This window comes from Triticum aestivum, chromosome 5B (genome assembly GCF_018294505.1).
Source record: "Triticum aestivum cultivar Chinese Spring chromosome 5B, IWGSC CS RefSeq v2.1, whole genome shotgun sequence".
Classification (NCBI taxonomy): domain Eukaryota; kingdom Viridiplantae; phylum Streptophyta; class Magnoliopsida; order Poales; family Poaceae; genus Triticum; species Triticum aestivum.
The window spans coordinates 307,330,212-307,402,300 of record NC_057807.1 but is presented as its reverse complement, the minus strand read 5'-3'; the positions used below and the strand labels follow the sequence as shown (position 1 = coordinate 307,402,300).

The following is a 72,089-nucleotide window of genomic DNA, read 5'->3' as shown; positions in this document are numbered from 1 at the left end:
GTTATGAATCATTTGATGCTTGCGAACCGTGCCTTTTGGGCAAGATGACTAAAACTCCGTTCTCCGGAACAATGGAACAAGCTACTGACTTATTGGAAATAATATATACCGATGTATGCGATCCAATGAGTGTTGATGCTTGTGGCAAGTATCGTTATTTTCTGACCTTCACAGATGATTTGAGCAGATATGGGTATATCTTCTTGATGAAACATAAGTCTGAAATAGTTGAAAGGTTCAAAGAATTTCAAGAGTGAAGTGGAAAATCATCGTAACAAGAAAATAAAATTTCTGCGATCTGATTGCAGAGACGAATATTTGAGTTACGAGTTTGGTCTTCAATTAAAACTATGTGGAATAGTTTCACAGCTCACGCCACCTGGAACACCACAATGTTATGGTGTGTCCGAACGTCGTAACCGCACTTTATTGGATATGGTGCGATCTATGATGTCTCTTACTGATTTACCACTATTGTTTTGGGGTTATGCATTAGAGACAGCTGCATTCATGTTAAAAGGGCACCATCTAAATCCGTTGAGACGACACCATATGAACTGTGGTTTAGCAAGAAACCCAAGTTGTCGTTTCTTAAAGTTTGGGGCTGCGATGCTTATGTGAAAAAGTTTCATCCTGATAAGCTCAAACCCAAATCGGAGAAGTGCGTCTTCATAAAATACCCAAAGGAAATTGTTGGGTACACCTTCTATCACAGATCCGAAGGCAAGATATTCGTTGCTAAAAATGGATCCTTTCTAGAGAAGGAGTTTCTCTTGAAAGAAGTGAGTGGGAGGAAAGTAGAACTTGATGAGGTAACTGTACCTTCTCCCAAATTGGAAAATAGTTCATCACTGAAATCAGTTCCAGTGATTCCTACACCAATTAGTGAGGAAGCTAATGATGATGATCATGAAACTTCAGATCAAATTACTACAGGACCTCGTAGGTCCTCCAGAGTACGGCCCGTACCAGAGTGGTACGGTAATCCTGTTCTGAATGTCATGTTACTAGACCATGATAAACCTATGAACTATGAGGAAGCGATGATGAGCCCAGATTCCGCAAAATGGCTGGAGGCCATAAAATCTGAGATAGGATCCATGTATGAGAACAAAGTGTGGACTTTGGTGGACTTGCCCGATGATCGGCAAACCATAGAAAATAAATGGATCTTCAAGAGGAAGACGGACGTTGATAGTAGTGTTACTATCTACAAAGCTCGACTTGTCGCAAAAAGGTTTTTGACAAGTTCAAGGTGTTGACTACAATGAGATTTTCTCAACTGTAGCGATGCTTAAGTCTGTCCGAATCATGTTAGCAATTGCCACATTTTATGAAATTTGGCAAATGGATGTCAAAACTACATTCCTTAATGGATTTATTAAAGAAGAGTTGTATATGATGCAACCAGAAGGTTTTGTCAATCCTAAAGGTGCTAACAAAGTGTGCAAGCCCCAGCGATCCATTTATGGACTGGTGCAAGCCTCTCGGAGTTGGAATATACGCTTTGATGAGTTGATCAAAGCATATGGTTTTATACAGACTTTTTGAGAAGCCTGTATTTACAAGAAAGTGAGTGGGAGCTCTGTAGCATTTCTAATATTATATGTGGATGACATATTGTTGATTGGAAATGATATAGAAATTCTGGATAGCATGAAAGGATACCTGAATAAGAGTTTTTCATAGCAAGACCTCGGTGAAGCTACTTACACATTGAGCATCAAGATCTATATAGATAGATCAAGACGCTTGATAAGATTTTTCAATGAGTACATACCTTAATAAATTTTTGAAATATTTCAAAAATGGAACAGTCAAAGAAGGAGTTCTTGCCTGTGATGCAAAGGTGTGAAGTTGAGTAAGACTCAAGACCCGACCATGGCAGAAAATAGAAAGAGAATGAAAAGTCATTCCCTATGCCTTAGTCATAGGTTCTATAAAGTATGTTATGCTGTGAACCAGACCTATTGTATACCTTGCTCTGAGTTTGACAAAGGAATACAATTTTGATCTAAGAGTAGATCACTGGACAGCGGTCAAGAATATCCTTAGTGAGGACTAAGGAGATGTTTCTCGATTATGGAGGTGATAAAAGAGCCCGTCGTAAAAAGTTAACACGATGCAAGCTTTTACACCAATCCAGATGACTCTAATTCTCAATCTGGATACATATTGAAAGTGGGAGCAATTAGCTAGAGTAGCTCCGTGCAGAGCATTATGGACATAGAATATTTGCAAAATACATACGGCTCTGAATATGACAGACCCGTTGACTAAACTTCTCACACAAGCAAAACATGATCATACCTTAGTACCCTTTGGGTGTTAATCACATAGCGATGTGAACTAGATTATTGACTCTAGTAAACCCTTTGGGTGTTGATCACATGACAATGTGAACTATGGGTATTAATCACATACAGATGTGAATATTGGTGTTAAATCACATGGCGATGTGAACTAGATTATTGACTCTAGTGCAAGTGGGAGACTGAGGAAATATGTCCTAGAGGCAATAATAAAGTTATTATTTATTTCCTTATTTCATGATAAATGTTTATTATTCATGCTAGAATTGTATTAACCGGAAACATAATACATATGTGAATACATAGACAAACATAGTGTCACTAGTATGCCTCTACTTGACTAGCTCGTTAATCAAAGACGGTTAAGTTTCCTAACCATAGACATGAGTTGTCATTTGATTAATGGGATCACATCATTAGAAGAATGATGTGATTGACTTGACCCATTCGTTAGCTTACCACTTGATCGTTTAGTATGTTGTTATTGCTTTCTTCATGACTTATACATGTTCCTATGACTATGAGATTATGCAACTCCCGTTTACCGGAAGAACACTGTGTGCTACCAAACGTCACAACGTAACTGGGTGATTATAAAGGATCTCTACAGGTGTCTCCAAAGGTACATGTTGGGTTGGCGTATTTCGAGATTAGGATTTGTCACTTCGATTGTCGGAGAGGTATCTCTGGGCCCTCTCGGTAATGCACATCACTATAAACCTTGCAAGCAATGTGACTAATGAGTTGGTTGCGGGATGACGCATTACGGAACGAGTAAAGAGACTTGCCGGTAACGAGATTGAACTAGGTATTGAGATACCGACGATCGAATCCCGGGCAAGTAACATGCCGATGACAAAGGGAACAACGTATGTTGTTATGCGGTTTGACCGATAAAGATCTTCGTAGAATATGTGGGCCAATATGGGCATCCAGGTTCTGCTATTGGTTATTGACTGGAGATGTGTCTCGGTCATGTCTACATAGTTCTCGAACCCGTAGGGTCCGCACGCTTAAGGTTTCGATGACAGTTTTATTATGAGTTTATGAGTTTTGATGTACCGAAGGAGTTCGGAGTCCCGGATGAAATCGGGAACGTGACGAGGAGTCTCAAAATGGTCGATACGTAAAGATTGATATATTGGACGACTATATTCGGACTTCGAAAAGGTTCCGAGTGATTCGGGTATTTTTCGGAGTACCGAAGAGTTACGGGAATTCGTCGGGAGAAGTATTGGGCCTTATTGGGCCATACAGGAAAGAGAGAGGGGCTGCCTAGGGCAGGCCGCACGCCCCCCCAAGGCCTAGTCCGAATTGGACTAGGGGGAGGGGTTGTGCCCCCTCCTTACTTCCCTTCTCTCTTCCCTTTCCTTCTCTCCTACTCCTACTACATGGAAGGGCTCCTAGTTCTACTAGGAAAGGGGGAATCCTACTCCCGGTGGGAGTAGGACTCCCCTAGGGCGCGCCATAGAGAGGGCCGACCCTACCCCTCCTCCACTCCTTTATATACGGGGGCAGGGGGCACCCCATAGACACACAAGTTGATCCTCATGATCGTTCCTTAGCTGTGTGCGGTGCCCCCCTCCACCATATTCCACCTCGGTCATATAGTTGCGGTGCTTAGGCGAAGCCCTGCGTCGGTAGAACATCATCATCGTCACCACGCCATCGTGCTGACGGAACTCATCCCCGACACCTTGCTGGATCGGAGTCCGGGGATCGTCATCGAGCTGAACGTGTGCTGAACTCAGAGGTGCCGTACGTTCGGTGCTTGGATCGGTCGGATCGTGAAGACATACGACTACATCAACCGCGTTGTCATAATGCTTCCGCTCTTGGTCTACAAGGGTACGGACACAACTCTCTCCCCTCTTGTTGCTATGCATCACCATGATCTTGCGTGTGCGTAGGAATTTTTTTGAAATTACTACGTTCCCCAACAAATACATATTGAAAGTGGGAGCAATTAGCTAGAGTAGCTCCGTGCAGAGCATTGAAGACATAGAATAATTGCAAAATACATACGGCTCTGAATGTGACAGACCCGTTGACTAAGCTTCTCTCACGAGCAAAACATGATCACACCTTAGTACTCTTTGGGTGTTAATCACATAGCGATGTGAACTAGATTATTGACTCTAGTAAACCCTTTTGGGTGCTAGTCGCATAACGATGTGAACTATGGGTGTTAATCATATACATATATGAATATTGGTGTTAAATCACATGGCGATGTGAACTAGATTATTGACTCTAGTGCAAGTGGGAGACTGAAGGAAATATGCCCTAGAGGCAATAATAAAGTTATTATTTATTTCCTTATTTCATGATAAATGTTTATTATTCATTCTAGAATTGTATTAACCAGAAACATAATACATGTGTGAATACATAGACAAACATAGTGTCACTAGTATGCCTCTACTTGACTAGCTCGTTAATCAAAGATGGTTAAGTTTCCTAACCATAGGCATGAGTTGTCATTTGATTAACGGGATCACATCATTAGAAGAATGATGTGATTGACTTGACCCATTCCGTTAGCTTAGCACTTGATCGTTTAGTATGTTGCTATTGCTTTCTTCATGACTTATACATGTTCCTATGACTATGAGATTATGCAACTCCCGTTTACTGAAGGAACACTTTGTGTGCTACCAAACGTCACAACATAACTGGGTGATTATAAATGAGCTCTACAGGTGTCTCTGAAGGTACTTGTTGAGTTGGCGTATTTCGAGATTAGGATTTGTCACTCCGATTGTCGGAGAGGTATCTCTGGGCCCACTCGGTAATGCACATCACTATAAGCCTTGCAAGCAATGTGACTAATGAGTTAGTTGCGGGATGATGCATTACGGAACGAGTAAAGAGACTTGCCGGTAACGAGATTGAACTAGGTATTGAGATACCGACGATCGAATCTCGGGCAAGTAACATGCCGATGACAAAGGGAACAACGTATGTTGTTATGCGGTTTGACCGATAAAGATCTTCGTAGAATATGTAGGAGCCAATATGAGCATCCAGGTTCCGCTATTGGTTATTGACCGGAGACGTGTCTCGGTCATGTCTACATAGTTCTTGAACCCGTAGGGTCCGCACGCTTAAGGTTTCGATGACAGTTTTATTATGATTTATAAGTTTTGATGTACCGAAGGTTTTTCGGAGTCCCGGATGTGATCACAGACATGACGAGGAGTCTCGAAATGGTCGAGACATAAAGATTGATATATTGGAAGCCTATATTTGGATATCGGAATCGTTCCGGGTGAAATCGGGATTTTACCGGAGTACCGAGGGGTTACCGGAACCCTCCCGGGGGTTAATGGGCCTACATGGGCCATGAGGGAGAAGAGGAGGGCCGGCCAGGGCAAGCCGCACGCCCCCTCCCCCCTAGTCCGAATAGGACAAGGAAGGGGGGTGCCCCCCTTTCCTCTTTCCCCTCCCCCTTTCCTTCTCCACCAAGGCAAGAGGGGGGAGTCCTACTCCCGGTGGGAGTAGGACTCCTCCAGGCGCACCCCTAGGGGCTGGCCGCACCTCCCCCTCCCTCCTTTATATACGGGGGCAGGGGGCACCTCTACACACACAAGTTGATCTTCGTGATCGTTCCTTAGCCGTGTGCGGTGCCCCCCTCCACCATATTCCACCTCGGTCGTATCGTTGCGGTGCTTAGGCGAAGCCCTGCGTTGGTAGAACATCATCATCGTCACCACGCCGTCGTGCTGACGGAACTCATCCCCGACACTTTGCTGGATCGGAGTCCGGGGATCGTCATCGAGCTGAAAGTGTGCTGAACTCGGAGGTGCAGTACGTTCGGTACTTGGATCGGTCGGATCGTGAAGACGTACGACTACATCAACCGCGTTGTCATAACGCTTCCGCTTACGATCTACGAGGGTACATGGACAACACTCTCCACTCTCGTTGCTATGCATCACCATGATCTTGCGTGTGCGTAGGAACTTTTTTGAAATTACTACGTTCCCCAACAGTGGCATCCGAGCCAAGTTTTTATGCGTTGATGTTATATGCACGAGTAGAACACAAGTGAGTTGTGGGCGATACAAGTCATACTGCTTACCAGCATGTCATACTTTGGTTCAGCGGTATTGTTGGATGAAGCGGCCCGGACCGACATTACGCGTACGCTTACGCGAGACTGGTTTTACCGCCGTCCTTTGCACACAGGTGACTAGCGGGTGTTTGTTTCTCCAACTTTAGTTGAACCGAATGTGGCTACGCCCAGTCCTTGCGAAGGTTAAAACAGCACTAACTTGACGAACTATTGTTGTGGTTTTGATGCATAGGTAAGAACGGTTCTTGCTCAGCCCGTAGCAGCCACGTAAAATTTGCAACAACAAAGTAGAGGACGTCTAACTTGTTTTTGCAGGGCATGTTGTGATGTGATATGGTCAAGACGTGATGCTATATTTTATTGTATGAGATGATCATGTTTTGTAACCGAAGTTATCGGCAACTGGCAGGAGCCATATGGTTGTCGCTTTATTGTATGAAATGCAAACGCCCTGTAATTGCTTTACTTTATCACTAAGCGGTAGCGATAGTCATAGAAGCAATAGATGGTGTAACGACAACGATGCTACGATGGAGATCAAGGTGTCGTGCGAGTGACGATGGTGATCACGACGGTGCTTCGAAGATGGAGATCACAAGCACAAGGTGATGATGGCCATATCATATCACTTATATTGATTGCATGTGATGTTTATCCTTTATGCATCTTATCTTGCTTTGATTGACGGTGGCATTTTAAGATGATCTCTCACTAAATTATCAAGAAGTGTTCTCCTTAAGTATGCACCGTTGCGAAAGTTCTTCGTGCTGAGACACCACGTGATGATCGGGTGTGATAGGCTCTACGTTCAAATACAACGGGTGCAAAGCAGTTGCACACGCGGAATACTCAGGTTAAACTTGACGAGCCTAGCATATACAGATATGGCCTCAGAACACGGAGACCGAAAGGTCGAACGTGAATCATATAGTAGATATGATCAACATAGTGATGTTCACCATTGAAACTACTCCATCTCACGTGATGATCGGACATGGTTTAGTTGATTTGGATCACGTGATCACTTAGATGACTAGAGAGATGTATGTCTAAGTGGGAGTTCTTAAGTAATATGATTAATTGAACTTAAATTTATCATGAACTTAGTCCTGGTAGTATTTTGCAAATTATGTTGTAGATCAATAGCTTGTGTTGTTGCTTTCATATGTTTATTTTGATATGTCCCTAGAGAAAATTGTGTTGAAAGATGTTAGTAGCAATGATGCGGATTGGATCCGTGATCTGAGGTTTATCCTCATTGCTGCACAGAAGAATTATGTCCTTAATGCACCTCTAGGTGACAGACCTATTGCAGGAGCAGATGCGGACGTTATGAACGTTTGGCTAGCTCAATATGATGACTACTTGATAGTTTAGTGCACCATGCTTAACGGCTTAGAATCGGGACTTCAAAGACGTTTTGAACGTCATGGACCATATGAGATGTTCCAGGAATTGAAGTTAATATTTCAAGCAAATACCCGAGTTGAGAGACATAAAGTCTCCAACAAGTTCTATGGCTAAAAGATGGAGGAGAATCGCTCAACTAGTGAGCATGTGCTCAGATTGTCTGGGTACTTCAATCGCTTGAATCAAGTGGGAGTTAATCTTCCAGATAAGATAGTGATTGACAGAATTCTCTAGTCACCATCACTAAGTTACTAGAACTTCGTGATGAACTATAGTATACAAGGGATGACAAAAATGATTCCCGAGCTCTTCGTGATGTTGAAATCGACGAAGGTAGAAATCAAGAAAGAGCATCAAGTGTTGATGATTGACAAGACCACTAGTTTCAAGAAAAGGGCAAAGGGAAAGAAAGGGAAACTTCAAGTAGAATGGCAAACAAGTTGTCACTCCCATGAAGAAGACCAAAGCTGGACCAAAGCCTGAAACTGAGTGCTTACACTGCAAAGGAAATGGTCATTGGAAGCGGAAATGCCCTGAATATTTGGTGGATAAGAAGGATGGCAAAGTGAACAAAGGTATATTTGATATACATGTGTTTGATGTGTGCCTTACTAGTGTTTGTAGTAGCCCCTGAGTATTTGATACTTGTTCGGTTGCTAAGATTAGTAACTCGAAACAGGAGTTACATAATAAAACAAAGACTAGTTGAGGGGAAGTGACGATGAGTGTTGGAAATAGTTCCAAGATTGATATGATCATCATCACACACTCCCTATATTTTTGAGATTAGTGTTAAACCTAAATAAATGTTATTTAGCATCTGCGTTGAGCATGAATATGATTTGACCATGTTTATTGCGATACGGTTATTCATTTGAAGTTAAAGAATAATTGTTATTCTGTTTACATGAATAAGACCTTCGATGCTTATACACCCAATGAAAATAGTTTGTTGGATCTTGATCGTAGTGATACACGTATTCATAATATTGATGCCAAAAGATGCAAAGTTAATAATGATAGTGCAACTTATTTGTGGCACTGCCGTTTGGATCATATCGGTGTAAAGCGCATGAAGAAACTCCATAAAGATGGATTTTCGGAATCACTTGGTTATGAATCATTTGATGCTTGCGAACTGTGCCTTTTAGGCAAGATGACTAAAACTCCATTCTCCGGAATAATGGAACAAGCTACTGACTTATTGGAAATAATACATACCGATGTATGCGATCCAATGAGTGTTGATGCTCGTGGCAAGTATCGTTATTTTCTGACCTTAACAAGATGATTTGAGCAGATATGGGTATATCTACTTGATGAAACATAAGTCTGAAATAGTTGAAAGGTTCAAAGAATTTCAGAGTGAAGTGGAAAAATCATCGTAACAAGAAAATAAAGTTTCTGTGGTCTGATCGCGGAGACGAATATTTGAGTTACGAGTTTAGTCTATAACTAAAAAAATGTGGAATAGTTTCACAACTCACGCCACCTGGAACACCACAACGTTATGGTGTGTCCGAACGTCGCAACTGCACTTTATTGGATATGGTGCGATCTATGATGTCTCTTACTGATTTACCACTATTGTTTTGGGGTTATGCATTAGAGACAGCCGCATTCACGTTAAATAAGGGCACCATCAGAATTCGTTGAGACGACGCCTTATGAACTGTGGTTTGGCAAGAAACCAAAGTTGTTGTTTCTTAAAGTTTGAGGCTGTGATGCTTATGTGAAGAAACTTCAACCAGATAAGCTCGAACCCAAATCGGAGAAATGTGTCTTTATAGGATACCCAAAAGAGACTATTGGGTACACTTTCTATAACAGATCCGAGGGCAAGATTTTCGTTGCTAAATTTGGATCCTTTCTAGAGAAGGAGTTTCTCTCGAAAGAAGCGAGTGGGAGGAAAGTAGAACTTGATGAGGTAACTGTACCTGCTCCCTTATTGGAAAGTAGTCCATCACAAGAACCGGTTTCTGTGACAACTACACCAATTAGTGAGGAAGCTAATGATATTGATCATGAAACTTCAGATCAAGTTTCTAGTGAACCTCGTAGGTCATCCAGAGTAAGATCCGCACCGGAGTGGTACGGTAATCCTATTCTGGAAGTCATGTTACTTGACCATGGCGAACCTACGAACTATGAGGAAGCGATGATGAGCCCAGATTCCGCAAAATGGCTAGAAGCCATGAAATCTGAGATGGGATCCATGTATGAGAATAAAGTATGGACTTTGGTTGACTTGCCCGATGATCGGCAAGCCATTGAGAATAAATGGATTTTTAAGAAGAAGACTGACACTGATGGTAATGTAACTGTCTACAAAGATCGACTTGTTGCGAAAGGTTTTCGACAAGTTCAAGGGGTTGACTACGATGAGACTTTCTCACCCGTAGCGATGCTTAAGTCTGTCCGAACCATGTTAGCAATTGCTGCATTTTATGATTATGAAATTTGGCAAATGGATGTCAAAACTGCATTCCTTAATGGTTTTCTTAAAGAAGAGTTGTAAATGATGCAACCAGAAGGTTTTGTCAATCCTAAAGGTGCTAACAAAATGTGCAAGCTCCAGCGATCCATCTATGGACTGGTGCAAGCATCTCAGAGTTGGAATATACGCTTTGATAAGTTGATCAAAGCATATAGTTTTATACAGACTTATGGTGAAGCCTGTATTTACAATAAAGTGAGTGGGAGCACTACAACCTTTATGATTAGTATATGTGAGTGACATATTGTCGATCAGAAATGATGTAGAATTTTTCTGGAAAGCATAAAGGAGTGTTTGAAAGGAGTTCTTTAAAAGAAAGACCTCAGTAAAGCTACTTACATATTGAGCATCAAGATCTATTGAGATAGATCAAGACGCTTGATAAGATTTTCAATGAGTACATACCTTGACAAGATTTTGAAGTAGTTCAAAATGGAACAGTCAAAGAAAGAGTTCTTGCCTGTGTTGCAAAGGTATGAAATTGAGTAAGACTCAAATCCCGACCACAGCAGAAAATAGAAAGAGAATGAAAGTCATTCCCTATGCATCAGTCATAGGTTTTATAAAAGTATGCCATGCTATGGACCAGACCTATTGTATACTCTACCCTGTTTTGGCAAGAGAGTACAATAGTGATCTAGGAGTAGATCACTGGACATTGGTCAAAATTACCCTTAGTGGAATAAGGATATGTTTCTCAATTATGGAGGTGAAAAAAGGTTCGTCATAAAGGGTTACATCGATACAAGTTTTGGCACTGATCTAGTTGACTCTAAGTCTTAATCTGGATACATATTGAAATTGGGAGCAATTAGCTAGAGTGGCTCCGTGTAGAGCATTGAAGACATAGAATATTTGCAAAATACATACGGCTTTGAATGTGACAGACCCGTTGACTAAGCTTCTCTCACGAGCAAAACATGATCACACCTTAGTACTCTTTGGGTGTTAATCACATAGCGATGTGAACTAGATTATTGACTCTAGTAAACCCTTTTGGGTGCTAGTCGCATAACGATGTGAACTATGTGTGTTAATCATATACATATATGAATATTGGTGTTAAATCACATGGCGATGTGAACTAGATTATTGACTCTAATGCAAGTGGGAGACTGAAGGAAATATGCCCTAGAGGCAATAATAAAGTTATTATTTATTTCCTTATTTCATGATAAATGTTTATTATTCATGCTAGAATTGTATTAACCGGAAACATAATACATGTGTGAATACATAGACAAACATAGTGTCACTAGTATGCCTCTACTTGACTAGCTCGTTAATCAAAGATGGTTAAGTTTCCTAACCATAGGCATGAGTTGTCATTTGATTAACGAGATCACATCATTAGGAGAATGATGTGATTGACTTGACCCATTCCGTTAGCTTAGCACTTGATCGTTTAGTATGTTTCTATTGCTTTCTTCATGACTTAATACATGTTCCTATGACTATGAGATTATGCAACTCCCGTTTACCGAAGGAACACTTTGTGTGCTACCAAACGTCAAAACGTAACTGGGTGATTATAAAGGAGCTCTACAGGTGTCTCTGAAGGTACATGTTGAGTTGGCGTATTTCGAGATTAGGATTTGTCACTTCGATTGTCGGAGAGGTATCTCTGGGCCCACTCGGTAATGCACATCACTATAAGCCTTGCAAGCAATGTGACTAATGAGTTAGTTGCGGGATGATGCATTACGGAACGAGTAAAGAGACTTGACGGTAACGAGATTGAACTAGGTATTGAGATACCGACGATCGAATCTCAGGCAAGTAACATGCCGATGACAAAGGGAACAACGTATGTTGTTATGCGGTTTGACCGATAAAGATCTTCGTAGAATATGTAGGAGCCAATATGAGCATCCAGGTTTCGCTATTGGTTATTGACCGGAGACGTGTCTCGATCATGTCTACATAGTTCTCGAACCCTTAGGGTCCGCACGCTTAAGGTTTCGATGACAGTTTTATTATGAGTTTATAAGTTTTGATGTACCAAAGGTTGTTCGGAGTCCCGGATGTGATCACGGACATGAGAGGAGTCTCGAAATGGTCGAGACATAAAGATTGATATACTGGAAGCCTATATTTGGATATCGGAATCGTTCCGGGTGAAATTGGGATTTTACCGGAGTACCGGGGGGTTACCGGAACCCTCCCGGGGGTTAATGGGCCTACATGGGCCATGAGGGAGAAGAGGAGGGCCGGCCAGGGCAGGCCGCGCCCCCCCTCCCCCCTAGTCCAAATAGGACAAGGAAGGGGGGGCGCCCCCCTTTCCTCTTTCCCCTCCCCCCTTTCCTTCTCCACCAAGGCAAGAGGGGGGAGTCCTACTCCCGGTGGGAGTAGGACTCCTCCAGGCGCACCCCTAGGGGCTGGCCGCACCTCCCCCTCCCTCCTTTATATACGGGGGCAGGGGGCACCTCTACACACACAAGTTGATCTTCGTGATCGTTCCTTAGCCGCGTGCGGTGCCCCCCTCCACCATATTCCACCTCGGTCGTATCGTTGCGGTGCTTAGGCGAAGCCCTGCGTCGGTAGAACATCATCATCGTCACCACACCGTCGTGCTGACAGAACTCATCCCCGACACCCTGCTGGATCGGAGTCCGGGGATCGTCATCGAGCTGAACGTGTGCTGAACTCGAAGGTGCCGTACGTTCGGTACTTGGATCGGTCGGATCGTGAAGACGTACGACTACATCAACCGCGTTGTCATAACGCTTCCGCTTACGGTCTATGAGGGTACGTGGACAACACTCTTCCCTCTCGTTGCTATGCATCACCATGATCTTGCGTGTGCGTAGGAAATTTTTGAAATTACTACGTTCCCCAACAGGAGGCGCCTAGGACCGGAGCGGCGGCTCAACCCCGTGCAGCAGACCCGCCGCGTGACTTAAACCCACCTCAGTGAGTCTCAACACCTCCGGGTCACTTCTCTAACCCGTTGGACAACATGGTTGCCGCGACATCACGGTTAGCGGCTCTCCCAGTGACAGGCGAGTCTCCTGCGGCTGTTGAGGCTCGGAAGGCTGTGAAGCTTCTTCAGACGGCAGCGACCCAGCAGGCGGCTTACTCCTATAGCCGCGTTCGAATCCACTCAACTCCGTGTCAGAGTCTCAACACCTTCACTACCCTCGTCCACTCTAGCCACATTGTTCTCCTTTACTGGAACATCAACAATCATGTTATTATTGCCAGTTTTCTCCTTACTTGACTCAGACACCTCCTTAGGAAAGGAAAGTTGCTTTACTATTGTCGTGTTACTGTTACCACCATGTTGTGCACCACCGATCTTAGTTTTCAGCAGACTTGTCACTTCTCCGTCCTCATCCCCACTGCTCTTTGCACTATTCCTTGAGCTGATGTCATCCTTCTTCCACGTGGGGGCATCGCTCCCTCTCCACCACTCCTCTTTCCAAAGTTATACAGACTTTGGTCCCCCCTGGTTGTGAGCACATCCTCTCCCCTAGTTGCACTAATATTCCTACTCCCACTACTTTCTCTCCCCGTCATTCCATGCCCCTTGATCTAACATCTCCCCTCTTTATTATCCCCATATGCCTGCATCCATGGATCAAATTATGGTGCCTCGCATTTTGTCAGCTTGATCTTACATTCTTTATCACTATAACCAATGACCTCACATGTGTAATAGAAGTTAGGCATGTGTTCATACTCAAATCTACCCTACAATAGCTTCTCCTTCCTTTTCTTGTCATCCACCCCATCCTCTGCCATGTTCGTTGTTCTCTCTTCCTCCCTATCTAGCAAGAAACCCCTCATAAGAGGCACTGTAATATTGAGCTTGACCTTCACCCGTAGGAACTTGCCCACCGCTTTGCCATCACGTCCCACGTCCACATCAACCAGTTCATGGAAATCCTTGTCGACCAGTTCACCAGTAGCACGTTTCATCAATACTAGCGACAACCCAAACACATGTATCTACATCGAAATGATGTTAAAATCATATTCCTTCATTGTTTTGTGTGGATCGAACTCCTCCAATATGAGCAATTCCTTTTCGAACCACCACGACCCCTCCTCTAAGGCCCTTCTCCACCCCGATGCCTGCCGAAACATGAATAGGAAAACATTTTCACCTAGTTCCTTGCATCCTAGACCCTTAATTGGGCACCAAATCCTCCCCAAAGTATGTCCGACCACACCTGCATGCGTATGTCTCCCCAAGAAGAGCTTTTATACCGCGTGCGGGTCGTCCGACGCCCACTCAAACACCTTACCCTTCTTCGTTGCACTGATCTTCAAACCCTTTCGCTCCGCCGACGACAAAAGCTCCTCTACTTCCTCCATCCTTACGACCCTACTTCTCAACCACCTCTAAATCTAGAACCCTAGGGATGACTCTGTGTATTATGATCGTGCTCCCCAGTTAGCACAGAAGGCTTTGATGGTGGAGGTACAGGCGACGAGAGGGTTGCGAAAGGACCATCACGGCGCGTGATCCCTGGAAGACACGATCAACGCGAGCGACGACTGCACAAGATAGTGACAGACGTACCCTAGACGAGATCAGATCGCCTTCTAGATCATCCTTCCGCGATTTATGCTAACCGTCACGGCGTCACCTAAGGGGTTGTTTGGATACTGAGATTTTACCAAACCAGTTTGGCCTACACATGTTTTCGGTTACAACAAACTAAAACTATGTTTGGTTAACATAACAAATCCATGGATAAGTAAATCTTGGTTTTACTAAAACTGAAAAAATGAGTTTATGGAAAAACGACAATTAGACGTTTTCTATAAACCAGTTCATCATCTGCAGCCCGCGACCGACATACAACGCAGCTGGCCTGCATGTTGCCGTCGCCGACCATTCCCAGCAACAACTCATCAACGCATATTGATACCGTACCGCCCGCGGCCCTCGCCGTCGACCTTGCCGCCGCCCGCTGCCGTCACCGTCGACGTTGCCGCTGGTCGCCGCCGTCACCGTCGACCATAGGTCCTACCCCGACGACAACTCATCTCGCGTCGCTCGCGGCCGTCGCCATTGTTCGACCATCGTCGTCGCCGTTGACCATCGGTCCTTCCCCGGCGAGCCCTCATCCTGCGTCGCCGGCGGCCGTCGCCAACTCGCCATCACAGTCGACCACTGGTCCTTCCCGAGCGGGCATCTTCCTCGCCGACGTTGGTCTCTTATAAATTTGATCTTGAGATTTTGTGTGGCAACAGCAGATTTCTTGTATGCTCATTCCTGTTCTTGAAGGATTCACGTGCGAGCATTCAGATTGCTTTTGATGATGGATGTGTATGGCAGGAAGGACTAGTAGCAATTTGGATGTTAACATGATTCACGTGCTCGCTTCCTCACGCCACAACGTTGCATCTTTGTCGGTCCTCACCTTCACCGCTGCCCAAGGAACCATCACCGGCGATGATGTCATCCAAACCGGCCAGCTACAACGCTACTCTCTCTTCGGCCACGACAATTCTTTTTACCATCCAGGAAGCACGACGAGATGGCCGGCATCCAACTGGAGGCATTCATCTCTTATGTGGCCGCGATGGTGCAACCCTCGTGTTTAACCATGTTTCATCATCCAAACAAGGTTTTGTGTATACTCGTTCCTAACAGAATTATTAGTAAAACTAGTTTTCTGAAAAATTCCAACTAAAACGTGTTTTGTTAAAACTGGGCGTTAATCCTATTTATCCAAACAACCACTAAGGATCGTTGTTTGAAACTTCAGTACAAACATACCTGGACATGAGTTTTTTTTTAGACAAACTTGGACATGAGTTGAAGTGCAATGAAGCACAACGGGCTTGAAAGGCGTGGTAAAATTGCGTGAGGTAAAAGGAAGCGAGAGAGAGAGAGACACGGGGAAACGATCTCCATCCCTAAAACCCAAATCAACCGCGCACGAAGGTGCCAAGGGTTTAAGCCCAACCCGAAGTCGGCGTGCCCCCCCTCGCCCAACCCCCATTCCCTCCTGCGTTGGCGGCGGCGCCACATCCCCCCCATTCCCCATGTCTTCCCCTCCCTTCCCCGCCGCCTCCAGTTGATGCTCCCCGCCCCAACTCCGGCCGCCGAGACAGCCATCTGCCCGCCGTCGCCGCCGCCTCCTCCTCCTCCCGTCCTCCTACCCGCCAAAGCCCTAGACCTCATGTGGCGCCGCCTACCCTCCCGCCGCCTCGCCTCCGCCCTCCTCTCCGCCTCCGCGCCGCAGCTTCCCCCTCCTCCTCTCCACCGCCTACTCCTTCCAGCCCCAGCTGCTGCCCCCGGAATCCTCCCTCCGGCGCGCCTCCTGTGGGGGCAGCCACCCTCGCGATTCGCGTCGTCCTCCGCTGCGGCCGCCGAGGCCGTCTCCTCCGAGGAGGTGGACGAGCCGCACCACGCGCCCGAGGAGATTGTCCGCTTGGGCCCCAATACAAAGCTGCCTGTGGCGGAGGCTGCAACCGCAGGTCAGGCGGGGAAGAAGGAGCGGAGGAGGGGGCGCGGGCAGGGGAGGCAGCTGGCAGAGTTGGCGGCGGAGCATGGCATTGGGTACTCCAAGTACGTCTCACTGCGCCAGCGGCAAATCCGGATCGAGACCGAGGCGTGGGAGCAGGCGGCTAAGGAGTACCGCGAGCTGCTCGCCGACATGTGCGAGCATAAGCTGGCGCCCAACCTGCCCTATGTCAAGTCACTCTTCCTTGGCTGGTTTGAGCCACTGAGGGACCAGATCATCGCTGAGCAGGAGCTTGTCAGCCAGCGTGGGACACGCGCCTCCCACGCCCCGTATTTTAACATGCTTCCGGCCGACATGATGGCCGTTATCACCATGCACAAGCTCATGGGGCTGCTTATGACCGGCAGTGGCGATGGAAGCGTCCGTGTGATCCAGGCCGCTTGCCAGATAGGTGAAGCAGTTGAGCATGAGGTGTGTTGGCTCGTGGGTGGCATTTTTTTTTCCAGTTGTGCAGTTGCACACCAAAATGGTTGCCACATCAAAATGAATTAGCAGTGGTGGTTCTTACTAATCTCAAGTGACCACTAGGTTGACACTGCTGGTGGTTGAGATCATTGATTTTTTTATCAATTAAGGTTGAAAAATGACGTTTTTAGTAATAGCTTCTCTTAGATTTATAATAATTTAGTGCTAAGGACCATTATTCATTAGAGGGGTGACATGATTGAAATTACCATTTTACGTTTTCATTCGTATAGGTATGGCATTATGTAAGGCTGAATATATTCCCCGATGAACTCTGGGTTATTGAAACACTGTAGGTTAGGTGCGTCTGGAGCTAAAATACATTTAAGTGATATTAGTATTTCGTTACATTTGAAAGTAAGGTACCCTTTAAAGAGATTATGTAAATGTAGTTGAAATGGGTCGAAATATATACATGACTTGATTGACTAAAGGCCTACTCATGAGCCTTGGAATGATTTAGGGTTAGGCATCATTACTGTTATTGGTAGTGGTTTGACATGTCGTAACAGAAAACAGCACTTATCTTTGTTTTTCTTCTCTAACTGGGAACGGCGTATGTGCTTTCCTGATGTCAAGTATTTTTCTGGAACGTCAATGATCTAACTGTTACATGTATTCCCTTTGTATCCATCATTCTAAGTATAAATTTTGAACCATTTTCATACATATGTTTGACATTGTGCCATAAAAGAGGTGCCTTTATTTCTTGGGGACGGAAAGAGATACCTTTGTCAGCTGCTATTTCCTGGCATATCTTTGGCGTTTGCATTGATTTTCAGTCAATTGTTAACCTGGCATTTATTTCTTTTGTTGCACGAGTTATGGTGACAACGGTTAATGGGATACGTTAACATTGCTAACGAGTAATTGTAATGTTTTTCCTCTTGTCCTTGACCAGGTTCGAATCCACAAATTTCTAGAGAAGACAAAGAAAAAGAACACTAAAGAAGTAGATAAAGTAGTAGAAGCAGTGGATGCAGATATTGCCAAAGAACAAGAGCGTTTAAGAAAGAAAGTCACTGATCTGATGAAAAAGCAGAAGATACGGCAAGTCAGGCATTTAGTGAAGAAGCAAGATAGCACCAGGCCATGGGGTCAAGATGCTCATGCAAAAGTATACACCTTTTCTAATTATTCGGTGATATATGTTTTACTTCTTCAACTAATGACATATTTATATTATCTTTTGCCGTTTTGTAGGTTGGCAGCCGTTTGATTGAGCTATTTATTGAAACGGCCCATATACAACCACCTGCTAGTCAGTCTGGAGATAGTACACCTGAAATCCGACCTGCTTTCACACATGAAATGAGAACTGTGGCAAGAGAACAACAGTAATCATGTCAACTCTTACTTAATACTCCCTCCGTCCCAAAATAAGTGTCCCTGACTTAGTACAACATTGTACTAAAGCTGTACTAAATCTAACGGCACTTATTTTGGGACAGAGGGAGTACCTTCTTACCTCCCAAAAAAATGCTTCTCTGTTCTAACTTATGCTTTCTTTTACGCCTTGTACTTAAATAGGAAAAGTCGACGATATGGTGTGATCAAGTGCGATCCACTGGTTCGACAAGGCCTGGATAGAACAGTGAGTCACTGAGTTGTTCCTTCTGTCACACGTGCAATGATTTTCTTCATCAGAATATTCTTTCCAGAATATTGCATTCCCTGATCCTTCCATTCCTGTGACAGGCAAAGCATATGGTCATACCTTACATGCCTATGTTGATTCCGCCAATCAATTGGACTGGGTTGGTACTGCTTATCCATGTTCCTCACAATTATTTGCATATATGTTGCTAGATAGCTCGGCTGTTCTTCGAGTGTGTTAGGTTACATCATAGTAGCTGAGTGTAATCACAAATCTGAATGGTCCCTTTCTCGATTATTTCAGTGTGTTGTGGTTCATAAGAGTGGATGCTGCTCTGTTGGATTATTACTAATATAATGGTTCCGAGTAGCAAAATTATCCCTAATTTTGAGTACATCATGCCTGGAAGTTACTAGCGGCACCCATGTTATCCCTAATTTTGAGTAGCAAAGTTATCCCAGTAAATGTTATGGGAACTAACTAATAGCAATTTCTACAGATATGACAAGGGTGCACATTTATTTTTGCCATCCTACGTGATGCGCACCCATGGAGCTAGGCAACAAAGGGAGGCTGTAAAAAAGGCTCCAAAGGAACAGATGCAAACAATTTTTGAGGTATTCTTTTGCCTCATGTTTATATCATCTTTGCAGATTAGGTGAATAGTTATGATTGAAATACGTTTTCAAGATCACATGCATGGATCTCTTTTTAGCACACTTGATGCAGATAGCTGTTTCTCTTGTTAATATGCTGTTTGCACATTGGCATGCTGATGGCTGTTCTTGCTAAGCATCTTTGTCTATGTGATATAATCGTTTGATGCCTTTTTGGTTTCAGGCCTTAGATAATCTTGGGAGCACCAAGTGGAGGGTCAACAAAAAAGTTCTTAGTATTGTTGACAGAATTTGGTCCAGTGGTGGCCGACTTGCTGACTTGGTTGATCGTGCTGACGTGAGCTGCCATATTTTTCTCTCTGGATTTCATCTTATGAAGACTCTATGGCATTCTTGTTTTATATGCTAACTTTTCTTTTCATGTACTCTAGGTTTCCCTACCGAAGAAGCCTGACACTGAAGATGAAGCTGAGCTGAAGAAGTGGAGGTGGAGCATGAGGTCAGCCAAGAAGGAAAACAGTGAAAGGCATTCTCAGAGATGTGATGTTGAGCTTAAACTTGCCGTAAGCGACTATAAGGGTTTTAGTGGGACATCATTTACTCAATTTTTACTCTTCATCTAATGTACCCTTGTTGGTAACAGGTAGCTCGCAAAATGAAGGAAGAAGCGGGGTTTTACTATCCACACAACCTTGATTTTAGAGGCCGTGCTTACCCAATGCATCCTTACCTGAATCACTTGGGTTCAGATCTTTGTCGTGGAGTGTTGGAGTTTTCTGAAGGTCGACCACTTGGTGAATCAGGCTTGCGCTGGCTGAAGATACACCTAGCAAATTTATATGGTGGAGGTGTAGACAAGTTGTCATACGATGGCCGGATTGCATTTACTGAGAATCACCTGGAGGACATATTTGACTCAGCTAATAGGCCTCTTGAAGGCAAGCGTTGGTGGCTTGAGGCAGAGGATCCATTCCAATGCCTGGCAGTTTGCATGGATCTTAATGAAGCTTTAAGAAGCCCCTCTCCAGAAACAGTGATCTCACATATTCCTGTGCACCAGGTACTGATATTTTGTCCATGGTATTATCATTTTTCTTCTAATAATCTCATTTTTTTCCTGCAATAATTGTCATGTTTCGTTAAGTTTTCCGTGTTGCTTTGCTAGGCTAGGAAAAATTAGCCATGTTTGTTTCTCCTGCCTTGAAGTATAAGACAACAGCATGCTTTGACAGCTTCCAGAAAAGTGTAACTAATGCCAAACATATTTATAGTTTGATCTATTTTTGGGCATTACCTGACAAAATGATGTATAAATAAACCATGAATACATTGTTTATCTTGAGGGCAAGGAATTTCTTGTGCATATGAGCTAGTTTTCTTGGCAAGATCTGCGCAAATAAACATTTTTAAGTTCTGCTAAACATGTCATGGGCTCATGGCATAGCAGTAGCTGCATGAGTATAGGGAGGACATACAAGTTCAGTCCAAGGAGGACGTACCTATTTGTTGAGAGTTTGGTTTTGTTTTGATAGAAAATGCTTTACTTGAAGTTGTAATATGTTAGGATTGAGTTATTTGATTTATTTAGGCACTTTGTCTCAAACAGGGATTGTAATCTCTTAAAGAACAAGCAAAAATAAACCAAAATACTAATAGATTTGGATGTAATACTGGGAGCCAATGGCGTTTAAAATGGTATGGTAGATCACAGCTGTTAGCATTAACTTCAGTCGTCTGTTCATTTTGATTACATAATGTTGTAACAATAAAAATATATACTTCATAGGAGATCTAAAATATGATTAGTAGCATGCACACGGATTATGAGCTTTCCTGAAGAAAAAACCAAACATTATTTCTAAGTTTGAATAGAAAATCCAGAAAAAAGCATAAATTTACATGTGGCATATACTTTGTGCTTGTATTTTGTTTTAGTGAGAAACATGTTCATTTGTGTTCTGCAGAGAATGAAAAGAAACATGACTGTCTACCATTTTCTTCTGTAGCTGCACAAAATGCATATTTTTTATACAATCTTTTGTAACTGCGCATAGTATTCACACATGCACATGTGTGTTCTCCTTTCAGAAATTTTTGAAATGTTATGTGTGCTATATGTTGTACTCCTTTCAGTAATATGTAACTAAAACATTAAACATTTATGCAAGAGAAGACATGATATCTGGTGCTGTTGCTAAACCATGTAATTGCCCACCTAACCTTGTATAGTAAGTCTAGGTGTTCCGTTATGTGCTTATGCTGGAGCAGAATTATGATAATTATGTTTTCTTTTTCAGGATGGTTCTTGTAATGGCCTGCAGCACTATGCAGCTCTTGGAAGGGATAAGGTCAGTTCATATTTTTATTAATTACGCTGTTGCTTTGTCAACGTTCTTTTTTGGCATGGGGAATATTTAATGTTTGGCCAGTGAAGTATGTAATTATTTCTTTCATCAATTTCATGCAGCTGGGTGCAGTTGCTGTTAACTTAGTTTCCGGAGAGAAACCTGCAGATGTTTACTCTGGAATAGCTGCCAGGTAGAGGTCATTCTGTCTTGAACGTAGCGTCGATGGGTGGACTCAACATTCCTTTTTAACTTGTAGCTGTCTGTATGCCATACCCTATCAGCCTATCTAGTTACTGAGCAATCTTATTCCGATGACTTGTAATTCACAGCAATTGTGGTCCGAAAAATATACTTTTCTCATAAAAGTACCAGTCGTGGATGGAGTCAAACTTCAAAGTACCTATATATGCTCATATTTATACGCGTTCCTGAAATGAATTTGGGTAGGCAACAGATTGGATACAAATTCAAACAAGCTTAAACTGTCAGTTCATGTGTTTATTTATGAAATTATTGGGTCCTGGTTGGTATCTTTAATATCGCAGTGCCTTATCAACAAGCCAATTAACTGTTCAAATCTAGATTTAAGTCAGGGTCCAATTTATCCATCTTGACATGTGCCTGGTGTAATATCTTCTTCAACTTGTGATCTGGAGTTACATTTTAGTACTTGTGATCCAGGGTGGTGGAAATTATGAAGAGAGATGCACAAAAAGATCCAGCTAAAGATGCTGATGCAGCACGTGCTCGTTTGTTAGTTGATCAGGTGTTGTTTTTTAGCCAGTCTTTATAAATATTCTTTTACCTTGTATGATGAAAATACTGTGTTCAAGGTTGTTTTTTATGTGATCGACTCTCTACCTCCAAGTTATACATACCTGTACTAAAGCTGAGACCTGGTAAAAATCTACAGCTGATGTTATGCTAAAATCAACAGTTCTACCTAGAGTTACAATGTTTTCTGTAACATTTACCAGTCTAGCTATCTATGATAACGCGTACTAAAAGCCTAACCAATTGAAGAGTAACACATTATTTAAAATGTTAGAGCAACGCCTACTTTTTCTCAGCATGGAGCAAATTTGTAAAATCATGTGGAAACTCCTGGGATTAGTACAAACCTAGCTCAGTTATTATGCTAGATGAAGTTTATTTGAAACATCACTTGAAAGCACATATATATGGTATATAAGCATGCTGACTAATTGGGCTGTCATAAGATTAATGTTTACCTAATGTGCTGAATGAAGTCTGTGTTAGCTATTTTACATGATTCTGTAATTGCTTTTAGTTGGTATCTCATAGACTGGCCAATAATACAGGTAAATTATGAAAAGTTTTATGTGCTTATTTGTGAAATATACAGGTGGATAGGAAATTGGTAAAACAAACAGTGATGACATCTGTCTATGGTGTGACTTACGTTGGAGCACGTGAACAAATAAAAAGAAGATTAAAGGAGAGGGGGGTCATTGCTGATGACTCGGAACTTTTTGGTGCTTCATGCTATGCTGCTAAGGTGGAATGCTTTAATCATTGAAGCTTTTGTTTCTTCATCTAACATGTACACCTTGAACTGAACCACCTTTTTTTTGTTTCTTCTTTTCAATTCTGGATAGGTCACGCTGACAGCACTTGGTGAGATGTTCGAAGCTGCTCGTAGTATCATGACCTGGCTAGGAGACTGTGCCAAGGTATCATCTGCAGTATCTCAAAGTATTATACTGCTATTTTTGTTTGGTAATCATGGATTTGCTATTGAATGAAGCTCCAAAATGTGATCTGTTGTCTTGTGGTTTAATTTCTATAAGAAAACAGTTAGTAATTATGAATTTCTTCCTTCACAATTTTTTTGGGACATGCTAAAAAGAAAACATTGGCTGGGTATCTTAAACTTTGTTTTCGTTGGCATCCTGTGAGTGCCCCAACAGATAGAATGTTCCTTTTTTTTGTCTATACTCATTACAGAGGTACGTATCCTTCGTTACAAAGAGCCAGTTTGTCGTTCAAGTGCTTTTCTATTCAGTGCTGTGATATTTTGCGAGTTAGGGGAGTCTTAACCAATTTCCGTAGGATTATACTGTTTTATCTGAATAAATGATGCTGTCAGCTAACTACAAGTCCACCACACTCATTAACGAAATAAACGAGTGCTTTCAGAAAGGCAGCGCCATGCACAGCGGAGACTGAGGAAGGAAAACTTAAAATGAAAAATAAGATAAAATAAAACCTCAAATACTATCATGACTATTGACCTACAACTTAAGATTACATCTGAAGAAAGTAAACTGTTTGTTGAGGCAAACTCCTAAGGCCATCTTTTAGTTAACATTTTTCCTTCATAGTCAAGCTGTCCTGCCTTGTCCTTTTGAATTTCTGTTTCTAAATAGATTGGCCTTTATAACCATGGGTATTGAGCAGTGGCTTGTATGACAGGTTATAGCTTGTGAAAATGAACCTGTGAGATGGACGACCCCTCTGGGACTTCCAGTTGTTCAACCATATCGCAAACTAGGGAGGCATCTTGTACGTATTTCAGTATAATTGTTTCCTCACTTTCTCTTGATTACTGCCTCCACATTTTTTTAGGAGGAATTTAACATGTGCATAACAATTCGATATTCTTGATGTTCTCCGTGTAGATTAAAACTTCGTTACAAGTCCTGACCCTTCAACGAGAAACCGACAAGGTATGCCCTCTTTACATGGATATATGTTGAGTGCATCTTATTGACAATGGGGTATTGACTGCTGATCAGTTTCATGCCACTGGCTGCTGAATGGTAGTTGGGCAGGAAGTGGGTAATTGAATTTTGCTTGCATACTTGTGCATCACATTGTTTCGCTGAACATATTTTCCTCATCGCAGCACTGCCACTGTTATAATGTACCATCAACTATACATTTCGAATCTGATAGATCTGTTGAGTATACTAGATGAACGTGTATCTTTCGACCAGGTTATGGTGAAGCGGCAGAGGACAGCTTTCCCTCCAAACTTTGTACACTCCCTTGATGGCTCTCATATGATGATGACTGCTGTTGCTTGCAAAAAGCAAGGCCTATATTTTGCAGGTCGGTATTCTCTTTACTATGTGCCAGACTATTTGTGGGATACTTCGCTGCGTCTGTGTATTTTACTATTAGCATTTATGTAAATCAATGCAGGAGTTCATGATTCATATTGGACCCATGCTTGTGATGTTGATACAATGAACAAGATACTTCGGGAAAAGTTTGTGGAACTGTATGATGCGCCTATTTTAGAAAATGTATGTATTTTGTCATCTCAGTTATTTGCATGCATATTTTTGGTATGTATTTGCACATATATTTGACAAACATTCTTTCTCGTGCGATATATTTTTATTTGAAAATTGCAGCATATGCTTTTTCTCCTGTACTTATTACAATATTCTTAGTTTCGTGATGTGTTTGATTTTGCCTGATGATTGTCGAGTACGCTTAAAAGTGTTTCCCTTGTCCACCGATGCTTCTTAAGTTGAGGGTGCATTGCATTTAATAGCTATAACCTAAACCACTGTCTGTCGTTATTTATTGATTTATATCCTCTTTGTCTGCATGGTTTAGCTGATTGGGCTTCATTTCCATGCGTATTGGTTTGTTATATAGTACAGTATGTTAGGACTACCATATTAATTTGCTGTTGTGCTCTGTTTCCATGCTTTACCATAGCACATGAGCTTGCTGTTCTATGTGTTATTTTCGTAATTGTTCAATAACAAATGTCATAACTCATGACAGACTATGCGTTCAGTTTGTTAACACAGTATATTTGATGCAGCTCTTGGAGAGCTTTGAGACATCTTTCCCTAAATTAAAATTCCCACCGTTGCCAGAGAGGGGAAATTTTGATATGAAGGATGTCCTCCAGTCTACGTATTTCTTCAACTAGCATGATTGCAGCGGGCATATTGTCCTATTTTTCGCTCAGCTGCCCAGCTGCGGCCTTGCACAAATCTCAAGTTCCGTTGAAGTACATGAGTGACTGACTCAGATGATGAAGCTAATTCTTTTGCTGATTGACTTGCCAACCTGTGGACAACTCGCATGAAGATGATCCCGCAAGACTGGATTTACAAAGGTAAACAGAAGACGCTCTTGCTTTGCTGCAGAATTTAATGGTTTCAACATCGCCAGCCATAAGCAAGGTGCATTACTACTGCCAAGGAGCTGGCAATAAACAGAGCTGGCCTGGAGGAGATTGAAGAAAGTGACAGTCAAAATAAGTGGAAACCATGACCAAGAAGCACTTGCTGCGGAGCTTTTTTCCGAGTTTGTGATATAGTGTAGTTTTCATCTGTGCCCGTTTTCCCCCGTTCTTAAGGCTCACGCGTAGCACGCTCACTCGCAGATCACCAGTTTCCTGTAAATGTAATTATATGTAATTTTTGGCCTCTTCCCTAACCTATCATTTTTTCTCTTGTTTTACTTAATTTATAGTGGGGAATCTGATGGGTGCAAAACAATAGTCTCGACAATTGGTTCATAATTATCATTGTGGTTGTAAGATATTATCTATAGTAATAAAGTGAAATAGTCGTTTTCCTCTTCATTTCAGGTGGGTTTTGGAGCTGGTCTCACCCCCTTCCTATCTGTGATATTGATGCCATGCGTTTTCAAGTGTTTAGATGTTTCAAGTAAAAGTTTTAGTATTACTGATTGGACTGGTATGGCATCGACCTGTCTTGGCGCTGTTATTTCCATCTTTGCAATTGTAACCAAAAGCAAACATAGGAGATCCTTCGATCAAATAGATGCACTCACTCCACAGTCATGTATGCATTTATTAAGATGTTTTTGATGATGATGTCGTTGAAGGAGAAGGAAGAAAAATACTCAAGTGGGTCTTTGCAATTGCTACCAAAAAGAAACATAGGAGATCCTTCGATCAAATAGATGCACTCACTCTACAGTCATGTATGCATTTATTAAGATGTTTTTGATGATGATGTGGTTGAAGGAGAAGGCAAGAAAAATACTCAACTGGGAGGCGATGGTATATGATTTTTTTGCTAACATCTGCCTTATGAAAAATTAAGTTTGCCAACCTTCTTGTCAAGGTTTCACTTGCTTGTGATTAGACAATTACTCCCCCGTCCCATAATATAAGATGTTATTGTAGGCAGTATACGACGACGGGAGTATTTGTGAGCAAATAAATATATTGTAGTGATGGATGTTGTGGTCTAATACCACTAGATTAAAGGTGTAATGATGACTGGCGGTATCTTCATGTTTTTCATGGCACGAGACCTTTGGCAACATGCAAACATAGAGTTGCCGTAATGCGGCCTCCATATTTTTTACTTTTGTTTGTTCTTTTTTTTTCAGTTGCTTCAAATTTGTAAGTTAATTTAAGGTACATCTAATTGAACCAAACCAGTTCAAATCATCATCAAACATGATAAACTTATATTAGTAGCCAAATGTTTATGCAACTTGAAATGTCGTTAAGCGACATTTTTAAAATATGCAATGCTATTCAACATTGCAACATATTACTAGCTACGGCACTGCCGCCGCCGATGCCTTATAGTCACCATCCTCCTTGTCGCGGCGGCGCGCCTCCTCTTCAAGTTGGGAGAGCCGCAACACGAAGATGTCTGGGTCCTCGGACTTTGGCCTAGGGACGACGAGACCAGTGGGGTTGATGGGGACGCCGTCGTTGACGTGTACGATGTTGCCTGAGGCGCCAATTCAATGCTGCTCGCTGCCATTGTAGTCGGCAAAGCCCCCGTGTTCTCGTCACGGGAGCCACAATGAGAGAAGGAAGCGTTGGCTGCCACGACTAGTGCGTTGCTGGGGGAGTTTGCATCGCGGTGCGCCATGTCTAGGACGGGAGGTTCATCCAATAGGTTGCGTCCTTTCAACACGATGACATTGCAGCGGAGAAGGGAGGAGCCGATGAGAAGGCGAAGGCGGTGGCTGGGGTTTATGTGATGGGGACGCCTCGCCGTCGAAGATGAAGCCGCGTGGCGGCCATCCGAACGGTCACCTCGGGAATCTGAGGGAGCGGGTGCGCCACTAATGGGCGGGTAATTACCAGTCATGTCATTCCACTCACGGTGATTATCATGTGCTATGGTGCGTGTATGGCCGACACACTGCTTAAATCCAGGCGCCGACGCGAGGAAGAAGAAACTGAAACTCCCCTCCTGCATTGGACTTGGTTTCACTTGCTAGCATGTGCTTAAAATCTGGCTATGTCAAAAAATAGATGGAGTTTCCTCTATGATGTCGAGTTAGTTTCACTTGGGTGGCAAGGTAGAGGCAACAACCTGTCAGTTGTAGGGGGACCAAAGTTGACAAGGGAGAATGCCGTAAATAGAGATTCGAAGGTTCGGAATGTACCTAGAGATTTCGCTTTTGATAGGAACAAATGGTAGTTAGGTACCACAAGCTTAATTACTTTCCTATCCTTAGTTTACTTGTACTTTCTTTCTTCTCTTTCAAGTTCTATAGATTTCTGTTGGGTTTCATCTCTACTCTTGTTAGTTTGACCCTGATATTTTTAAAAGATTTATTTAGGATTCTAGTCCTTCAAATTTCTCCCATGCGGGTTTGTTTAATTCGTAGGAATACAACTCAGACTTTTTCTGCACTAGATTACAGAGAGTTCTCATCAACCCTATACTCTTGCAAAGAATCCTATGCTTGTCATTCTAATTGTTTTACCGCAAAAAAGAGGTCATTATCTTCTTTGTGTGTTCTAAAGTAGTTCGAAGTTTATATACAACAGACTCGTTTCCTTTTCCTCACAGGAGACTAGGGCAAAGTTCTCCTTCCCTTCAAGCTCCATTGGCTAGTCCATGGATTCTCCTCCCTCTGCCTACCACTCTGGCGGCTGGTGGCAGTGAGGGGAATTCCGGTGCCTCGGCTTTGGCTAGTAGTTTAAGTTAGGTTTTTTAGTCCCCGCACCCCCCTCCCCCCACACACAACAAAAAGGCGGGTTTTAGCCCTTGCATTGGCGGCTCTTGGACGGATGGCAGCGCTTCATCTTCGAGTTGCTCTTTCGTGCTTCGATCCTCCCTGAATATGTCTGTTAGGACAGACTCGACAGAGGTCCGGTGTAGATTCCCGTCGTCTTGTTGGTGCGGCAAGGTTAGGGTTTCTCTCATGCATGCGCGACGTGCAGGAAGACTTCCTAGCTGTCATCGACAAGGTCAGACCGGCTCTAGTATGGGAGCGGTGACAGTGGCGCATCGCCATCTCGTTCTACCGACGGTAGTGGTCGTTCAATAGTCCATGGACCTCAATGTAATTTTATTTTACCTCGGGTGTTTTGTACTTCCATGAACTTTTATAATAGAGTCGGCTATTCCGGGAAAAATATACGACATGCCTTCCCTTGCTAGCATATTTTCTTCCATTGTTTATAAAACAAACTACACGCATTAACTTTGGAGGGCATTTAGATTTTCTAAAAGATGCTCATGATCCAAAAGGTGGAAATGGAGCCTGGGCTACAATTAGCGCTTCTAGGAAAAAGATCCTCCAAAAAAATGAAGAAAAAGAATAGGACGCGTCTAGCGAGCGGCAGGGTGCTCGCTAGCGCTCGCGAGCGGCAGGCCAGAAAAGGTAAGCGTTTGTTCCCTGGTCCCAGGAAGGAAAGATCCTTCGCGCCAGCTGTTCCCACGCGCAAACAAAGGAAAAAACAGATTAACAGAGTCCCCTCACCACCCGTCGCTGTCACGTGATACCCATCAAACTACTAGCGCCCCCCACGCCCCTCTCGCCCACCCTCTCTCCCTCGCTGGTCGTTTGCTTCTTCCCCATGAAAGAAACCAGATCCAATGCCATGAACCAGATCCTGTAGAGCTGCCATGGCAAAGCAGCCAAGGTGAGGAGATCTTGGTTAGAAAAACAGGAAGAAGAGAAGAGAAGCTTACCAAGCAACGTCAAGGTAAGAAATCCTTCTCCTCTCCCATGTCCAAACCTTGTTGACTATCCCCCTTGCCCTTTTTCTCCGAATCTCCCAAATCAAGTAAAAAAACTCCATGATTTTGAGCAGAGAAAGAAGATCAAGTAAAAGCATAAGAAATTCAGTTCCCTATGCAAGAAAACCATGGTTTCAAACCAACTTTCACATGGATGTGTGCAAACAAACATATTCACGGGTGAAAAAATGCATCATAGTAGAAAAAAGGTTGATGTAGTTCCCTGTGCAACTAAACATGGTTAAATAGCCAACTTTCCCCTGGATGTGTGCAACAAGCATACACAAGGTTGTGTGCAGGTACCCATGTATTATAGCCAACTAAAACATGTATTCTATCCAACTCAAACATCAGGTATCCAGCGTAGTCTCCATCAGGTAGCCAGCTTGTGACTATCGTTCAACATTATATGCTTCATTACTCTCATTTCCTGGAACAATATCTCGGGGTTTGTAAAAAAGGCAAAGGTGATTAGTTATCATTACATACAAATATTTGTTCTCTGGAAAACTAGATTAAAATGTTGAGGATGGCAACTTGATATCCTGTTTGTTCTCCAACTAGAAATGCTAGTGATGACAACTAATGAGATATTCTTGTGCGACTAGAAATGCTGATGATGCCAACTAATGAGATATTCTTGTGCAACTAGAGAGGCTGAGGATGTCAACTACTTGGATAATGTTGTCCAACTAGAATTGTAGAGGGTGCCAACTAAATAGATAATCTTCTGCAACTAGAAAGCCTGAGGGTGCCAAGTGATTAGATACCGTTGGGCAATCCTCAATTTTTTTAAGATGGGATTAATCTGAATTCTTGTGCAACTAGAGAGGCTGAGGATGTCAACTACTTGGATAATGTTGTCCAACTAGAATTGCCGAGGGTGCCAACTAAATAGATACTCTTCTGCAACTAGAAAGCCTAAGGGTGTCAAGTCGCTACATATTGTAGGGAAAACCTCAATTTTTTTAAGATGGAACTAATCTGAGTTCTTGTGCAACTAGAGAAGATGAGGATGTCAACTAGTTGTATATTGTTGTGCAACTAGAATTACCGAGGTTGCCAACTAATTAGATACTATTTTGCAACTAGAAAGCCAGAGGATGCCAAGTCGTTACATACTCTTGGGACAATTCTAAAAAACTTGAAGATGGCAACGTTGAGCAACTGAGAAAGTAGAGCATGCCAATGCTTAATTAGTCCTTCTGCAACCATGTATGAAAATTCATACACTTGGCTGCATGTATGTGGAGTAAAAAGTATTCCTGATAGAACTTTATGTTACCACAGCGGCTGAATAAAAAAGGCTGACGATGCCAACTTATATTATGTTACTTGTGCAACTACAAAATGCAGAGGATGTCAACTAGTTAGATGCTATTGTGTAACTAGAAAATGCTCAGAATGCCAACTAATTAAATACTCCTGTGCAACTAGAAAGACTGAGGGTGCCAAATCATTAGATACTCTTGGGCAACCCTCAAAAATTTGAAGATGGGACTAAAAAATAGTTTTCTTGTGGCTGAGGATGTCAATTAGTAGGATACTGTTTGTGCAAGTAGAAATGCTAAGGACACCAACTAATTGAATACTCGTGTGCAACTATAAATCTTGAGGATGCCAATTAATTAGATACTCTTGGGAAAAGAACTATTCAGCACTTGCATGACCAATCAAAAAATTGCACATTCACCTGAGGGTGTCAATGCAACTACAAAAATACTAGGATGTCAACTAGTTGGATGGTATTGTGCAACTAGAAATACTGAGGATGCCAATTATCAGGTACTCTTGTGCAACTAGAAAAGACTGAGGATGCCAACTCATTTATATACTCTTTAGGACACATCATCATCCTCTCCATCCCCGTCATTATCAGCGCCACGTGGTTGTCGCTTAGCCGCCCGTTTTGAATTCCGCCAAGAGGTCCTATTTGGAGAACCCTACAATGAATAAAAAATATTGAACTACAAAGAGGGTAAAAGAAAAGAGTATAAATAAATGGCCATAGGATAAAAGAAAAAGAAAATATGAACCTCTGTTTCACTATCAAGCACATTTCCTCTGGTTGCACAGTAATGTATCCCTAGTTGCGCAGGATCCCAGACCCCAGTGAACTAAAATAAAATTAGTTGCCTAGTTTGCTTACAAATTTGGGATAGATTGCACAGGAATGCTCCTCAAGTTGCACAGAACTGACACCAAAAACTGATATACAGAGAGAACGAGAATTATTTGCGTAGTTTGCTTACAAATTGGGCTACAAAGATATGATAGATTGCTAAGGAACCCCTAGTTGCAGAGAACTAACATAAAAAAACTGATATTCAGAGAATAAAATTTATTTTGCCTAGTTTGCTTACAAAATTTGGCTACCAGATGTAATAGATTGCATAGGAAGGCATCCTAGTTGCACAGGGAAGCGCCCCTACTTGCACAGAACTAACAACAAAAAACTGACTTAAAAATTTGGCTAGTGGCTATGATAAATTGCACAGGAACAGGGCCCTAGTTGTAAAAAAACAGACTAACTACACATAGCAATTCCTCCTCTTAAAATCAGCAAAAATCATGCGAAAAGCACCTGGGGCTAATGCTCTACCTTCCCCTAGCAGATCAACTACCAATCCGCCACCATAGCGAAGCTTGCACGCTGCATCCCTGTAGTCCGACCCCAGCCACCATGGATCCGACCACCACGCCCTTGTACTACACAACAAGGCCGGCGGCGGAAACCCCTGCTGCTGACTTCTCCATCCCGTCCACGCTCCTTTTCCACATCCATGACCACGATGCTTGCACGCCACCGCCCCATCATCCACGCGTGACCACGACAGATCCGGTCACCCGCGCTCTTTCCCCCATCCCAGCCTGTTGGATCGATGGATCCGGAGAGAGACGGTCTCCTACCTGTATGTCCCCTCCCAAGAGCTCTGACGGCGCCCCCTTAGGAAAGTGGACAGTGGAGGAGGAGACGGCGGCGATGCTTCTCCGGCTCCACGGCCCCGGCTGATCTGCTCAGCCTGCACCGCCGGATCCGCCGCATCTCCCTCGACCTCCGGGAGCGTCGATGCCGGGAGGAGGAACGGGGCGGTAGCCACATCGCCGGGAGGAGGAGCTCGGCGGAAGGGCGCGTGGCCTGGAGAAGGAGCAGGAGGCGGGCGCGTGGCCTGGAGAAGGGGCAGGAGGCGGCCGGGTCGCAGGGAGGTGAGCAGCAGTGCGGGACGGCAGGTAGTCGGAGGTGGGGCGAATGGATAAGATGCAAGAGGTGGACGAGCGCGTGTGCTGATTTGCCGGTAGCGAGGCCGCTCGGGGCAAAGAAACACGGTTTGGTGGAGAGAGTGAGCGAGCGGAGGGAAAGAAAGAACCAGAGCCGCTGTGAGCGAGCGGAACAAAGGGTTGTCGGCTAGCGCGGCCGCTCGTTTCTACCAGATGGTGGCCGGCCGCTTTTTAGATTTTAGGAAAAGAATACATGTACATATAAAGTTTTATCGGCAGTATATCTTTTCAGCTGTGTTGTACACAAATAAAATATGTGGATCAAACTAGAGTGGTCTTTTTCTTTAGAGCCACGCAGGAGAGTTGTATGTGTATATTCAATAAGAAAGAAGATGATACAACATCAGAAAAGACGACTCATACACTGCTATAGAGATCCGACTCAGCGGACAAACCTAACTGACAAAATGATTATCAACCCGGAAAGTTGGCAATCCGAAAGGAGATGACGACCAAACCCAACCTAGACTAAAGTAAAAGTTACGACACAAGGAATGGAAGCGAGAAACCATCAACCGCAAAACCTAGAACACAACCGCAAACAATACAACCCAAACTCGACATCCATGACAACGAGGACAACAACGGGATCACAAAACATTACAGGGACAACCCGGCCACAGCCCTCGAGCCAAACCATTTGCACGAGAATCCTCGAGCCGAAAAAGTACACGTCCCTTGCACTAACTACACTACTTTAGTTTCGTTCAGTAGACTCACACCAACCGCTGTTGAGAGGCTCTCGCCTTCTCTGCATATATAATTTATCTACTCTCTCATATTCTCCCCCACTCACCCATCCGCCTCTTGTAGCCTACGTTGGTCTTTCCGGATGACATATATGTTTGTTTGGAGTCGAATCATATATGATGGTGGGAAAATAAACACCCTTGGTTTGGGAATATGAGGCATTGGGAACCTACTAGCTACATAATTCTGACGGTGTGATCCAGTTGTGCCGCCTGATCGGACAATGCCCTCGGCTGCCTCTCCATCATCCCCATCCCGCAGTGCTGCCTACGAGTAGCTAGCAAGTTGCCCTGATTTTCGTTGCTGGATAGCGAACTCGGCCGGCACTAAGAGATGAGGTGGTTGTGGATCTGAACCGTAAAACAAAACTCAGGATGACTGAATCTCTTGAACCAGATGGCATATCAGTCAAGGGTGTGATCCTGCCGGTGCAATGCAAACGCCCCGGTGGAAAATATGCGGGCGATCATGTGGCTCCAGGGCCTTCAGTGGTACTGCACCATTTAGAAGCCTCTCATTCAAAAAGGATTGTCTGGAGAATCTTTTACCTTTTTTGAATGATTTGAAGAAATCTCACCGCGTGCACAACACGATGTACCATGGCAATTAGGCTAGCGTGGTGTTTGGGTGGATAAGGTTAGGAGATGATTTAATTTGCATAGCATGAATGATTGTAATACCTGCTATTTGTAACGATGCAGAAGTGGCAGAAGCTAACATGCTGCACTAAGGACGTATTACTTGTACTAAATGACCTCCGTTTTCACTTGTCATGTCCACAACGTTTTGAGCCACAAATTTGTCTTGCTGAGCAAACTACAAATAAATTTATTTCTAATAAGTTCTTACAGATATAAAGAGCCAAATTACTCCACTCCTCGTGATCTAGCCACCGCAAATTAATACAAAGTGCTCAGGGATGGAACGGTCGAGAAGCCCATTGTATAGAACTCGTTGTGGGGTTCTGGGTTGTTGGTCATTTAAGAGAGGTGGTGCTTCTTTGGAGTAACATTCTACTCTCTCGCAAGTACAGCTCTCTTAATCATTTTATTGCGGTGATAATTATTTCTTACACGTGCTTGCAATCACATTCAAGTAATGCCCCTTGATTTCATCAGTTTTTGCCTGTGATTTATAAATAGCTTCAGCACAAAAGACAGAACTGTCTCTCCAGCGCATAAATAGTTGTGAGTTTGTACTTTCATCATCTTTGGTAATACCAATTGTATAATACAGAAGATGCTCGGTATAGTCACGACGTGTTCTAGAAAAAGGAAAATATTTTCACTTGAAAAAACAAGATCCAAGTTTTTTTGTCTGCGGAATTGTGAGTGAGCAAGAAACAATTATCTAAAGTACACACATGTGCATATGTTATCCTAGGCCCCTTACACTGACTACACTACTTTAGCTTTGTTCAATAGACTCATACCAACCGTTGTTGTGAGGCTCTCACCTTTGATCATCTTTCTCTGCATATATATCCACTCTCTGATGTTCTCCTCTCCTCACCCTTCTGCCTCTTGTTGCCTACGTTGGCCTTTCTGAGTAACTAGTCTTCCCAAACATACATATGTTCGTTTCGAGTCTACCAATTACATATGATGGCAGGAAAATAAATATCCTTGTTTGGGAACATGAGGCACCTGGAACCTACTAGCTACGACATTCTGGTGATATTCTCAGTCGTGCCTGCCACCTGATGATATAGGCACGACATCAGCCATGCCGCTGATTTGACCTGATCTTTCGCGATACAATAACCTCCAAGATCCACCGATAAAAAATTACTCCCAATTACACGAGCAGTATGTGTAACCTAAAGTTGGGGTAACAACGACCAAAGGACAATTCCTCAACACACGAAGAACCTCCCGCCGTAGTAGACGTAACCAGCACGCAACCCGTCAAGAACGACGGGCCTCGAGCCAAGTGCCACTTTCACGCAGAAAATTCACACAAGATAAATAATAACGACACCCAAAGAGGACCGCTTAATAGACGATACACATGTTGTCTAAACTCGAGAATATAACCTAAAACTCCAAAATATAACCTCCTTTTACAGGACCATTCAAGGACTATATATACCGAAAATTCAATGTGGGTTGTACTACCATATGGTAGCATTATCGGAGACGTTGGTCCACCTAGGGATCAGTGTGCACAATTGTATTGCATGTTGTACTCACATCAATATTGTTTAGTATTGTTTGCAAGATATATGTATTGTTTGCTGCATTGATAAGATCTTTTGGGTTCTGTTTTAATGGAGTACTGATCAGCTTGTGCTGGAAAACGGTGTACTGAAATTGTTTACTGGAACGGTTTCAGTTAGGACTTGGCAATTCTTTGAACTTTTGTACTTGCATTGTGTCTGTTGGATTGGATTAATCTGTTTGTGTAGCCTGATGATTAGTTGGTTACATATTCCCAGTCTTGGAACCTGAAAACTCAAATCAGTCCAGTCATATAAGTTCAGCTTCACATTGAAGATATTGATTTCTATATTATTTAGGCAATTGTAATTCAGACAGAAATTTCATGTTGTATCCCACAAACACTACATAGAAATTAGTTTCTGCATGCACATTACATTGCTTTTTGGTTTTGTACACCAACTATCTTCTTGATTGCAAAACTATTGGCACGACATTTTGCCTGCTGGATTTATGGGCACACGCTAGTAGGTTGTCTTAAGCTAGTTGGTGTTTGGTTTTTAATTCAGACAATTCAGTTTTTCAATTTAATACTATATGTTGCTAGTAGAAGACTTTGCAACTTCAGAAGCCCAAATCACTTCAGCCTGCTCATTTAAACTTCACAGAGAAGATACCAATTTCTACTATTTAGCCTACTGTAATGTTTTGATTCATGCGTGGACAAAATTCAGGTTGTATCTCTTAGCACTGTATGAAAACTAGCTTTTTGTATGCATTACCTTGTTTTGCGTTTTTGGACTTCAGCTTTCTTCTTGATATTTTCATTAACCTGTTGCAGTACCTGTGACATGATGTGTGTCTAACTGCTTCGATGTTTTTGCTAATTCAGCCCATGTGGAGGTGCGGTATGCGATGTCGATGCAGTGTAGAGAAAGAACAGAGCAGGACTCCTGACTGTAGCTTCACGGTTCGCTTGTTGTTGCCTTGGCCATGTGAATCCCATTTTTTTTGCACTAAGATAGGGGTTCTGGAAAACCCAGTAGTTCTTCTATTTCTGCTAGCTAAACTTGCTCCATTCTCCTGACAGTAGGAAATCTATTTTGGGCTGGTCTCGCTGTTCAAAAATTCAGAAACTGCTTGAACAAAGATGTAGTTAATGTGTTTGGGCTCCTATTCTGTTGCCAGCTGCGTTTACCTTAGATTAAGCATTGTACACATATGCGATGATCGTTTTGCAGTGAGTAGAGGAATGAATTTGTTTCAGTCCTATCCTATAGCAGAGAATGAATTTATGTTTCAACAGAACTCTCAACATGCTGCACTTTCCTGCGTGCCGGGTGGCATTTGGGAAATTGAATAGTATGAGCGCTGAACTGATGTATGAAATGCAGCTATAATGGTGAAAAATTACCACCAATTCTCATGTTGATTTACTGAATTTTCATGTGTTGTACATATATCCAGTTCAATATAATGGTTCTATGTTTGTAATTCTAAACGAGCCTTACTGTTTGCTCTTTGCTCCAAGAAATTGCTAGTACTAAACCAGGTACTTGCTTATGTTGTTCATTCGTTGCATCATTATGAATGACAGCAATGCTAAATCTACTAAGCTATAGCACCAGACTACAGAAAACGGTAAATTTGTCACTGTGTTCAGCTTCACACGGTTTCAGTTCAGGATTTTCAGAGGAAGTACATTTAATCACCCGGGGCGCTCGTGGATCTGGCTTAATAGCAGACTCCCCGGACTCACTACAGTGCGCCGCCATGGACGACTATTCCCACAGGCTAGTTCAGTGCGCCACAGACTATTCTGGCCGCCACTACATTGCTGATCCTTCGATACAAACCTGCAATTGTGAACGGATGAGCAAAGACGCCGGCAGTGCGCAAACAGGGCCGCCCATTGTCGCAACAGATGCCCGATGCAGCCGCGTGCTAGGGACTCTGTGCGGTCGTGTGTACACAGAGGAAAAATTCTGGGCCACGGTACATGACGGATGCAGGTCCTGAACTAGCGGTCCATCCGTCAAACTGCACCATCCCGCCCCTTGGGACCTCCAGTACATACGATCTACCCTGGTCCAAAGACGCTCTCGTGTACAGCCATCACCAGTATACTCCAATATCTGGCGCTCGCACATGCTCCATTCAATGCCGTGCCTACCAACTATTCTGGTGGTTTGGACGGTACAGATAACGAGACTATATGCCGGTATGACCCATATTGCTGCTTTCTATATATACTAGTATAGCTAACTTGCCTAAGTTGACCATGCAAAATCTTCTCTATGTCTATTAAGCGGTCTCTAACTGTGGACCTAACAACTAAGGAGGCAAATCTGATCACGTGCTTTATTTTAGCAGGTATCCAGTACAGATTAAATACGAAAATAACTAAACACAATTTATTGGGCGGCCCCCATTTGATATCTCTCAAGCAACGTAATTTCCACCATTGAAACCTGTTGACATATGCATCTTGCTCCGGCGGTCTTGATCGTGAGAAATAGTAGCAAATTATGATTCCATATTTTGGCAGAACACCAATTATTCAATAGTTTAGTTGGTGTTCTGCCAAAATATGGAACCTCAATGTAATTTTTATTACGTTTTGGCTGCTTTGTACTTCCAGCGAACTTTAATAATAAATCACGCTGTATTTTTTTTTTGAAAAAAATGCATATACAGCATGTCTTACCTTCTCTCTCTCTCTCTCTCTCTCTCTCTCTCTCTCTTTGCGAGAAACAACATGTCTTCCCTTATTAGCAATATTTTCTTCCATTTTTTATAAAAACAAAATACACACATTAACATTTGAGGGCATTCTGATTTTCAAAAAGATGCCCATGATCCGAAACGTGGAAATGGAGCCTGATCCAGCTACAATGAGCTCTTTTTAGGAAAAAAAATAAAAACAAATTTTAATCCTCAATATTTTTGAAATGATTATATGCATTGACATACAAAGTTTTATCAACAGTATATCTTTTCAACTGTGTTGTACACAAATAAAATATGTGGATCAAAATAGAATAGTCTTTTCCTCTCTTTTTTGCAAAAAAGTCTTTTCCTGTCTCAGCCACATATTTTTTGTTTTCTTTAGAACCAAGTAGAAGAGCTGGATGTGTATTCAGTAAGAACGAAGATGATATAACAACAAAAAAGAAAACAACTATTGAGGTCCGACTTAACAAACAAACCTAACTAACAAAAGGATTATCAACCCGAAAAGTCGGCAATCCGAGAACAAGACGACAAAACGCAACCTAGACTAGAGCAAAAATTACAACACAAGGCATGGAAGCAAGAATCGTCTACCGCAACCTGGAAGACAACCGCAGCAACATGACCCCGAACTCAGACAACCGTGACGACGACTGAAATACAGACATCACGGGGACAGTTTTGTCACAACTCTTGAGCCAAACCACCTGCACGAGAATAGACGACCCAAAATCACCGAGAGCGAAGGGGCCACCTGTCTAACATTGTCGGACCTGTCTCCACCCAGGCCATAGAATAGGGGCCATAAGAGTGAGCTAACACAATCCAGGGGAGGCAGAAGGGCGCACTGAGCACTGGAGACGAAGCCAAGCATTACCGGGGGAGCTAGAGATGCATCCTCGAGCAGTGCAAGCCGAACCGCAAACAACACCAGAGCCATAACCAACTAGTGACGAACCACCGTCCACACAACCACAACTAAACACAACCGGGGAGATGAGCCAACAGGAGGTGGATGCGCCAGTCCTGCGGAGCCACGCCAGACTTTTTTGTGCAAACTACAAATTAGTGTTTTTTAAGCTCTTATAGCAAAAATACTGCACTCGTTGTGGTTGTACTATAGCCCACCGCAAATTAATACTCCCTCCGTTTCGAATTATAAGATGTTTTACATATTTCAATATGAACTACATATGGGCTGAAATAAGTGAATGAATACACTAAAACGTGTATATATACATCTCATTCAGAAAAAAAAATTAGAACAACTTATATTTGTAAACGGGGGAAGTACAAAGTACTCATGGATGGATCGGTCGAGAAGCTCATTGTATAGTTTTCTTTGCCGGGTCTGGGTCACATGTCAATTTGACAGAGGGGTACCGCTTCTTTGCAGAATGCAATGACATTCAACTCGGTTGTTCAATACACCCGGTATCATCACTGCATGTTCTGGAAGGAAGAAGAAATCTTCACTTGAGGAAACAAGATCCAGGGATTTTGTCTTGAGGACAGCGAACGACCAAGAAAAGGTACATGTCCCTTGCACTAACTACACTACCTTAGCTTTCTTCAATAGACCCATACCAACCGCTGTTGTGAGACTGTCACCTTTGGTCATCTTCTTTGCATCTATATCTACTCTCTTCTGCTCACCTTTCTGCCTCAGTAGTCTACGTTGGCCTCTCGGGTAACTAGTGTTCTCAAACGTGTATATGTTTGTTTGGAGTCCAACTACATATGATGGTGGGAAAATAAACACCCTTTGGTTGGGACTTGGGAACAGGAGGCACCGGGAACCTGGTAGCTACGTAAGCCTGACGATGTTCTCCGGTTGTGCCTCCTGATCCAACAGTTTCCACGGGTGTCTCTTGATCATTCTCATGCTCTAGTTGGATGGCGAACTCGGGCGGCTCTAAGGGCTCAAATGGTTGCGGATCTGAACCGCAAAACAGAACTGAAGATGGCTGAATCTCTTGAGCCAGATGGCATATCAGTCAAGGGTGTGATCATGCTGGTGCAATGCAAACGCCCTGGTGGAAAATATGAGCTTCCAAGGCCTTAAGTGGCAGTGGATCGATTACCAGCCTCTCATCTGACAGTCAGATTGTCTGAAGAACGGATTCAAAAAGGATCGGAATGTCTGGACAACCATTCGATGTCGAACACGATATACCATGGCGATTAGACTAAGGTGGGGCTTCTCCCGATGTTTGGGTGCAGAAGGTTAAGAGATGATTTAATTTGCATAGCAAGAATGATTGTAATACCCAAGTGGCAGAAGCTACAGGCATTCTAAATGACCTTCGTTTTCAGTTGTGTTGTACACAGAAAATATATGTCAAAATAGAGTTATGTTTCACTTTTTGAGCCACTTATTTGTCTTCCTGAATAAACTACAAATTAATGTATTTTTAGTAAGTTCTTACAGCCATGAAGAACCAAATTACTGCACTTGTCGTGATCTTGGCATAGCCACCATAAATTAATAGGAAGTACTCATGGATGGAATGGCCGTGTTCTAGAAAAAGGGAAATATTTTCACTTGAAATAACAAGATCCAGGTTTTTTGTCTCCAGGATCGTGAGTGAGCAAGAAAACAATTATCTAAAGTACACACATGTGCATATGTTGTCCTAGGCCCCTTGCACTTACACTACTTTAGCTCTGTTCAATAGGCTGATACCAACCGCTGTTGTGCGGCCCTCGCATTTGGTCATCTTCTCTGCATATATATCCACTCTCTCATGTTCTCCTCTACTCACCATTCTGCCTCTCGTAGCCTATGTTTGTTTTTCCGAGTAACTATAGTTTTCTCAAACATACATCTGTTTCTTTGGAACCTAGGAATTACATATGATGGTGGGAAAATAAACACCCTTGTTTGGGAACAAGAGGCACCCAGAACCTTGTAGTTACAGACGCCTGGTGATGTTCTTCAGTTGTGCCACCTGATCCAACACTCAGTGTCAAATGCCGCTTCACCGTGCCTATGATACTGTGGCACCTACGAGTAGCCAGCAAGCTGCACACGATTTCAAAGCTGGAGAGCGAACTCAGACAGCTACGAGGGTGATGGTGGTTACGGATCTGAACCACGAAACAGAGCTGAAGGTGGGCAAATCGCTTGAACCAGATGTCGTATCTGGCTAAGTGCGTGATCATGCCCATGCAACAGTAGGCCATGCTGGAAAATATGTGGGCAGTTATCTGCTTCCAAGGCATTTAAATAGCAGCAAGTCAGTTTAAGGACCCTTATCCACGATGGCATTGACCAACCCTAGCACATCCATCTTTCTTTTCTAGCGTGCGATGGATGTAGTAGTAAGTACACAGCTTAAGAGTTTCGGTAAGTAACATCCAAACTATCATGTGACAATAAAAAGAAACCAACACGGTCAGATGAAAAATTGGATAGCTACGTGCATTCGCCAGACCAAATATTTTACAGTACCTTGCATCACAGAATAACAACAAATATTTGAAATTTGACCATAGAGGAACACTACAATACAGTCAAGTAAAATATCTGAACATTCTTAGTTTACCGTCCAAAATACTTGAACCACAGGCCGGCATTCATATCTGACTTGTTCTATTTCTCGCAGATCATGTCTTTATGCGCACCACAAAAGAACCTGTTGAATGATAAATCGTGTATTTGTCAGAGACCATAAAATGCGGACTTTATGAAGTGGTGGATGGAAATAGAAAACTGATTGGCATGTTCAACTCCAAATGTAAATTAAAAAGGAAGGGGGGAATCTGGACTGCAAAATAAAGAAGAGCGAATGTGATGTCCCTCCAAATGCACACAATAGGTGCTGACTTTATTAATGAATAGCTTAAACGTACATAAAAACCGTGTCTTTCCAGGAGGTTTGAAATATTCAAAAAGGGAGCATTACTTTCAGATTTCAATTGAAGGAACATCAGAAGGAAAAGGTTTTGCAAAGACAGCTGAAATTACTCTGGAAAGGCAGACATGAAACAAATGCATTCTATATTGTTGAACGACCAAACGAACTCAAACAGATACTGGTCCACGATTGATATAGTTTATGTGTATCAACAAGTGCTGAGCTACATTAAACTAGCTCCATGCCACTAGATTTCTGGTCGCAAGATGGGAAATAATGTATGGTGTCTTTTGAATCAAACTCACAAATAATTGCAAGCTATGGATCAAGGAGAAGACATACTTGTATGACTATGGGTTGATGTGCTAAGTATGGTGAGTGACAGGTTCTTAGAAATACTATCCAATGGATAGTGTAACCTCCTTTTTTAGATCGCATAATTAAAGATCATGGAGAAGAATGGTTCAACTCACATGCTGGAAGGTTTGACATATCTGCAGAGACAGCACACGGAATTCCCAAGTTTGTGAGAGCACCTCTTATTAACCCACATGGGAAATATAAAAGCATGCTTGTTGTTTGGGCTGCAGAATCACCCAATGACCCAGAGTCATTCTCAGTTGCATCAGTGCTCTCTACTGCTGGATCTAGAGAAACACGAGTAAGCCACCGGAAATGGTTATCTTGAAGAACGAAGGTACCCTGCATGCAAGTCAAGTAATATCAAGTTCTAATATGGACAGAAAATATGGAGTGTTAGTTATCTGTTCAATTACCCTATGATTTGTTTTCAGATTGTCAATCTGCTTCTTGAACAGTTCTGACCAAAAATCTTTGCAAATAAATTTGATTGCCTCAAGATGATCGGTAAATCGAGGGCGCCCCATCGCATATCTGGATATGAACAGAAAGTGTCAATTTGATTGTCTCATGAACAAGTCCATCTCGCTTTTCAGGATCTGCTACAAGTGCAATAGTGCACGTCAAAGAGATTCTGCTAAATAACAAACACCCAGTAAAGTGAGTGCCTTGTAGGTTTATTAACTAAAATACTGCATATGGCTAGGTATGCAGGGCTGTTTGATATTAATGACACCAATAGTAGCGCGTTGATGCGGATGGTGCTCAGTTATCAGATGTATAAATGTACCAGACTGTATATATCTATATTCAGCAAGTACATCAACATAGCCCATTGGAAGAAATGGAACCTTTAGCATTACTAAATTGTAAATTCTGAACAAATAAAATGATATTTAAATTCTGGAATTTAAAGAAATAGGCAATGAAATTGTCCTACTTGAGAAGATAATCATCTTGTAGGTCACTGGATTGACCCATGCTCAAGCTCAAATGAGCTTGGTAATTCTATAGCAATCCAAAATCAAGGTACTAGGAATTCAGTAGATTGCAAGGAAACCGAAATATCAACTGCCAGGCAAGAGGTCAGGTCACTGCTTGATCTTGGCACCAACCAAATCAGGCAATTAGCTCCTATCTATACTATATTAAAATCCTTCCAAGAATTTGTGAATTAGATCTCAAGATTTATCCGCATACGCAGTTGGCCTCAAATCGGACAATTAGCTCACACCGCTTGACGAACATGGAATTAATGATCTGCTACGGGGTGAGGCGTGACGGATCGGTGCGAGTCAAAGCAACAGATTACAGATCCAGCCAAGAAAGAAACGGGGATCCAAGCAAGGGAAGTGGGAGAGAGTGTTCCTTCATTTACCTCTCGGAGAGCTGATGGCCAACCTGGAAGCCGATGGCCTCAATGCGACCGGCGGCGAGCTCCGGCTTGGCGGCGTAGAAGCGGCCGCAGTAGGCAGCCACCATCTCCATCACCACCCCATCAACGCAGCTCTCCGACACCTCCCGCCCCATACTCTCGTCCTCCCTCCTCCTCCTCGGCGACTTCCCCTGTGGAAGAGAGATCTAGGTAGCTAGCTGAGCGGCGGAAAGGATCGGTCGGGAGTCGGGACCCCCCACGCGCCTTGTGGGCTGCGCCGTGGAGAGATCGACCGGGCCGAGAGTCCGAAACTACGTGGCGATGCTGAAAAAAGAAGTGATGCGTAGGGAAAATACACGGCAGCACCTGGGTGCTCCACCCGTTCTCAAAAAAAAAAAAAAAATCTGGGTGCTCCACCCTCCATATGAAAATTATAAATAAAAAAATACCAGAAAGAATAAAAAAATCAAAAATCTTGGCATAGCAAACTTGGGTGCCCAATCTACTCTCATGCGAAGTTTCATAAAAATATATCAGGAAATGTATATGTGGTGAAAAAAATATAGTCCGACCTACTGTCCATTGAAACTGTTTTTTTTTTCATAGTACAGATTTTTTGTCCTTTTTAATGAGAATACATCTTTCTTGTATTTTTTCATGAAACTTCACACAAGAGTAGATTGGGCACCCATGTTTCATATCCCAAAGACCCAGATATTTTTGAATTTTCCTAATATTTTTTGAACTTAATGTTCATATAGGAGCACACAGGTGCTCCAAATCCTCTTCCTGGTGCATAGCTCTATTTGTTTAGCACTCTCCACACTTTGGCTCTTTATTCATCTGAAGAAGGCATATTGGCTTGCACAGCCCAAACCAAAAAGGCAGTGATTACATTGTAATTCATAATACAATGTCCGAAGTTTAAAACTTCTTTTGCAACCAAATAAGCTGCCGCTTTGGCTTGCCTAGTAACATAAAGAAGCTTATATCCCTGAAAAGAACTCACTATCTCTCGCATCTCCCGAAGAAGATGGCAAACATATGATCTATCTGCGACAGAAGCCCAGAGTCTAGATTTTTTGTTGTTGCAATTTGTCTCCAAGTGCACCTGTTGATAACCATTATCCTGTGCAAAGCATGTTGCATCCCTGCATGCCAAGATCTTATTTGACAGCGGGTCGACGTTGTAATCATATCTTGCACCTCCAGCAGCGATAAAAGCACCAGTATGATCCCTAGTGATAAAACCTGCATCACCTAGCTGTCGGTCCCCATTCGTCGGCCCATCAGTATTAATTTTGTGTAGTGTTTCATGTACTCGTAGTTCAAATTTGAATTATATCTATTAAAAGCCTAAAAATGCATTTAATGACTTAGATATAGGAAATGAGCTTTGAAAAATGCCAAATTTTAACATGAAAGATTTTATGGTGTATGTTGAGAGTATACAAAATTTCAAGGTCGGACTATGAAGGAAGTGTCAATTAACCTTCAAACTTGATGCATTCACTCTCAAAACCACAATTCTTTCACGGAGATAGTTCAATTTCTAAAAAGTGCACATAAAAACTTTTGTGAACATTTTAATTTGTTTCACAGCATACTGAGGTCATATCATGACACTATGCTAAGTTTCATATTTTTCAGACCTTATTTTCATTTTCTAGAATTTTAAGAACGAATAAATTGCATGTTTGTGACTGACTCTTGCAACATAGATCTTTTAAATTTCTTTTCATTTCTTTTATAGGGCATACAAATATACGTAAGACTCTAAATATGATTTTCAAACATTTTTTTGCGTTGTTTCATGTACTCGTATTTCAAATTTGAATTATATCCATTAAATACCAAAAAATTCACTTAATGATTCAAATATAGAAAATGAGTTCTGAAAAGTGTCAAATTTGAACACTGGAAGCTTCGAAAGAGTCGAGATGTAACGACCCGAGACCGACGCTCCAGATGTCGTCCAGTTATTTCATCGTCGCCGTGTGTTTTATTTGGTTGTTGCATTTCATCATGTTATCATCCGCATTGCATTCGCATGTTTTCATAAAATTTGCATCCGCTCATAGTTGCCGCTTCTTCCTTGTCTCTGTTGATCTCCTCTCAGATCAACCGGACTGCTCCCTTCTCTCTCTTATATGAGCCCATCAAACCCCCTTGTCTCCATGGCCCTTTGTCAAACCCCTCACGCGCGTCCCAAAACTTCCCCGGACCCGACCCTGGCAGTCGTCACCGATAGGTCCGGATCATCCCCAAACATCCCTAAAATATCTTCGGTTCATTGTTTGGACTCCCCCAATCCATTTATCCGGGTCGTCCGATTACGATTGGAGGGAGCGAATAGCCCCTAAGCTAACCCACCTGCTATATATATATATATATATATATATATATATATATATATATATATATATAGAGAGAGAGAGAGAGAGAGAGAGAGAGAGATGGAACCCTAGATCCTAGGATGGCTATCCCATCCATTCCTCTTCCCCCGCCGCCACTCCTCCCGTCTCTTCCTCCTTGGGTTCATCCCCAATCCAAAATCCTCCAAATCCTCCCTCGTTTTTAGTACCAGACCAACCCAACGCCTCCACCTTCCATCCATCAATATATATATATATATATATATATATATATATATATATAGAGAGAGAGAGAGAGAGAGAGAGAGATGGAACCCTAGATCCTAGGATGGCTATCCCATCCATTCCTCTTCCCCCGCCGCCACTCCTTGGGTTCATCCCCAATCCAAAATCCTCCAAATCCTCCCTCGTTTTTAGTACCAGACCAACCCAATGCCTCCACCTTCCATCCATCAATCCATCATAGACGCTTCCAGCCAACCAACAGCCTCGTCTCTGTTAGGTCGATCTCCTCCTGATCGAGCCCAACGGCTCGACGGCCCCCTAACTCGCGCCCTGATCGGGGGCGCCCAACCGTTCTCTGGTAGGTGGGCCCCTATTGCATTGCACACTATAAAGAGGTGGGGGGCGGGGCACGCAACACGAGGTTCGTCATGCAGCCACCAACCCCACCAACATCCCCTACCGATCTAGGGTTTCGCAGTAGCGATGGGAATCACTGTTGCTCACTCACCGCCGCCACCACGGCACCACCATGGCCACCATCTCGAGCTCATCGAGCCAAGGCGAAGGTAGGACTACCGGAAATCACTAGCCTACTCCGGTCTATACAGATACTATCAATGGTTTCAGAGCCATGGTAGGCTAAGATCTTCGGTAGAACAGACAAACAGAGAAAGAAAAAAAGATTCCCCCAAGAACCTTAACCCAAGCAGAGTAAAGAGGGAAAAGAAATCCCGCCGGAAAAAGTAGTGCCGATGCACCGGTCGCGTTGTTCCTCTCGATCCCGATACGCATCGGCACGCCGAGGTCTCGGGAAGAAGAACATCCACCCCGATCGGGGCAAAGGGCACCGCGGCCAAACCGTTCGACAGTGACGCGCTCACCGCAAGGTGAACGTGCAGCCGATGAAGGGGATGGCAACGGCGGCACCACCAAGTGCTCCACCGTCACCGTCTTCAAGCGAGGCAGATGAGGAGCGGGCGTAGCTGTGCCTTGTTCTCTCTGCAAAAGGGGGCGGTGGATAGAGAAAGATAGAAGGGGGACAAGAGCAGGCTCGCACGCCGCGGTGGCCGCTCGACGCCGTCACCGATGACCGGCGTGGCCCCAACCCATCGCATCGAGAAAGCCCCGTACCTCTCTGCCTCTCTCTCGGTCCAGTAGGTAGCAGTGGATGGGGGAGAAATGAGGAAAGGAAGGGGAAGAGCGGCGTGGTGATGTGGCCGTGGATGCTGTCGCCGGCGACCGGCGTGGTGCGGTGGCTGAGTGGCCGGTGAGAACACCGTGGAGAGCAAGAAGAACAGCGAGCGACGCGAGGGGAGAATGAACAAGGGTTCCCCCTCCCCTCCCCCTCCCCCCCGTCTGATCCGTGCCCCGTTTTGTTCGTCCGATAGGCATGGGTGGCCGTCGGATCTGATCCGATGATCAGGATTGGGCGGCGCTAGCACAACTTGGCCTTTGGGCCGAAAGAAGGAGAGCTATCTCGGCCCAGGCCAGCAGCCGCGCGTGCTAGGCCGGTGCCAGCAGCCGCAGGCACTGGGTCGAGGCCGCAGCCGCGCGCGCTGGGCCGAGGCCGTGACTGCACTACATTTTTTTGTCCAGTTCTTTTTGGGCAGATTCATATATAGTTTTTCTATTCAAATTTAATCCAACAAAAATTTGTTTAGAAAATAGAAAAGTAAAAAAGAGACGTTTCTGAAAAGTAAAAAGTTCATGATTTTTTAATTCATGTTTTTCCACTGCAAGTAAAAATAAAAGTGCTATCTTTTAAAGGCAAATAAAGTGAGAATTAAATTTTAAAAGAGCATGTTAAAGTGATTATTGAAACAATTATGATCATGTTATTTTTATGACCAACGTTGTTAATAATATGATCATGATTTGTTATTGTTATAAAAGGTGCATTTATTTCTATTTTTGCCCAACGGTGATATAATTTTAATTGCATAAACAGTTGTATGTTTTAATTTTGACCAACGTTGGATTAATGCATGCAATTATTGTCATGATCTCACTCGATTGTGGTTTCAGAAGGATACCACTTGATGAGTTGCCTCAAGGATGTTCCAACCCTCAGAGGTGATAACTACACTGAGTGGAGAAAGAAAGTTGACTTGGACTTTGTCTGTGTTGAGGTGGACTGGGTCGTGGACACTCCACAGCCGGTCAGCAGAGCCAGTCAGAGGTGCAACAAATGATGATGCTGCTTGGGAGAAAAAGGAAAGGGATTATGCTCCAGTGGAGATGTCATATTACCTTAAAAACTAAAAGTGGGTCAATGCAAATAAAAAGTGCATGGCTTTCATAAAGAACACAATTGAGAATGCTATTGTTGGCTCAATTGCAGAGTGTACTTCCGTAGGGGAGTTTCTTAAAAAGGTAAAGAGCCAGTTCACTGGTTCTTCAAAGATATATGCTACCCAGTTGCTCAAGCAGCTGGTGAAAGAAAAGTACACAGGCGGTGGACATGGAATAAGTGAGAACATCCTCAGGATGAGCAACATGGCAGCTAAGCTTAAACCCATGGATGAGGATTTGGAGCTCAAGCCTGCACTCCTTGTTCACCTTGTCATGGCTTCATTGCCAAAAGAGTTTGACACTTTTATTGTCAACTACAACATGTCACCTGGAAAACGGGACATTGAAAAGACCATAGCCATGTGTGTGCAAAGAGGGAAGACTTAAAACCTCATATGGTGGTTCTTTGAAGTATGTGAAGGAGAATAAGAAAAAGAACTAAAGTCAAAGTGGCAAAGGCTCCCCTTCAAAGCCACATGGAAAAGCTTCCACGCACCATCAGCGTTATCACAAGTCTTTTCCAATGGACAAAGACACGTGTCTCTATTGTAAGAAGACTAGGCACTACAAGAAAGACTGTCCTGTTTGGCTGAAATCCATAATGGCAAAGAGAGGTAACACCATTGTTTCCTTTGTAAATGAATCCTTGTATACACAATTTTTGAAATATACTTGGTGGATTGACTCAAGTGCATCTGTTCATGTTGCAAATTCATTATAGGGATTCCATTCGACGCGGACTACGCAAAGAAGTGAAAGATGCATTGAAGTTGCAAATGGAGTTCAAGCATAAATTGAAGCTGTCGGTGACATCTCCCTGGAGTTAGATGATGGATGCAACCTTCTGCTTAGAGATGTTTTATATGTTCCTTCATGTCACCGAAACTTGATTAGTGTTTCATGTTTAGACAAAGATCATTATGAATGTTATTTTGGACATGGCAAGAGCGCCATATGGTTTAATAATGTGGGTGATGCTTTACTTTGAGCTTTATTTATTATCGCTGTGTGAAAAAGTTTATTCTGTGTGTAATGTGCATGAGCATGTTTCCGCATCGAATAAAGAACAAAAGAAAAGAAAGAGAACTCATGACTCATCAAAATTATGGCACTGTCGCTTGGGCCATATTTTGAGGGGGAGAATAGAAAGACTAGTTAAAAATGAAATTCTTCCTCCATTAGAGTTCTCAGACATAGAGCAATGCATAGATTGTGATAACCCACAAGTATAGGGGATCGCAACAGTTTTCGAGGGTAGAGTATTCAACCCAAATTTATTGATTCGGCACAAGGGGAGCCAAAGAATATTCTCAAGTATTAGCAGCTGAGTTGTCAATTCAACCACACCTGAAAGACTTAATACCTACAACAAAGTGTTTAGTAGCAAAGTAGTATGGAAGTAATGGTAACTGTGGCAAAAGTAACAGTAGCAGTTTTGTAGCAATCGTAACAGTGGCAACGGAGAAGTAACTTAGCAAAGATCAATATGTGAAAAGCTCGTAGGAAATGGATCAATGATGGATAATTATGTCAGATGCAATTCATCATGCAATAGTTATAACATAGGGTGACGCAGAACTAGCTCCAGTTCATCAATGTAATGTAGGCATGTATTCCGAATATAGTCATATGTGCTTATGGAAAAAAACTTGCATGACATCTTTTGTCCTACCCTCCTGTGGTAGCAGGGTCCTAATGGAAACTAAGGGATATTAAGGCCTCCTTTTAATAGAGTACCGGACCAAAGAATTAGCACTTAGTGAATACACGAACTCCTCAAACTACGGTCATCACCAGGAAGTGTCCCGACTATTTTCACTCCGGGGTTTGCCGGATCATAACACGTAGTAGGTGACTATTGACTTGCAAGATAGGATCAAGAACTCACATATATTCATGAAAATATATTAGGTTTAGATCTGAAATCATGGCACTCGGGCCCTAGTGACAAGCATTAAGGATGGCAAAGTCATAGCAACATCAATCTTAGAACATAATGGATACTAGGGATCAAACCCTAACAAAACTAACTCGAGTACATGGTAAATCTTATCCAACCCATCACTGTCCAGCAAGCCTACGATGGGACTACTCACGCACGGCGGTGAGCATCATGAAATTGGTGATGGAGGATGGTTGATGATGATGATGGCGACGGATTCCCCTCTCCGGAGCCCCAAACGGACTCCAGATCAGCCCTCCCGAGGAAGATTAAAACGCGATGAATCCCTCTCTCTTATTTTTTTCTCCCCGAACGTGAATATATGGAGTTGGAGTTAAGGTCGGTGGAGGTCCAAGGGGCCCATGAGGTAGGGGGCGCGCCATAGGGGGGTGGGCGCGCCCTGCACCCTCGTGGACAGGGTGTGGCCCCCCTTACATTGATTCTTTTGCCAATATTCGTTATTAATTCCAAAATGTGACTCCATGGATTTTCAGGTCATTCCGAGAACTTTTATTTCTGCGTGAAAATAACACCATGACAATTCTGCTGAAAACAACGTCAGTCCGAGTTAGTTCCATTCAAATCATGCAAGTTAGAGTCCAAAACAAGGGCAAAAGTGTTTGGAAAAGTAGATACTTTGGTGACGTATCAACTCCCCCAAGCTTAAACCTTTGCTTGTCCTCAAGCAATTCAGTTGACAAACTGAAAGTGATAAAGAAAAACTTTTACAAACTCTGTTTGATCTTGCTGTTGCAAATATGTAAAGCCAACATTGAAGTTTACAGCAAAGATTGTGAACTAACCATATTCACAATAACAGTTAGGTCTCACATTTACTCATATCAATGGTATAATCAACTAGCAAGCAATAATAATAAATTTCGGATGACAACACTTTCTCAAAACAATCGTAATATGATATAACAAGATGGTATCTCGCTAGCCCTTTCCGAGACCACAAAACATAAATGCAGAGCACCCCTGAAGATCAAGAACTGACTAGACAATGTAATTCATGGCAAAAGAGATCCAGTCACAGTCATACTAAATATAAATTAATAGCAATGCATGCAAATGACAACAGTGCTCTCCAACTGGTGCTTTTTAATAAGAGGATGATGACTTAACATAAAAGTAAATAGATAGGCCCTTCGCAGAGGGAAGTAGGGATTTGTAGAGGTGTGAGAGATCGAGTTTTGAAATAGAGATAAATAATATTTTGAGTGGCATACTTTTATTGTCAACATAACAACCAAGAGGTCTCGATATCTTCCATGCTACATACATTATAGGCGGTTCCCAAACAGAATGGTAATGTTTATAGTCCCCCTCCACCAACGAGCACGTTCCATGGCTGGCCCGAAACAACGGGTACCATCCAACTAACAACAATCCTGGGGGAGTTTTGTTTGCAATTATTTTGATTTGATTTGAGCATGGGACTGGGCATCCCGGTTACCGGCCATTTTCTCGTGAATGATGAGTGGAGTCCACTCATCGTGAGAATAACCCACCTAGCATGGAAGATATAGACAGCCCTAGTTGATACATGAGCTATTCGAGCATACAAAAGAAAATTTAATTTGAAGGTTTAGAGTTTGGCACACACAAATTTACTTGGAACGGTAGGTAAATACTACATATAGGAAGATATGGTGGACTCATATGGAACAACTTTGGGGTTTATGGAAGTGGATGCACAAGCAGTATTCCTGCTTAGTACAAGTGAAGGCTAGAAAGAGACTGGGAAGCGACCAACTAGAGAGCGACAACAGTCATGAACACGCATTAAGGTTAACCAACAGTGAGTGCAAGCATGAGTACGATATAAATCACCATGAACATAAATATCATGAAGGCTATGTTGATTTTGTTTCAACTATATGCGTGAACATGTGCCAAGTCAAGCCACTTGAATCATTCAAAGGAGGATACCACCCTATCATACCACATCACAACCAATTTAATAGCATGTTGGCACACAAGGTAAACCATTATAAACTCCTAGCTAATTAAGCATGGCATGAGCAACTATAATATCTAATTGTCATTGCAAACATGTTTCATTCATAATTGGCTGAATCGGGAAGGATGAACTAATCATATTTACAAAAACAAGATAGGTTGAGTTATACCAGTTTCTCTCATCTCAATCATTCCATCACATATCATCATTATTGCCTTTCACTTGCACGACTGAACGGTGTGGATAATAATAATAGTGCACGTGCATTGGACTAAGCTGGAATCTGCAAGCATTTAATACAAAGGAGAAGACAAGGTAATATGGGCTCTTGATTAGATCAACAATAATTCATATAAGAGCCACTCAACATTTTCATCGTGGTCTTCTCCTCTAGACCCCCAAAGAAAAGAACTTCAAAGAAAAATAAAACTATTTACACAGGAAAGCTCCCAACAAGCAAAAGAAGAACAAGAAATCCTTTTGGGTTTTCTTATAATTACTACTACTACAAGCATGGAAAGTAAACTATCTAAAGGCTACAACTAATTTTTTTTGTTTTTTCTTAAGGTTTTTCAAACACACAAGAAGAGAGCAAGAACAGAAAATAAACTAGCATGTATAGTACAATGAAAAAGTATGAGCACCGACAACTAGAATGAGCGTGTGAACATGAATGTAATGTCGGTGAGAAATACGTACTCCCCCGAGCTTAGGCTTTTAGCCTAAGTTGGTCTATGGCCACGGCTGGCCTGGCGGATATCCAAAGTCGTAGTTAGGGTTGTACTGAGATGCAACAACTACTGCCTGAAGAGCTGCAGCTTGGAGGCGAGCTGCCTCCGTCCTCCTCTCATATTCATTTGCCTCCTCCCTGGTTACAAAATATCTCCTGTTTGCCTGAAAGTTAAAGAAAGTAGGAGCAGGGAGAGTAATATGGACAGTACGCCGTCTGTCAAAGATTAGTCGGTACTGGAGGAACTGTTCGTTCCTCTCCTTAAACTGATGGTGAACCATAGCATTATAATCTAGATGAGCAGGTGGCAACTCAATATCATTTCCATTTATAGGTACGCCAAGATAATTTGCTAAAAGGGTTGCATAAATTCCACCAAACAAATCTCCACTTTTACCATTAAGATGTAACCTCCGTGCAACAATGGCCCCCAAGTTATATTGTTTATCACCGAATACCGCACTCTTGAGGACACTAAGATCTGGAATGCACATGTGACAAACCCCATCTTTACCATTAATGCATCTACCTATAAACAGAGCAAAGTAATGTAAAGAAGGGAAATGAATGCTCCCTATGGTAGCTTGTGCAATTTCTCTAGTTTCTCCCACATTGATACTAGCAAGAAAATCTTTATATTCAGATTTGTGAGGTTCACTAAGTTGCCCCACTGCGGGATTTTACAAGCAGTGTTAAAATCTTCAAGGTCCATGGTATATGATTTATCATAGAGGTCAAATAAAATAGTGTGAGTGTTGCGCGTGGATGGAAATTTAAACCTCCTCACAAATGAATCAGTGAGGTAATAGTACTGTCGACACTTATCTGATACGAAGTCCTCAAGATCAGCATTACGTACATACGCATCAAATTCATCCTTGAAGCCTACTTGGACCATAAACTCTTCTCACGGCCATTCACAAGGCCACACTTGAGCTTCCCTTGGTGGTTCAAAGTCCGGTTCACGTATCGCGAGGCTTGGTTCTTGCTTCCTTGAAGAACCACCTTGGTACATTTTCCAAAACATTTTTCTTCCTCTGAAAAATTTCTAAAATTTTTAGTGACTCAAAATAAAAGTGAACCAAACTCAATAAGATTGATAGCGACTACTCCCACAAGTGATAGAGGCTATATCATGCATTAAATCTACTTTAGACCATGACATGCAAGCTCAAGAACAGGGTCACCTCAGCAGCAAAAATTTGCAATAAATAAAGTACTAGAACAAAAACTAATTGGATCATTGGAGGAGTCACATACTGAAGAACAATCCCCCAAAGCAGTTTTGTGATTGGAGCTTTGAGCTAGGAGATCGAAAATGGCAGCAAAACGAGCTAGAACATGGGTTTGAGCTACGGGATGATTTTTTCTGGAGGAAGACGAAGTGTGTGGGTGCTGGAATAAGTGGACGGGGTCCACGTGGGGTCCACGAGGCAGGGGGCCGTGCCCTGCACCCTTGTGGCCAAATGGTGCCCCCCTGGTGTGTTCTAAGTGCTAGAAATTCTTAAATATTCTACAAAAAATCATACTTCATTTTCAGGGCATTTGGAGAACTTTTATTTTCGGGGTATTTTCTATTGCACGAATAATTCAGAAAACAGACGAAAATACTATTTTTTTCTTTATTTAATCTAAGTAATAGAAAGTAAAAGGAGGATACAGAAGGTTGTGCTTTCTAACTTCATCCATCTCATGCTTATCAAAATGAATCAACTAAGAAGGTTGATCAAGTCTTGTTAACAAACTTCTTCTGAATAACATGAAACTGGAGAATTTTTAAATAACACTAGGTTACCTCAACGGGGATATGCATGTCCCAATAATAAGAATATCATATTTCTTTTTGACAGTAGGGAGAGGGAATTCAAAACCTCCAATAGTAATCATTGAAATTTTCTCAATAGAATTGATACTATGAACTTGAGGTTGTTTCTTCGGAAAGTGTACCGTATGCTCATTACCATTAACATGAAAAGTGACATTGCCTTTGTTGCAATCAATAACAGCCCCTGCAGTATTCAAAAAGGGTCTACCAAGGATGATCGACATACTGTCATCCTCGGGAATATCAAGAATAACAAAGTCCGTTAAAATAATAACGTTTGCAACCACAACAGGCTCATCCTCACAAATACCGACGGGTATAGCAATTGATTTATCGACCATTTGCAAAGAGATTTCAGTAGGTGTCAACTTATTCAAATCAAGTCTACGATATAAAGAGAGAGGCATAACACTAACACCGGCTCCAAGATCACATAAAGTAGTTTTAACATAGTTTCTTTTAATGGAGCATGGTATAGTTGGTATTCCTGGATCTCCAAGTTTCTTTGGTATTCCACCCTTAAAAATATAATTAGCAAGCATGGTGGAAATTTCGGCTTCCAGTATCTATCTTTTATTTGTAACAATATCTTTCATATAATTAGCACAAGGATTCATTTTAAGCATATCAGTCAAACGCATACGCAAAAAGATAGGTCTAATCATTTCACAAAAGTGCTCAAAATCCTCATCATCCTTTTTCTTGGATGGCTTAGGAGGAAAAGGCATGGGTTTCTGAATCCATGGTTCTCTTTCTTTACCGTGCTTCCTAGCAACGAAGTCTCTTATCATAACGTTGATACTTTGATTGTGGGTTATCAAGATCAACAGCAGGTTCAATCTTTACATCATTGTTATTGCTAGGTTGAGCATCATCATGAACATCATCATTAACATTATCATTAGGTTCATGTTCATTACCAGATTGTGTTTCAACATCAGAAATAGAAATATCATTGGGATTCTCAGGTGTGTCTACAACAGGTTCACTAGAAGCATGCAAAGTCCTATCATTTTTCTTTTTATTTTTCTTAGAAGGACTATGTGCATCAATATTAGTTCTCTAAGAATCCTGCTCAACTCTCTTAGGATGGCCCTCAGGATACAAAGGTTCTTGGGTCATTCTACCACCTCTAGTCATAACTCTAACAATATTATCATTGTTCTTATTATTTAATTCATTGAGCAAATCATCTTGGGCCTTAAGCACTTGTTCTACTTGAGTGGTAACCATGGATGCATATTTACTAATAAGCTTAAGGTCACCTTTAACTCTAGACATATAATCACTCAAGTGTTCAACCATATAAGCATTATGTTTCAATTGTCTACCAACATAAGCATTGAAGTTTTCTTGTTTAAGAATGAAATTATCAAACTCATCAAAGCATTGACTAGCAGACTTATTACGAGGAATATCACCTTCATCAAATCTATAGAGAGAATTTACCTTTACTACCTGTGTCGGGTTATCAAGACCATGTATTTCTTCAATAGGTGGTAAATATCTTAACATCTTCAGCTTTAATACCTTTTTCTTTCATAGATTTCTTTGCCTCTTGCATATCTTCAGAACTGAGAAATAGAATACCCCTTTTCTTCAGAGTTGGCTTAGGAGTTGGTTCAGTAAGTGTCCAATCATTATCATTGCTCAATATATTATTCAATAGCAATTCAGCTTGCTCAATAGTTCTTTCCCTGAAAACACAACCAGCACAACTATCCAGGTGGTCTTTGGAAGCATCGGTTAGTCCATTATAAAAGATATCAGGTATTTCATTTTCCTTGAGAGGATGATCAGGCAAAGCATTAAGTAGTCGGAGAAGCCTCCCAGCTTGTGGGAGACTCTCTTCTTCAATTTGCACAAAATTAAATATTTCCCTTAAGGCAACTTGTTTCTTATGAGCGGGGAAATATTTTGCAGAGAAGTAATAAATCATATCCTGGGGACTACGCACACAACCAGGAGCAAGAGAATTAAACCATATCTTAGCATCACTCTTTAATGAGAAAGGAAACAATTTATGGATATAATAATAACGAATTTTTTCCTCATGAGTGAATAGGATGGCTATATCATTCAATTTAGTAAGATGTGCCACAACAGTTTCAGATTCATACCCATAAAAAGGATAAGATTCAACCAAAGTAATTAACTCAGGATCAACAGAGAATTCATAATCCTTATCAGTAACACAGATAGGTGAAGTAGCAAAAGCAGGGTCATATTTCATTCTAGCATTCAGAGACTTTTCTTTCAGCTTAGCTAACAGTTTCTTAAGATCATATCTATGCTTGCAAGAAAAAAGGTCTCCAGCAGTTTCTTCATCCATAACATAACCCTCAAGCACAACAGGCAATTCATATATAGGGGGAGAATCTTCATCATCTCTTTCATTAATATCATCAGTTTCAATAATTTCATTCTCTCTAACCCTAGCAAGTTGTTCATCCAGAAATTCACCCAATGGCACATTATTATCAAGCAAAGAAGTAGTTCCATCATAAGCATAATGCATAGCAGAAGTGGCATCATCAATAACATGCGACGTATCAGAAACAATAACATGTGCAGGTGTAGGTGTCGCAAATTTACTCATAACAGAAGGTGAATCTAGTGCAGAGCTAGATGACAGTTCCTTACCTCCCCTCGTAGTTGAGGGAAAAATCTTGGTTCTTTCATCTTTCAAGTTCCTCATAATGATCAACAGATATAAATCCCAAGTGACTCAAAGAATAGAGCTATGCTCCCAGGCAACGGCGCCAGAAAAAGGTCTTGATAACCCACAAGTATAGGGGATCGCAACAATTTTCGAGGGTAGAGTGTTCAACCCAAATTTATTGATTCGACACAAGGGGAGCGAAAGAATATTCTCAAGTATTAGCAGGTGAGTTTTCAATTCAACCACACCTGAAAGACTTAATATCTGCAGCAAAGTGTTTAGTAGCAAAGTAGTATGGAAGTAACAACAACGGTGGCAAAAGTAACAGTAGCAGTTTTGTAGCAATCGTAACAGTGGCAACGGAGAAGTAACTTAGCAAAGATCAATATGTGAAAAGCTCGTAGGAAATGGATCAATGATGGATAATTATGTCAGATGCAATTCATCATGCAACAGTTATAACATAGGGTGACGCAGAACTAGCTCCAGTTCATCAATGTAATGTAGGCATGTATTTCGAATATAGTCATACGTGCTTATGGAAAAAAACTTGCATGACATCTTTTGTCCTACCCTCCCGTGGTAGCAGGGTCCTAATGGAAACTAAGGGATATTAAGGCCTCCTTTTAATAGAGTACCGGACCAAAGCATTAGCACTTAGTGAATACACGAACTCCTCAAACTACGGTCATCACCGGGAAGTGTCCCGACTATTTTCACTCCGGGGTTTGCCGGATCATAACACGTAGTAGGTGACTATTGACTTGCAAGATAGGATCAAGAACTCACATATATTCATGAAAACATATTAGGTTTAGATCTGAAATCATGGCACTCGGGCCCTAGTGACAAGCATTAAGGATGGCAAAGTCATAGCAACATCAATCTTAGAACATAATGGATACTAGGGATCAAACCCTAACAAAACTAACTCGAGTACATGGTAAATCTCATCCAACCCATCACTGTCCAGCAAGCCTACGATGGGACTACTCACGCACGGCGGTGAGCATCATGAAATTAGTGATGGAGGATGGTTGATGATGATGATGGCGACGGATTCCCCTCTCCGGAGCCCCAAACGGACTCCAGATCAGCCCTCCTGAGGAAGATTAGGGCTTGGCGGCGGCTCCGTATCGTAAAACATGATGAATCCTTCTCTCTTATTTTTTTCTCCCCGAACGTGAATATATGGAGTTGGAGTTAAGGTCGATGGAGGTCCAGGGGTCCCACGAGGCAGGGGGCGTGCCCCTGGGGGTGGGCGCACCCTGCACCCTCGTGGACAGGCTGTGGGCCCCCTTACGTTGATTCTTTCACTAATATTTTTATTAATTCCAAAATGTGACTCCGTGGATTTTCAGGTCATTCCGAGAACTTCATGGCAATTCTGCTGAAAACAACGTTAGTCCGGGTTAGTTTCATTCAAATCATGCAAGTTAGAGTCCAAAACAAGGGCAAAAGTGTTTGGAAAAGTAGATACGTTGGAGACGTATCAGATTGCATTAAAGGAAAGTATGTAAAACAAATAAAAAAGGATGTAAATAGTAGCACGGGGACACTAGAAATAATTCACACTAACATTTGTGGACCATTCCCGGTGAAAAGTGTGGATGGCTATGACTCGTTCATAACATTCTCAAACGATTACTCCCGATATGGTTATATTTATCCAATTAAAGAAAGATCTAAAGCGTTGGATAAATTTAAAATATTCAAAGCTGAAGTTGAAAATCAGCATGATAAAAGAATAAAGATAGTAAGATCTGACCCTGGGGGGAGTACTACGGTCGGCACACTCCATATGGCCAAGTCCCTAGATGATTTGTAAAGTTCTTACACGAGAATGGCATAGTGGCCCAATATTCAATGTCGGGCGAGCCTCAGCACAATGGAGTAGCTGAAAGGCATAACCGTGCACTTATGGATATGGTGCGTGCTACTTCTTGAGCTTGCTTTGTTTTTTCCCTTGAAGAGGAAAGGTTGATGCAGCAAAGTAGAGATAAGTATTTCCCTCAGTTTGAGAACCAAGGTATCAATCCAGTAGGAGACAAAGAACAAATCACCGAATACCTGCATAGACAATCAAACAAACTTGCACGCAACGCGATAAAGGGGTTGTCAATCCCTTCACGGTTACTTGCAAAAGTGAGATCTGATAGAGATAGATAAAAGTAAATATTTTTGGTACTTTTAGTTTATAGATCGGAACGTAAAAGATTGCAAGAATAGTAGATTGAAAACTTATATGACGGAAAAGAGACTCGGGGGCCATAGGTTTCACTAGAGGCTTCTCTCAAGATAGAAAATAATACGGTTGGTGAACAAATTACTGCTGAGCAATTGATAGAAAAGCGCAAAGTTATGACGATATCTAAGGCAATGATCATGAATATAGCATCACGTCTGTGTCAAGTAAACCGAGACGATTCTGCATCTACTACTACTACTCCACACATCGACTGTTATCCAGCATGCATCTAGAGTATTAAGTTCATAAAGAACAGAGTAACACATTAAGTAAGATGACATGATGTAGAGGAATTAACTCAAGCAATATGATGAAAACCCCATCCTTTTATCCTCGATGGCAACAATATAATACGTGCCTTGCTACCCCTACTGTCACTGGGAAAGGACACCGCAAGATTGAACCCAAAGCTAAGCACTTCTCCCATTGCAAGAAAAACCAATCTAGTTGGCCAAACCAGACCGATAATTCGAAGAGACTTGCAAAGACATCAAATCATGCATATAAGAATTCAGAGAAGATTCAAATAATATTCATAGATAAGCTGATCATAAATCCATAATTCATCGGATCTTGGCAAACACACTGCAAAAATGTATTACATCAAATAGATCTCCAAGAAAATCGAGGAGAACATGGTATTGAGAATCAAAGAGAGAGAAGAAGCCATCTAGCTACTAGCTATGGACCCGTAGGTTTAAGGTAAACTACTCACGCTTCATCAGAAGGGCAATGGTGTTGATGTAGAAGCCCTCCATGGTCGAATCCCCCTCCGGCAAGACGCCGAAAAAGGTCCCTAGATGGGAACTCACGGGTACACAAGGTTGCGGCAGTGGAAAAGTGTTTTCCTGTATGCCCTGGTTTGTTTGTGGGTATATGGGAATATATAGGCGAAGAAATTAGGTCAGGAGACCCACGAGGGGCCCACAAGACAGGGGGCACGCCCTACTGATGTCTACTATGCGATATTGTAGACTCGTGTTGGGCCTCCAAGCGCAGAGTTTTGTAGGACAGTAGCAAATTTCCCTCAAGTGGATGACCTAAGGTTTATCAATCCGTGGGAGGCGTAGGATGAAGATGGTCTCTCTCAAACAACCCTGCAACCAAATACAAAGAGTCTCTTGTGTCCCCAACACACCCAATACAATGGTAAATTGTATAGGTGCACTAGTTCGGCGAAGAGATGGTGATACAAGTGCAATATGGATGGTAGATATAGGTTTTTGTAATCTGAAAATTTAAAAACAGCAAGGTAGCAAGTAAGAAAAGTGAGCGAAAATGGTATTGCAATGCTAGGAAACAAGGCCTAGGGTTCATACTTTCACTACTGCAAGTTCTCTCAATAATGATAACATCATTAGATCATATAACAATCCCTCAACATGCAACAAAGAGTTACTCCAAAGTCACTAATAGCGGAGAACAAACGAAGAGATTATTGTAGGGTACGAAACCACCTCAAAGTTATTCTTTCCGATCAATCCAATGGGCTATTCCTATAAGTGTCACAAACAGCCCTACAGTTCGTAGTAAAATAACACCTTAAGACACACATCAACCAAAACCCTAATGTCACCTAGATACTCTAATGCCACCTCAAGTATCCGCGGGTTTGATTATACAATATGCATCACACAATCTCGGATTCATCTATGCAAACCAACACAAAGAATTTCATAGGGTGCCCCAAAGTTTCTATCAGAGAGTCAAGACAAAAACGTGTGCCAACCCCTATGCATAACGTCACAAGGTCACAGAACCCACAAGTTGATCACCAAAACATACATCAAGTGGATCTTGTGAATATCCCATTGTCACCACAGATAAGCACATGCAAGACATACATCAAGTGTTCTCAAATCCTTAAATACTCAATCCGATAAGATAAATTCAAAGGGAAAACTCAACCCATTACAAGAAGGTAGAGGGGGAGAAACATCATAAGATCCAACTATAGTAGCAAAGCTCGCGGTACATCAAGATCATGCCAAATCAAGAACATGAGAGAGAGAGAGAGAGAGAGATCAAACACATAGCTACTGGTACATACCCTCAGCCCCGAGGGTGAACTACTCCCTCCTCGTCATGGAGAGCGTCGGGATGATGAAGATGGCCACCGGTGATGGATTCCCCCTCCGGTAGGGTGCCGGAACAGGGTCCTGAGAGGTTTTTCGTGGCTACAGAGGCTTGGGGCGGCGGAACTCCCGATCTAGGTTCTGTTCTGGAAGTTTGGGGATATATAAGAGGTGTTGGCATTGGGAACAAGTCAGGGGGGTCAATGATTCAACCACAAGATAGGGGGCGAGCCCAGGGGGTAGGGCGCATCCTTCGGTCTTGTGGTTGGCTTGGGACTCATTTGGCCCAACTCCGATGCTTCGTGGGCTTCTTCTGGTCCATAAAAAATCACCGTCAAGGTTCATATCATTTGGACTCCCTTTAGTATTCCTTTTCTGTAAAACTCAAAAACAAGGAAAAACAGAAACTGACACTGGGCTCTAGGTTAATAGGTTAGTCCCAAAAATCATATAAAATAGCATATAAAACATCCAAGATGGATAATATAATAGCATGGAACAATCAAAAATTATAGATACGTTGGAGACGTATCAAGCATCCCCAAGCTTAATTCCTGCTCGTCCTCGAGTAGGTAAATGATAAAAATTGAATTTTTGATGTGGAATGCTACCTAGCATATTTATCAATGTAATCTTCTTTATTGTGGCAAGAATATTCAGATCCATAAGATTCAAAACAAAAGTTTAATATTGACATAAAAATAATAATACTTCAAGCATAATAATAAAGCAATTATGTCTTTTCAAAATAACATGGCAAAAGAAAGCTTATCCCTACAAAATCATATAGTCTGGCTATGCTCCATCTTCATCACACAAAATATTCAAATCAAGCACAACCCCGGTTTCAGCCAAGCAATTGTTTCATACTTTAGTATTGTCAAACCTTTCCAATTTTCATGTAATACATGAGCGTGAGCCATGGACATAGCACTATAAGTGGAATAGAATATGGTGGTTGTGGAGAAGACAAAAAGAGGGAGATGGTCTCACATCAACTAGGCGTTTCAACGGGCTATGGAGATTCCCATCAATAGATATCAATCTGAGTGAGTAGGGATTGCCATGCAACAGATGCACTAGAGCTATAAGTTTATGAAATCTCAAGAATACACTAAGTGGGTGTGTGTCGGTGTCAAAATCGGCAGATCTCGGGTAGGGGGGCCAAAGTTGTGCGTCCAAGGATCAATGGTAACAGGAGACTAGGGGATGTGGTGTTTACCCAGGTTCTCGACACACACCCACTCGAGGTAGATCAACTCTTGTAAAACCCTACTCCTTCTTGTAAAACCCTTCTTGATTATATTCGACGAGTACGAAGATTACAAGAGTTGATCTACCTCGAGATCGTAATGGCTAAACTCTAGATGTCTAGCCTATGAGTATTCCAATTATGGTGGAGAAGATTGCCTCTACGGACTAACCCCTCTAGTTTATATACACACCAAAGGGGCCTAGGGTTTGTACAAGGTCGGTTCATCAGGGAAGGAAGCTTCTGGACTCTAATCTTGCCGCCTACATCACTACAAAAAAAGACACATCCGTGACATTTTGGGCTGAACGATTTTTTTCTGTCATACTTATAACACTCCTATGACGATAATTGTGACAAAACCCGGTATCATCATAGATGTGGTGGGTTCCTACTTCTATGACAAAAAATCATGACAGAAAATGGGCTTTTCGTCCTGGGCGGGCCGGAGACGCAGCTGCATGACATTCTTTGGGCCGTCCATGACGGAAAAAACCGTGGCAGAAGCGAGGGCGAGGAAAATATCGGGGTGTTCCCGGTTATGGTGGGTGGTCGGAGACGAGTGATGCGCGTTTCTCTTGTACACGTACGCATGTGTGTGCGAGGCGTTGGGCTCTAACTGAACCCAAGCGAGGCGTTGGGCTCTAACTGAACCCGAGTGATTGCACTGCAGGCTACGTGTTACTGAACCCGAGCGATCAATCGCTGGCTGTTAACTGAACCCGATCGAGTGATTCCTTCGCTACTGCTGCTAACTGAAGCCGATCGATGCTTCCTTTGGGTGAACAGTGAGCGTTGCAGGGGGGGGGGTTGGATGAACAGTGAGCAGTTGGGGTGGATGAATAGGACCCCGTGGCGTTGCCTTTGGATGAACAGGACCCCGATTGATCGAGACGGTTGGGGCTGGATGAACAAGACCCCGTGGAGGGCTGGATGAATAGGACGACCCCGTGGAGGGTTGGATGAATAGTAGATGGTGGAGGGGTGGATGAACAGTAGCCCGTGGAGGGGTGGTTGAACAAGAGCCCGTGGAGAGGGGTGGTTGAACAGTAGCCGGTGGAGTAGCGCGCGGTGGAGGCTGGATGAACAGGTGCCCGTGGATGAACAGTCGCAGGTGGAGGCTGGAAGAGGTCGACGATGGATGAACAGTATCCCGTGGAGGCTGGAGGAGGTCGACGGTGGAGATGAACAGTATCCCGTGGAGTCCCGTTTGGCGGTACGCCACACCCCTCCCGATGAACAGGACCCCCGTTTCGACCGTAGCGCTCCAACACAAGTCTGTTTCGTCCGTTTTGCGGTACGCCACACCCCTCCCGATCAACAGGACCCCATTTCGACCGTAGGAGGTTCAACACAAGTCTGTTTCCTCCATTTTGCAGTACGCCAGACCCCTCCCGATGAACAGGATCCCGTTTTGAACGTGGCCGGTCGAACACAAGGCCGTTTCCTCCGTTCTGCGGTACGCCAGGCCTCGTTTCCATTGCCTGTTCCGTCCAAGCCCTCCCGGTGAACACGACGACGCATTCTGTTCCGACCCAGCCAGTTAGCTCCCCATGAACACGATGATGATGTTGTTTCTCCATTCTGACCCAGCCATGTACACGAGCCCTGGCCGTACGTATGTGCGAGTAGGTGTTCGAGACCCCGGCCGTATGTACGTACATGGCCGTATTTACTTTCTTGCACCCTATCCATTGTACGTACGTGTACATGCTACGTGTGCGCCTCTACTACGACACGTGTGCGCCTCTACTACGACCAGTATGTACATACACGTTCGCGACGAGAATGACAACGCTACTTACGCTTCGAACAGGTGGGTCCCAAGTGTCAGGCACTTCCTTGCGTGCGAAGATGTAGCTGGTGGGTCCCAGTAGTCAGGGGGGCGACTTGTCTTTTTGCCCGGACGCACTTCCTTGCGTGCAAAGAGCTGGTGGGCCCCAGCAGTTAGGGGGTGAATCATTTTTTTGCCCGTAATATGGACGCACTTCCTTGCATGCGAAGATGTAGCTGGTAGGTCCCAGCAGTCAGGGGGGAAACATTTTTTTCGCGAAATACGGTGGCTCGTCCGATGGGTCCCTGCTGTCAGGTGGAGGAATCATTATTTTCCGCGTAATAAGGAGGCACTTCCTTGCTGCGGCCGTGGACCCAACTGTCAGCCTCTCCACGTATAGTCCACGTCCGATGGAAGTCGTTCCTTGACCATGTTGACCACGCCGCACCGAGAGCACCAGTGCGGTGGACGACGGCGAGGCCTGGAAAGGGGATGACGCGGAGCCGGGGAAGATGCGGCAGTGGATGCCCATGAGGAGAGGAGTACGAGGGTTCACTGGTTCGACTACGGTGTGAGGCTGCCGTCGCTGCAGAATAATAGGGGGTGTGGGTGAGTAGAGGGATGGCCTGGCCAGTGGTGGGAGTAGTAGGGGCGGTGAGGCCTCCGCGGCATCACAGCCGGCCACGGGAGGCAGGAGCACGCGACATGAATGGCGCTGGTTTGGGCGGCTGGAGCAAGAAGACCAGAGGTTGAAGAAGCACTATGGCCGTTGGATGAACATCGTACGATAACAGGAGCTAGAATCGTTCATATTGACTAAGTTGACAAAGCCCTCCGTCCCCGTCAACTTGGTAGGCCCACAAGTCAGCCTCCCACTATGCTGGGTTCCAGCTGGCAGGGGGTATTCATTTTTTGTGTGTGTAATAAGGAGGCACTTCCTTGTGTGCGAAGATAGCTGGTGGGTCCGACCTGTCAGCGGGTGGCATGTTTTTTTCGCGAAATACAGAGGCCCTTCTGGTGGGTCCCAGATGTCAGGTGGAGGAATCATTATTTTGTGCATAATAAGGAGGCATTTCCTTGTGTGTGGCCGTGGACCCAGCTGTCAGCCTTTCCACGCACAGTCTACTTCCGATGGTGTCGTTTGTTGACCACATTGACCACGCCACGCCGAGCGCATCCAAGGTGGTGGACGGTGGCGAGGCCCCGGACAACAACGAGCAGGAGATGGGAAGATGCGGGAGTAGAGTCACAGATGGAGAGGTGTACGAGGGTTAACTGGTTCTAGTGCGGTGTGGTTCGGCAGTCAGTGGAGAAGAACATGAGGTGTGGAGGGGTGGAGGGATGGCCTGGCCAACGGTGGAGTAGTGCTTCACAGCGAAGCATGCTAAGCAGAGCTGCTAGCAGCAAGAGGCGAGAGGTGGTCCCGGTGGCGCTGGAGGAAGAAGATGAGAGATTGAAGATGGATGTCGATCGTTGGATGTAAATCCAACGGCTAACATGTCAGAATCATTTGTTGACTAAATTGACAACGACTTGCGTTGGCTTTGACCTATTGGCCCACATTTCAGCCTCCAAAAATGTGGCACATATTCAACCCATTTTTTCTGAATTTATAGTCTTTTTTTGCGCGGTAGAATTTACAGTCAATTTGATTATTTTTTTGAATTACAGTCCATTAGCTGGGCTAGGTGAACAAATAATGTAGCGTCCATGCGGCCCTTTTATTTTTTTTCCTAAAAAATTACAGGCCATTTGCACTTTCTCGAAATACACCATTTTGCTGGGCTGATTCTAATTATAATGTTGGGCTGGGCCAGCAATGTTATCAAAAAATAAAAAGGGATGAGCATTTTGTTATAAATATATTTAAATAATAAGTGATATTATTACATTCGTCCTTAAATCTTACCAAGCTTTTGTACACAATCACTAGGATTTTTGTGCCAAAACAATCCTGTATTTTATTGTTAAGAAATTATTTTTGTAAGTTAATAAGATGCGGGATATTGTTTTCTTACATATGTAAGTATCCATTAAATATATGATGACAATAAAAATAATATATAATAACATATAAAATAATTTAAATATATATAATATAGTTAGAAGGGAAACATAAGTTGGACCTGGCATTCCTATTCTTATATAGAAAAATAGAACAAACCTCTGTGTTTTCTTTAAAAAAATACATAAATTGGGCTGCCGATGTTTCAGGAAAAAACCCTCGGATGGGAGGTCCATAGGCCGGTCGATACATGACGGCCCTCAAGAAAATACAAACAGGCCTATGGACCTCCCATCCGACATCGTGGGCTGCGCATGTTAAAAAAGAAAGCCTAGACGGGGCAGCGCAAAATCCAGCTGATACTTGCTGCCCCAGTGATAATAAATGATACCTGCCATCTCCCCAGCTTCGTTGTGAATTTATCTCCTATAGTAACTACGTTGAAGCACCTAAAAAAATGTAACCATGTTGACAAACCCGTGGGCCCCAACGTCAGTATAGCATTAGGAGGAAGTGTTTTTTCGATGAGGCACTTGCTTGCGTACGACCATAGACCTGGTGGGTCCTGACTATCCGCCTCTCCACGTACAACCCTCTCCAGATTCCTCTCGTTTGTTCAGCATGTTCACAACGGCAGAGAGCGGCATCGCGGTGAGCGCACAAAGGCACAGGAGGGTATCTGACCACCTGAGGAGGTGCCTTATTATTAACGAAACTACTGAACTAGCCTAGTGGCCAAGTGACACTACTCGACAACTGTTCCGCTCGGGTTTGATTCCACCTGTGTAGGGAAAATATCTCCAAATTTTTTGCCTCTGCCTTTATTGACATGTGGGTCCCCATTGTTATCTACGCACACCACGTCCAACACTTGCCAAAACTTTGTCCCTTGTTTTCTCTGTGTTTCGCACACTTAACATTGTGTGGGCATTTTGAAAATAGCATATCTTTTTTACTGTGCATCATATAAAGATGTGCTATGCATGAATGTTGATCAGCATGATGTTAACTGGCTGGTAGTTCCATTTTCGACCATGAATAAAACTTCCAACATGATGTTAACCCTGTTTGAAAAGACCGTGTTAATATAAATGCTCTAGCTCTGAAAGTTGAAGTTTCTTATCTGAAACTGAACATGTAGTTTCTTATCTAAAACTGAAACTTGCAGTTTCTTCTCTGAGAATCACACTGTCTGCACTTTTATACTCCTATGAAACTACATTTTTTTAAGTGCTAAAAATAGATCTATAGAATTCATAAAATACTTCATATGCTCAATACTGCAAATCTGAAATTCAAAAGACATTCATATCTAAAAGTACTCCCAAAATACATAACACAAAACACAATTCACAACCTACAAACACTGACAACCCTAAGCTCCTCCTGACAATTCACAACCTGCCCGACTATTGGGCTGGGGGTGGGGCAGTCCCCTCCTATTCCTCAGTGGTAGACAACCGCCCCATGAGATGATGTGAACGGCGAGGGAGAGGATGGCGGGGACGCGTCGTCGGGCCAACTGCTTTTCTCCTATTGTAGTTGGGTTCGGTCGATGAAGACTCCACCGGCTCGCTCTGGCAGGACACCCTCACAAACGGCACCCTGTAGATGCTCGATCCTTCAACCTCTGGTGGATGCTCCATCTGGGATCAATACTCCCACCACCGCTCCCTCACGATCGGATTCGGTGAATCTGTTTGTTCCATGGCCCAGAGGAGCATCTCTATGTACTCCCGCACGACTCCCTCTGGGAGTATCGCTGCCTTTTCGCTCTGTTGCAGATATTTGGCCATGGATGTCGCCGTCGCCGCTAGTTGGTCCTTGTTGTCAAACCAAGACTGTATCTCCAACATCCTAGCTAGCTTCACAGGGTCGCCGTCTGTGATCCTCATGTATCGGCTGTACTCCTCCATCGATCTACTTCTCCGCAACACCTTCACTCGCCAGCGGTGGTTTTTGAATGGAAGAGGAGAGGAGCAGCGCTGGTTTTGGATTAGAACGAGAGAGGAGAGACGCTGGTTTTGGACTGGAACAGGAGAGGAGGGGCGGTGGTTTTGAAATGGAAGAGGAGAGGAGCGGCGCTGGATTTAGATTGGAACAACAGAGGAATGGCAGTGGTTTCAGAGGAGAAGAGCGGAAGAGCGGCGCTGGTCTTGGAAGTATTTTTTTGTTTTTGCATATTTTGGGTCAAAGTTTGACCATGTACTGTATTTGACAAGCAAAATGTGAATGCATGTCACCAAAAATTGTATCGTTTGGTTCGTATCTGAATGTACTTTCAAATTATATTATTTTTTCAACGTATAACATATATTTTATGTGCAAAAATCATGGTCAATTATGACTCAGAATAAAAGGGAGACTAGTTAATGTGGGGTCGCTTTATTAATTGAAGGGTAAATTGATTTTGATTTTGATCCAGTCACAGCGCGTCGGCCCTCTTGTCCAATCCTAAATCGCTGCCGCACGCTCCTCTCCCTCTTCTTCATTGCAAAACCACCTCCTCTCCTCTCCATCATCTCCATTCCAAAACCACCATCTCGCCTCTCCCTCTTCTGATCTTCTCCATTGCAAAACCACCTCCTCTCCTCTCCGTCATCTCCATTCCAAAACCACCGTCTCGCCTCTCCCTCTTCTCTATTGCAAGACCACCGTATCTCCTCCCATCTTCCAAAGCTAGCACCGGACCACTCAGAAGGACATCTATGGAGAGGATGTAGCAGCGAATCAGGCAGATCACCGGTGGTGACCAGGCAAAGTTAGCTAGGTTGAAGGAGATCCTTACTGGGTTTGACAATGAGTGGGAGGTTTCAAGGACGGTGAGGGCCATGTGGCAATGTATGTGAAAGAGCGAGATGGCGGTGATGAGGGCGGCGATGTACATGTACTCCTCGGCGGCAGTCGCACCGCAGTCCTCCGAGTTCATCGAGTATCTCCTCTGGGAGATGGAGCAGACAGATTCGCCCGAGGCGATAGTCAGGCGGAGGTGGTGGGCATACAGGTCGAAAGTCGAGCACCCAGAGGATAACGAATCGATCGAGTATGGTGTGCCGTTCGTGAGGGTGCAGAGCCACCCGGAGCCACATGAGTATTCATTCTCCCACCGCAAGAGGAGGCCAGATGGCACGACATCGCTTCCCCGCCGTTCTCCATGGTTTCCTCGACGCTCGCCTCGTTTCAACAGCGGCGGTAGGGTTTAAGGTAAGCTTCACACTAACCTAATCTTCCACCTGCTCATGCTTACAATCAGTGTGACAGCTAATCAAAATCATGCTTACAATCAGTCTCCGAGTACTACGCCAATCACCCTAAAATAGCTCTGGACCTTTGGGTCAAAGTTGTGACACAATGTACAAATAAAGAAAAATAGATTGGTGCTTCTTTCAGAAAAGAGTACTCCCCAGAAAACTGCCAATATAAGCTACTAGTATTTGGTTAGAGGATTTGCTGCCGAGAAAGATCCGTCCACAGAGAGTGCCACACATCCCACTAGTGGTGGTGGATGCTAATGCGTGCATGCAGCATGGTTGGTGTCGGTAATTTTTACTTGGCACACCTCGCACTCTGCATAGATGCCGGTTCCATACGTACATTTGTGGAGTTCCACCAAAATGCAGCTGAATAACCCTGTTTGCACAGATAATGAAAAAGCGTGATTACATTATAGTGGCACTAGTTGATGAAACACATAAAATAAATAGAAGAAAATATTGCGATAGTATCATAGTATTCCATGCTGCAAGGGCGAGATGGGCCCCTCGACGCCTCATACGGTACGCCTCATACTGGAAATCATCCCAAGTCTCCCAGATACACCTTCTGCCAGTGATGAACATCAGTGTACATCGGTAGTACAAGGAGGCGCCTTGAGACATTCAAATCTCTATTTTTGTACAGATCAACTAAAATTAAGCACCCTAGTTTGCAGAAATGCTTAAACATTAACAATGGGACTAGTTGATGAAACATACATTAACAAAGAGAAGCACATTGTTTATCTACATTGGAAATGAAATGATAGAGAGGACACTCGCTCTATTTTAACTATATTATTACTTCATTTTATCAGTGATACTAGGGTCGAGCAGGTGGCAAACGAGGTGTACCGTGCGCCGCAAGGATGGAGGCCGGGGGTGCTTAGACTGGGATGCTGAAGCTGGCTCTTTCAGTCACCAACATGGATGATTCAATTCATGGGACCTTTTGGTGCAGTTCACCTAAAATGAAGCAATGTCCCATGAGCTAGCAGCTTCTTCTTCAATTTTTTTAAGAAAAGGGCTCCAGCCCCGGTTCCATTTCCATCAGAAAACGAAACCCACAGAGCTTCTTCTTCATTAGTTGCAATAAAATTGAGCAACATCAAGGTTGGTTGTGAAGCTCCTGGAATGTTCAACTATAATTTGGATATCATTTGTGGAGTTCAACTAAG

The 72,089-nt window shown here is 43.1% G+C and overlaps 2 protein-coding genes and 1 long non-coding RNA gene across 3 annotated transcripts; 2 read left to right on the top strand and 1 right to left on the bottom strand.

Moving 5' to 3' along the window:
• Positions 1 to 16,249: 16,249 nt before the first annotated feature.
• On the top strand, positions 16,250 to 26,385 carry LOC123111543 (DNA-directed RNA polymerase 1B, mitochondrial). Its single transcript, XM_044532346.1, has 19 exons — positions 16,250 to 17,193; positions 18,149 to 18,364; positions 18,451 to 18,584; positions 18,778 to 18,841; positions 18,946 to 19,004; positions 19,344 to 19,461; positions 19,685 to 19,798; positions 19,893 to 20,024; positions 20,105 to 20,521; positions 21,759 to 21,809; positions 21,929 to 21,999; positions 22,491 to 22,575; positions 23,176 to 23,328; positions 23,429 to 23,503; positions 24,246 to 24,335; positions 24,452 to 24,499; positions 24,770 to 24,884; positions 24,978 to 25,081; positions 25,615 to 26,385. The coding sequence occupies exons 1-19, from the start codon at positions 16,336 to 16,338 to the stop codon at positions 25,723 to 25,725; spliced, it is 3,015 nt and encodes a 1,004-aa protein (XP_044388281.1). The 5' UTR covers positions 16,250 to 16,335; the 3' UTR covers positions 25,726 to 26,385.
• A 3,189-nt stretch (positions 26,386 to 29,574) lies between these two features.
• On the top strand, positions 29,575 to 37,129 carry LOC123116022 (uncharacterized). The gene is made up of 2 exons (XR_006456895.1): positions 29,575 to 29,736; positions 36,851 to 37,129. It is a non-coding gene; the product is annotated as an uncharacterized lncRNA (long non-coding RNA).
• Positions 37,130 to 42,094: 4,965 nt separating this feature from the next.
• On the bottom strand, positions 42,095 to 44,599 carry LOC123111542 (trafficking protein particle complex subunit 6b). Its single transcript, XM_044532345.1, has 4 exons — positions 44,290 to 44,599; positions 43,328 to 43,445; positions 43,025 to 43,253; positions 42,095 to 42,329 (listed from the first exon to the last, which is right to left on the bottom strand). Exons 1-4 carry the CDS (start codon positions 44,439 to 44,441, stop codon positions 42,301 to 42,303), a joined length of 528 nt encoding a protein of 175 aa, XP_044388280.1. The 5' UTR covers positions 44,442 to 44,599; the 3' UTR covers positions 42,095 to 42,300.
• Positions 44,600 to 72,089: the final 27,490 nt, after the last annotated feature.

Excerpts from the sequence above, each read along its gene's own strand:
- LOC123111542 (XM_044532345.1), bottom strand. The coding sequence starts at position 44,441 with ATGGGGCGGGAGGTGTCGGAGAGCTGCGTTGATGGGGTGGTGATGGAG. Across the intron at positions 43,446-44,289 it reads GGCCATCAGCTCTCCGAGAG|ATATGCGATGGGGCGCCCTC; the intron begins GTAAATGAAGGA and ends GTTCATATCCAG. Across the intron at positions 42,330-43,024 it reads TATGTCAAACCTTCCAGCAT|GTTCTTTTGTGGTGCGCATA; the intron begins GTGAGTTGAACC and ends ATCATTCAACAG.
- LOC123111543 (XM_044532346.1), top strand. The coding sequence starts at position 16,336 with ATGCTCCCCGCCCCAACTCCGGCCGCCGAGACAGCCATCTGCCCGCCG. Across the intron at positions 17,194-18,148 it reads GTGAAGCAGTTGAGCATGAG|GTTCGAATCCACAAATTTCT; the intron begins GTGTGTTGGCTC and ends GTCCTTGACCAG. Across the intron at positions 18,842-18,945 it reads GACAAGGCCTGGATAGAACA|GCAAAGCATATGGTCATACC; the intron begins GTGAGTCACTGA and ends TTCCTGTGACAG.